General features: G+C 42.5%; 4 protein-coding genes and 2 pseudogenes across 6 annotated transcripts; 1 reads left to right on the top strand and 5 right to left on the bottom strand.

Moving 5' to 3' along the window:
• The first annotated feature begins 8332 nt into the window (after positions 1–8332).
• LOC124675348 lies at positions 8333–14349 on the top strand. Of its 2 annotated transcripts, none has more exons than XM_047211421.1 (4): positions 8333–8448; positions 10920–11044; positions 11891–11926; positions 13942–14349. In XM_047211421.1, exons 2-4 carry the CDS (start codon positions 10941–10943, stop codon positions 14171–14173), a joined length of 372 nt encoding a protein of 123 aa, XP_047067377.1. In that variant the 5' UTR covers positions 8333–8448; positions 10920–10940; the 3' UTR covers positions 14174–14349. The 2 variants fall into 2 exon arrangements, with proteins under 2 accessions (XP_047067377.1, XP_047067376.1); XM_047211420.1 differs by lacking the exon at positions 8333–8448 and adding an exon at positions 9757–9894.
• On the bottom strand, positions 9109–10839 carry LOC124673367 (U-box domain-containing protein 70-like). Its single transcript, XM_047209459.1, has 3 exons — positions 10795–10839; positions 10181–10513; positions 9109–9816 (listed from the first exon to the last, which is right to left on the bottom strand). Exons 1-3 carry the CDS (start codon positions 10837–10839, stop codon positions 9109–9111), a joined length of 1086 nt encoding a protein of 361 aa, XP_047065415.1.
• A 582-nt stretch (positions 14350–14931) lies between the features above and the next one.
• Positions 14932–22724, bottom strand: LOC124673366 (annotated as a pseudogene).
• An 832-nt stretch (positions 22725–23556) lies between these two features.
• Positions 23557–28991, bottom strand: LOC124675346 (U-box domain-containing protein 33-like). Of its 2 annotated transcripts, XM_047211419.1 has the most exons (10): positions 28803–28987; positions 28317–28663; positions 27555–27679; positions 27362–27474; positions 26836–26940; positions 26316–26697; positions 25604–25735; positions 24983–25453; positions 24144–24872; positions 23557–23920 (listed from the first exon to the last, which is right to left on the bottom strand). In XM_047211419.1, the coding sequence occupies exons 2-10, from the start codon at positions 28579–28581 to the stop codon at positions 23732–23734; spliced, it is 2511 nt and encodes an 836-aa protein (XP_047067375.1). In that variant the 5' UTR covers positions 28582–28663; positions 28803–28987; the 3' UTR covers positions 23557–23731. The 2 variants fall into 2 exon arrangements, with proteins under 2 accessions (XP_047067375.1, XP_047067374.1); XM_047211418.1 differs by having other exon boundaries at positions 28317–28991.
• Positions 28992–30157: 1166 nt separating this feature from the next.
• LOC124673365 lies at positions 30158–31420 on the bottom strand (annotated as a pseudogene).
• An 18086-nt stretch (positions 31421–49506) lies between these two features.
• LOC124678456 lies at positions 49507–50895 on the bottom strand. The gene has a single exon (XM_047214346.1). The coding sequence runs from the start codon at positions 50844–50846 to the stop codon at positions 49587–49589; it is 1260 nt and encodes a 419-aa protein (XP_047070302.1). The 5' UTR covers positions 50847–50895; the 3' UTR covers positions 49507–49586.
• Between the last annotated feature and the right edge of the window lie 10053 nt (positions 50896–60948).

The raw sequence follows: 60948 nt of genomic DNA, 5'->3' as shown, positions 1-60948 counted from the left end.
TTAGCTCTATCTTGATCAAGCAGGACCACCAAGTATTCGTGCACCCCGTACGAATCATGGGTGGATCGGCTCTTTGAGCCGATTCACAGGATAACCCGAGAGCCGATCGAGGCTCGTATTTAATGTTTACATGTATGCCCTGCAGAAACTAAGCGAGGCATCCCCATCACCTTCCTGACCAGGTATAGGTCAGGTGGCACGCCCTTGCACTTCGCATCGCCGCGTGTGACCCGAAGAGCATTGCGGGCCGTCGCTCGGAGGGGTCTCAGCCAGCCGCAGCTCTAGGCTCTTCCCGGCTCTACGGTGTTGACAAGGCCGCTGCCCGCCGGTGGGTTTTGGCAGTCAACAGAATCATTCTGGTACATGCTCATAACACTTTTAGAGCATAGGACATCTGATTGTGTACATATTATTCGTGATTCATAATCACTCATGTGTTTTTACTCATTGAGTATCAGATACACTCAAGTCTTGTTAAACCTTTACATGATAAGAACATTTTCTTAATATTTCTATATTGAACTATTTCAATATCCATTCTATGTACTTTGACTTAAACTTATTATGTGTTTCAATCTATCTTCATAGATCTTGACACTAAATATGTTTTAGTCCATATCCTTTCATTGAAGTTAATTTTCAATGAAACATTTTAATCAAGTATATAATTACATTATTTATAACCAACTATATGTCATCTACATAAAGTATTATAAATATGTCTCAGTCGCTCCCACTTAATTTCTTGCAAATGCAAGCCTCTTCATCGTCTCTGATGAAATCAAAAACTCTTTGACTATTTCATCCAGTGAAGATTCAAACTCCGCTATACTTACTTCATCAAATTGAAGTTTGTATACCTATCTAGTATTTCATGGACCAGCAAAACTCTTGGTTGTATCTTGTATACACCTTTTAATACATACTTCTGATAAGTAATGTGTTTTGCCATCCTACTAGCATATCTCATAAAAGAAATATGTAGTGATTACTAGAATAATCCACATAGACTATAAGCATTGCTACGGAAGATCTAATCTTATCGTAGTCAACTCTTTGAACTTTGTCATAAACAATTTTTCGACAAGTCGAGCTTCTTCAAAGATATTTCATCCAAGTCCATCAATTTTATAGATCCATTTACTTTCAAAAAGTATTCATCTATCTTGGATTTCATGGCGTATAGCCATTTTAACGAGGTCGTGGCCCATCATATCTTCTTTGTTTGTAGTTGGTTTATCATTTGTTCAAAATCAATCCTTTGTTCACAAATCATTTATTTGATCACAAAGTAAACCATACCTACAAGATTCAATATGTACTTCGATCTCCATGGCTAAAACACTTTGTAGTCATGGGAGCCATGATCGTTATGGCCGCTTCCGAAACCAATTCCGATGCTGCGCTACTCTGATCATTATGCTCGTGTTCATAAACCTTATCAAATTATATTGTCCTCCCACTCAAATACTTCACTAGAAACAATTTCTCGGAAATAAGAAACATTGACAAACACTTTTGTCTTTGTCTTGTGGGAAGAATTCCCAATTAAATCTCTGGGATAACCAACAAAGACATTCATCCGATTTTGGTTGTAAACTCTTAGACCAAAATTTAAAGAAAAGACTATTAGGGTTTGTACCCATACCATAACTTGTATGGTGTCATTTCAACGGATCATGATGATGCTCTATTTAGTGTAAAAGCGGTAGTCACTAAAGCATAATCCACAAAAATATAATGGCGTCATAATATTTTATCTCATCATTAATCCAACAAGGTTTGGAAACATATCTCGGATACTATATCATCATTATGATACTCCAAGAAATGTGAGTTGTAGAACAATTTCATAACTCTCTTAGATGTTCGCTAAAACTCGTAATTCAAATATTTCCACCATGATCCAATCATAGATATTTGATTTTTCTATTACGATGATTTCCACTTCATGCTGAAATTTATTTGAATCCTATTCAAATGTTTCAAACTTTTCCTTATTGAATATATCCACATATATACTCAATTCATTGTTTGAAAGTTTTCATGAAGTAGAAGAATTTTCCGCACACAACTATGCCCAGTGAACCACATATATCATTATGTATGTTTTCACTAAGTTAGTTGCCCGTTCAACTCTTCGGCCTATGAACGGTATTTCAGTCATTAACTTTTAGAAAAGATTTTGCAAGTGCCAAACGATTCAACAAATCGAATGACTCCAAAAATCCATTTGCATGGAGTTCCTTCATGCGATCCTTTCTAACATGACCTAAATTGCGGTTCCACAAATAAGTGGAATTCAAATCATTTGCCTTATGGCATTTTTAGCGTCAGTGTTATGTATGTGTGTTTCACCATTAAGATTTATAATAACTTATCCATCGTACATGGAGTAATGTCATAATTTGAACAAATCATTGTTTTCATTTGACCAGTAGTAAAATAACAATTATTAAGTTCTTTATTATAAATTCTAAGGGCTAGATAGAATGCCAACGACGAACATAATAACACTTTATTTTGTTCCAGTACGTGCATTCCTATCATATTCCTTGTCAGCCACTTAGGCCATTGTATTCTTGTATTGCGTTGTTTTGTATGACACTTCATACCAACCAATATGGTACTAATACCCAAGAATTTCATTGTGTGACTTAACTAGGAATACAACCATAACATGTATATCATTTATATACACCCGAGCTAGACTTTCTAGTCTTTTCTTTTCTTTTGCCAAAATATCTTTTGCAGTTTCTCTTTTAGCTTTCCTCATTATTCAGAAAAACATTTCAACATCAATAACTTCTAGGTTTGTTGGTCAAATACCAATAACCTTGAGGTTCTTACTTTGAAGTTGATCATCATATGACAAGTGTTTCAGATTTCACTATTAGTAAATTTGTAATATGATGAACAGTTTCACTCATAATTTTATCCATCAATTCATGATAACTTTCTGAGACCATGTCTGTACATGCTAGGCTCATAAAGTTTAAACCTTAGTATTCGCATATGCAAATCTGGCTTGCACCCGTTGGAAGCACACGTAGAATCTATAACACCCGATCATCACGTGATGCTTCGAAACGACGAGTCTTAGCAACGGTGCATACTAAGGACAATCACTTCATGGATATGCGAATATCGTTAGTGCCCCAATAGTTGGAGGATTGGGACGCCTTGCGTCTTCAACCTTCGTACATTCACATAAAACTTATGAGTTTATGTAGTCTCACCAAATTTATATTCTATCATCTTGCAATAAGGTCTTAGATATCACATATATCTCGTACTTTGATTATTTCTGAAAACTAAATTTTCAGCTCCTTACTTTTCAAACAGATTTGAACTTCAAGTTTCACGGAGACAAGATAACTTTAGGTACTAATTGAAACCATAGCTCTCTGAATCAACAAAGTGAGTTTCACTAAAAGTTTGCAATAGGACTTAATCATTTCTTGATTCATTAACAATACGGTACCAATCCGTAAAGTTTCTAGTCGATTTTAACAAGTATTTCTATCTCAATAACAAGACTAGCGCATGGTAGAAAACGGATGCCAATACTACAAAATTAATTCAAAATACTACTCGTACTATGTTTATGATAATTAGTTCATGTTCTAATCTTATTACTAATGAACTCCCACTTAATACAACATCCCTCATAGTTGTTAAGTGGTACACGATCCAAATCCACTACACCAAAACCGATCATCACGTGAGATGATGTAGCTTCAATGGTGAACATCAACATGTTGATCATATCATCCATATGACTCGTGTTCAACCTTTCGGTTTCCTTTGTCCCGAGGCCATGTCTGTACATGCTAGGCTCGTCAAGCAAACCCAAGTATTCCGCGTGTGCAACATTGCTTACACCCGTTGTATGTGAACGTTGAGTCTATCACATCCGATCATCACGAGATGCTTCGAAACGACGAACCGTACAACGGTGCATACTAGGGGAGAACACTTTATTATCTTGATATTAATGTGAGGGATCATCTTATAATGCTACCGTCGCGATCTAAGCAAAATAAGATGCATAAAAGGATTAACATCACATGCAGTTCATATGTGATATGATATGGCCCTTTTGTCTTTGCGCCTTCGATCTTCATCTCTAAAGCACGAACATGATCTCCATCATCAACGGGCATGATCTCCATCATCGTCGGCGTAGCGTCAAGGTCCATGGCGCCGTCTTCATGGTTGTTCACCTCATGTAGCAACTATTACAACTACTTTGAAATACTACTCAACATGAAATTTAAAGACAACCATAAGGCTCCCGCCGATTGCCACAATACAATAATGATCATCTCATACATATTCATCATCACATTATGGCCATATCACATCACCAAACCCCGCAAAAACAAGTTAGACATCTCTAATTTGGTTTGCATATTTTACGTGGTTTAGGGTTTTCGAGTAAGATCTAATCCACCTACGAACATGAACCACAACGGTGATACTAGTGTTGTCAATAGAAGAGTAAATTGAATCTTCACTATAGTAGGAGAGACAGACACCCGCAAGGCCTCTTATGCAATACAAGTTGCATGTCGAACGAGGAGCAAGTCTCATGAACGCGGTCATGTAAAGTTAGCCCGAGCCGCTTCATCCCACTATGCCACAAAGATGCAAAGTAATCAAACTAAAGACAACAAGAGCATCAACGCCCACAAAACCATTGTGTTCTACTCGTGCAACCATCTATGCATAGACCTCGGCTCCGATACCACCGTAGGATAACGTTGCATAGAAAACAAAAATTTCCTACCGCGAACACGCAATCCAAGCCAAGATGCAATCTAGAAGACGGTAGCAACGAGGGGGTATCGAGTCTCACCCTTGAAGAGATTCCAAAGCCTACAAGATGAGGCTCTTGTTGCTGCGGTAGACGTTCACTTGCCGCTTGCAAAAGCGCATAGAAGATATTGATCACGATCGGTTCCGGCGCCACGAACGGGCAGCACCTCCGTACTCGGTCACACGTTCGGTTGTTGATGAAGACGACGTCCACCTCCCCGTTCCGGGCCGGCAGCGGAAGTAGTAGCTCCTCCTTGAATCCGGCAGCACGACGGCGTGGTGGCGGTGGCGGTGGAGATCTCCGGCGGAGCTTCGCTAAGCATATGCGGGAGAAGTGGAAGAGGAGAAGAAGCTAGGGTTTGGGGAGAGAGGGGGTTGGGCGCCGGCCCTCTAAGGGGTGCGGCCAAGGCTGAGCCAAAGAGTGGCTTCCCCCTCCCTCTCCTCCTCATTATATAGGTGGAAGCCCCAAGAGTTCTAGTCCAAGTCTTCGAATAAGACCCCAACACTAAAACCTCCCATATGTGGGAAACCTACTCAAGGAGGAGTCCTACTCAAGGTGGGACTCCCACCTTTCCTTGAGGTGGGGTGGCCGGCCACCTCTAGGTGGAGCCCACCTGGGACTCCTCCTTTAGGGTTTGGCTGGTCAAGCTTGTGGAGTCCTTCCGGGACTCCACTTTCCATAGTGCGTTTCTTCCGGACTTTTCTAGAACCTTCTAGAACCTACCATAAATGCACCGGATCATTTCCAAACTTGGAATATGACTTCCTATATATGAATCTTATTCTCCGGACCATTCCGAACTCCTCGTGATGTCCGGGATCTCATCCGGGACTCCGAACAAATATTCGAATTCCATATTCAAGTTCTACCATTTCATCATCCAACTTTAAGTGTGTCACCCTACGGTTTGTGAACTATGCGGACATGGTTGAGTACTCACTCCGACCAATAACCAATAGCGGGATCTGGAGATCCATAATGGCTCCCACATATTCAACGATGACTTTAGTGATCGAATGAACCATTCACATACGATACCAATTCCCTTTGTCACGCGATATTTTACTTGTCCGAGGTTTGATCTTCGGTATCACTCTATACCTTGTTCAACGTCGTCTCCTGACAAGTACTCTTTACTCGTACCGTGGTATGTGGTCTCTTATGAACTTATTCATATGCTTGTAAGACATTAGACGACATTCCACCGAGAGGGCCCAGAGTATATCTATCCGTCATCGGGATGGACACATCCCACTGTTGATCCATATGCCTCAACTCATACTTTCCGGATACTTAATCCCACCTTTACAACCACCCATTTACGCAGTGGCGTTTGATGTAATCAAAGTACCTTTCCGGTATAAGTGATTTACATGATCTCATGGTCATAAGGACTAGGTAACTATGTATCGAAAGCTTATAGCAAATAACTTAATGACGAGATCTTATGCTACGCTTAATTGGGTGTGTTCATTACATCATTCATATAATGATATAACCTTGTTATTAATAACATCCAATGTTCATGATTATGAAACTAATCATCCATTAATCAACAAGCTAGTTTAAGAGGCATACTAGGGACTTCTTTGTTGTCTATATATCACACATGTATTAATGTTTCGGTTAATACAATTATAGCATGATATATAAACATTATCATAAACACAAAGATATATAATAACCATTTATTATTGCCTCTTGGGCATATCTCCAACAATCGGTACCCCTGCTCTCACTTGCTCGAGTCTCGGATGTGGGGGTGATGAACGCATTGAGAGCGAGCGCGACGAACCTGCGCAGGATGATCAATCATTTGATTATCAAGGGTCACTTGCTTAGGTAGAGCATGTACCTCAAGAATTTGCCGCTTTTTTTCTTATGCACAATGAAATTCGAGATGCAGTATATCCATGCACAACTTAAGGCGGATCTAGCTCGCGCATTTGTGGGCGAAGAGAGAAGCGGCCAACAATCCATGATTTTATTTCTATTTGTTTGGTTGTATGAATAATTTAAGTACTATTTGTTTGATTGATTGATTGTATGAATAATTTAAGTACTATTTGTTTGATTGAATGAATAATTTAAGTACTATTTGTGTGATTGTATGAATTATTGAATATAGTATGAATAAAATGTGATCGATATATTGTTTCAAAATATTGTAAAAAAGAAAAAAAAAATGTGAGGCGTCGGTGTGGGAACAACATCCCCAAATAGAGGATGCACTGCCGGTGCCTCCCATACAGCAGGCCGGCGACCTTGCCGGTGATTATTTGGGGGCGTTATGCTCTAAGACGGTTATATATAGTCTTTGTTCCCAATCCTATAGTGGAAATTCTGGATCCATACATAAAAGATCCCTCCTTGACAACGTCACTCGCAAGTGCCATGGTCAAAAAGCATGTGAACGAGGAGGCACATCACAAATGGGAGCCCGCGACAGCCCTCACGAAACGTTAACACATGGATTGCCGACATTGGTAGCCCACAGCGCCGAATGATATTTTGAACATGTGTGTGTTTAAAAGTTTAAACCGTTGTGGTAACAAACTTTTGAGCATAAAAGTTTGCAAGGTTGCAAAGAAATAGACGTTTGAAGTAATCAAAAAAAATTCGGGAGATAACATTAAGGAACTTAGGAACTATAACCACAAAGAAGGAATACAGTTATTCTTTTATTTATCTCTTAAATTAAACCAAATTAAAACCATCTAGTAGTACATACGAATAAAAGCCACCCATTCCCAATACCTCATACCCAAATCTCTGTATGCTTCATCCCAATCTCTCTTTGCTCTTCCATCGCCATAGCCAAGATTTAGTATAACCGCTCTGACAAAAACATGTTCACTGGCTTTTCCAATGTAGTCCTCCACATAGAGAGAACTCTGGTGATGTGCCAGAGTTGTCCGTCTCGGTACCTCCCCTAGCCATGGTACCCCAATTACTCATGTCTCATGCAGGGGGTGGGGGTGTAACCGAAGAAGAGTGGTGATGAGGACGAGGAGGAGGACACGGGAGGAATAGGTACGAGTGATTAAGCTAAAGCTAAAACCCTGGTTTTCTTACACTAGTTCATCTATAGAAGCCCCTTGTTCATAGAATGGTTTTCAAATCAAGATCTTTACCATTGGATTCCTAGTGGGATCTGAGAACTAGAGGCGAGCACAACAACAACGCCCGAGATCTTGAGCGGCTAGATTTTCGTAAACGCACACGTGGCGATTTAGGTGAGGGAGGGTTGTGGATGACGGCGTGTCTTCGGCTCGCTCGGTGCTCCAAAGATCTCTCTCTCTATATATTTATTTACTACGATAATTATTAATAGACCGGTGAATTTTTTTTGTAACAAAAGAGAAAATTAATTCTCACTCACTTATAGCCAGGTGGACTTCTCGTAGGAAACGAAGCAGATGCAGAAAAGAAGCGGCCCACAAGTTAGTTAGAAGTCCAGAATGCAAAGCCCATCTTAGAGTCAAGACCCGGTGGGCGGGACCCGTTAGTAGGATGCACGGCGGCGCTCTCCTTTCTTCTACAGGGGCGGCGGCGGCGACGGCGGCGCTCTCCTTTCCGGCGATGAATCCCAGGAAGGCGGCGGCGGTGTAAGTTGAGCCAGGCAGGTAAAGCATATTTTCAACCAAACACCCATCTGTCCTCTCTTTCACTCTCGTTCTGGCCGTATTCGGTCGATGTCGCTCCGAGGAAATCCGGATCGATCTGCGCTTTTGGACTAGAAGCATCGCATTGCACGTTCTCTTCTCCTGTAGTAGCGGGTGGTTGCGTGGCCTGCATCCTCGTGTATGGCCGATGCATGCCCAACTTATTGTAAGATGCAGAATTTATGCAGTGTCATTTGGTGAGGGTAGAAGATATGGGGTTCGAGGTTGGCTCAGGATGTGGATGCTCTAATTTAGTGGACACTGGGGGTACATTTATATTGATCCGATTTCTTGATTACCACTTGGATTTAGTTTGTGATGCTATAGTTGGATCATACATAGGAAATTACTAATATAGTAGTACTATTTACATATTGCTTTCATAGGTCCAAAATATCGCCCCGTGCACGCCTACCTATAATTAATTAGTGGCCGCTCCATTTTAAATGATCTAAATTTACAATGGGAGAAATACAGTCAAATGATCTAATTAATGTACATCCATGGATAGTACTCCATTCACAAGAGAAATGCCACTACATACTACAGCACTAGAAATACTTCTATCTTTTGGCGTTCTGCCGAACAAGTTGCTGGTGCATCCTTTGCTGGCATGATTCCTCAGCTACCCAGACTCCATCTCCGGGATTTACTCCCAGTTGACATGGTCCGCAGGATTTCTAGCGATCTCCAGTCGGCGTCGGATGTGATGGTCGGCCGCCGCTTCCGCTCCATGTGGCAGCACCTCAGTGCTAGCCGCAGGAGCCGCTCCACCTGCAGCTCCGGCCAGCTCCCAGCGGACGTGTCCAGCAGGCTGTGCACAGCATCCATCTTCATCGCCTCCCGCACCTGCTCGGCGATGTTGAGGTCGAGCAGCCCCGTGAGCACCTGCAGGATCACCACGCCGAACGCGTACACGTCCGACTCCGTGGTGAGCTCGCCCGTCATGAAGAAGACTGGGTCCATGTACCCTATCGTGCCCATCGGGTTCGTCCGCCGGCAGACTGTATCCTCGTCCAGCGGCTTCATGTGCACGACGCGTGCCGTCCCGAAGTCCCCTAGCCGGCTGACATTCCTGGCGTCAAGGAGGATGTTCGCCAGCTTCATGTCCGCGTGGATAATGGCGCGGGGGCGGCTGGAGTGCAGGTGTGCCAGCGCGGAACGCTGCTCGGCGAGGATCCTGATGCGGTCTCTCCATGGGAGCCCATTGGAGAGCCCATCCTTGAGCGTGCCGTTGGGGAGGTGCTCATAAACGAGGGTGCATGACTCCTTGCACACGCCGATTAGCCTCACGATGTGTGGGTGCTCAATTCTGCTCAGCACTAGAACCTGGGGAGTTCCAAATACGATTGGCATTTCATCCATTTATGATAATGCATTTCAGGAGATGTTTCTCCAAGTACTGAGGTATGCAAGCTCGTTACTTGTCTCATCTACTTAGCTACTTTTAAAAGTTGTTTGATATGTTTAAGGAGTATGGGTGATAGCTGGTTATCCATCAACATGGTGTTAAAATGAGTAAAAGAAGTTCCCATTCAAGAAATTCAAAAACCTGGATCCTATACTATAGTTCAGATGGAAATGCTTACTTATTACTGTCTACAGAATGAAGGTTTGCTTCTTCCTATGGTTAGTCTTAGGCCATGTCGTGTGCATCCTCAGGCAGTTAAACGGTAAAGTTTATTATATTTACCTCCTGTTGAAACTCTGGGAAACCTTGACTTCCACGGGGTCTCAACAACTTGATAGCCACTGGCACGCCACCTAGTTTTCCTTTGTACACTGGGCCATACCCTCCTTCACCTATGAAATTTTGTGAGGAGAAGTTATTGGTCGCTCTCCCAATTTGCAACTCGGAGAACTGCACAATGTGTTCTCTGATTTGCAGCTCTGGGCATCTCTTCTTTGATAAGGTCATCTCCTTCAGAAAAACATTCTTTTTTCTAGGTGACAAGATGCTCTCTTCATAATTATGGCCCTCATCTTGCAGGTCTTTCAATTTCCTTTGGACTTTCTCCATTTCTTCCTGTACAAAACAAAATGCGGCATATTGAACAAGTAATCAATAGATTAAGTGATGCACTGTGTTGTGCGACATAAACAGTGTCCCATGATTTTTATCACTTATTTTTCCGTTCCTGACTCCATGTCTCCAACTAATCTTCTTTATTAATAATTTTATTTTGAACATATTATCATCGTCATAAGTTAGGATCTTCACATAGCCATGTTTTACTGTACAAGCTTTACTAGTTTTGATTTCAAATTGAATAGGCTATGGAAAATGCTGTATCATGCGACTTTTACCATCAATTTTGCAGCTTGTTGACTAACATTTCTGCAACTGTGCATCTCATCAGATTGATCCTCACTCTCTTCGGGAAAAATTTCTACCTCCGCATAAGCATTTGATTCCTCCTTTTCTTGTTCAGCTTCCTGCAGATCATACGGGAATGGAGCAAAAGTTGATGTTATTTACACAAGAGCACAAACTGCATCTTTTGAAAGTTATACGTGTTCTTCTGACCACATATAATTCATCGGCATTGCCTTTGAGGTAACAGTGGTACATATAATGTCTGTTCAAACATGCTTAACCGCAGAGTGAACTCAAATACAATGATATTTGTTTCATTATGTGTGGGCAAACTTAAAGGGTAGGCAGAAATTTGGAATGCACATGACCTAGTAGCTGTCTTGAAAGCATAACTAAGGCAAGTTATAGTTATACCATTGCTAATTGATCAGTACCATCCATTTGAATCACCCCATCCTCACCTATGATTTCATCTGCCTGAAATGAGACATACTTGAGAATACACCACCAGTTAGGACGGAAACTCTGAACCATGGTCATAAGCATGTAAACTGAAACAGTTATTGTTTCCATGTGTGTATTGCTTTACTAAAAAGTTGCTTACAAAATCACTTGCTGGTGTTGTGTAGCCATCAGATCTGTTGCTCAGCTCATGTGTACATGCCAACAATTCAGAGCTCCCCGCACATCCAGTGCTTCCAGTATGCTTCAGATGATCATTGCTGCACTTAAAAATGATCTCATCCATCAAGTAATCACTGGATTTGATCCAGATATTACTGAAAGTAGTTCATCTGCAGTTATGGAGTTCAGAGAACCTTTACCTAGTGGACATGTATTTGCCATTGAGCACCACCCAAATTTGACAGCATTTGCGAAGCACCACTTGCCTTGACATATTCCTGCATAATTTGCTTTAGTGTTATACTGTTATATTCGCTAAGGTATTGTTCATTTTGTGTGTGTGTTCATGTTACGTTGAGTAACATATACTAAGACAGAAATGCTTTCTTTTCGGAATCAGTTCACTTTACGATCTCACCTCGAACCGATGACAATTCTCTTAATTTTGAGCTTCTTTACTAGGTTCACAAGACCAGCAAGAATGTCATCGTGTGTAAGGTAATGTGCCCTAACCTGCAAAGACACATTGCCTGTTTACGAAACATGTCTTCTGTAAAATGACTTTCTTGTTACCCTTATTATTCAGAACATAATGTAGTATTTATCGATCCTTCTCCACATGGTTTGTTTGATTAGTTGTTAACCTGATATAAAATAATTATTCAACTTTATTTTGTTACAAGTCTGAGCTCATTCATGATAGTAAACAATAGTATCAAGTAGAAAGCTTGGTGAGCAATTCTGTAACCTGATTTATCTCAATATGAACTAAAATCTTAGGATAGAGTGGCATTACCTCTCTTGAATCACATAGGTTTTTGTATCGTGATAACATCTTGACCATTGTTTCTGTTTCTCTGCTTCTATGCATCTCCTTCTCCTTTTCATTTGCATACTTGTATGGTACCTTGCTACCCACTGCAGTTGTTGGCATGAACAGACAATTATTTACACAGATCATGAGAAAAATGAGGTTATATTTTATCCTGTTAATATTTGTGTTCATCAAATATAGCTATTTTGTTGTAGTAAGTTACAACATTTTTACTACCCACTGCAGCTGCTCTGTGTGCATTTTCTAGGATAGCAGGAAAAAGGCTATATTGTATCGGGGAAGTTATTAATTAGGCATTTCCTTTACTGGCCTGGCAGAAAAAATAGGAGGTTGTAGAAGCTATGATGGCTACAAACAATTAAATCATGACAAAAAGTAAAAATATCACCCTCCTATTAGCGACAATTTTCTGATTCTTGTTTATAGGATTGTATAGCATATTACCTTCTATTCAACACAACTTAAATGGCTGTGCGATGAATTGAACAGGGGTGACCCTTAGAGCTGTGTAAAGGATAAAAAGCTTTGGCTGAAGAAATCTTACTGAAGGGCATCCACTTTGATGGCCAGTGAACATTGATAAGAACTATGGTGGCCGTTGGGAAATTTGCAGCAGCCCATAGGATGTTAGCCTTCTCCTTTCTGAAATTCTTACCGACAGCGATATGAACCTCTTCTTCATCCATCTTGGTTGCTCCCTATATGTACCCTAATTAAAATGAAGAATCAATATTAAATCTGGATTCTGCTTTTGCTATCTTGTTCAGCAGAACCAGATCCGGACATGCACCACCACTCAAACAGAGAAGGCAAAGATATTTGGAAATGGTCTAAAAGGCTTGTGAAAATACCTATTGTGCTGCACCACTTTTCATCACCTCAGGGGCATCAATATCAGTCTCATCTTCGTCTTGTCCCTTATCTTTTTCTTGTAACTGAAACTGTTTGGGAGGCCCTGACAGTAAAAGCCTTTGTTTTTGCTAGGAAGTATCGGTTCATAGAAGGAAGTACAGATGCTGGTTGTGGTTTTAAAGAGGAGATTCTAGGTTTTGGTCTTCCCCTGATTGTCTTCCTTTGGGTCCCAAGTGTAGTCCAATGAGAAAAAAGTATGGTTTAAATTCAGGAAGAGCTGGTTTATCCTTTCAATAGCCATTTGACTGTACAAATGACCAAGTAGATAATAATTTATGGGGTTTTTTGTAGCTTGAAAACCTTTCCTGCATACTTGGAAAAAACTCAGTTTCGCTAACTGTTAAAAAAAAAATGAAACCGTGTCTAGGAGGAACTTGACACTTTTTTGATATAGTAGAAGCGGGACTTGGCGTGACAATCCTGAAATTCGTTCGTGACAGGAATCGAACTCCGGTCGTTGGGGTGCGCCACTGCGACCCCAACCACTGGGCTAAGCCCACGTCGTCAAAAATGAAACCGTGTCTAGGAGGAACTAGACACTTTTTTGACATAGTAGAAGCGGGACTTGGCGTGATAATCCCGAAATTCGTTCCTGACAGGAATCGAACTCCGGTCGTTGGGGTGCGCCACTGCGACCCCAACCACTAGGCTAAGCCCACGTCGTCGTTTCGCTAACTGTTTGAAAAGCGAATAGATTTTGCACTAATTTTGTATGCATCTTTGGCGTTTTGGAAGTAAAGTAATAATTAATTTATATCTAATCCAGATGGAGATCTTGGTATTTCTGTGAAATTTCCACTACTTCCAAGAAGCTGGTGTACATGCCTGCCGTGGATGATTGTCTTTTGATGCTTAGCAATGAAGCTGTCCAATTAGATGGTGATCATCACAGGTCATCCCATCTGCCTAGCTGGCAGTGCCCATCAAAGGGTTGCTTTCAAGATGCGGAAAAATTGTTCAGGATATGTAATTCTGATATGATTGGACATTTGCAGTAGAGTTCTTTCTATGGAGATGGCTCTCACATAGTTCTTGCTCTCAAGCTGTCAATATAGTAATGTACACCATGACATCTCCTGATTTTTGTAAGCATGTACTGACCAGAATATACCAGCATTATACCTTGAGCTACTATACATGAAGATTGAGGGTGCAGCTTGTATCCATTGAAATCTCCATAAGACTCATTTGGACGGAAGTGCTTGTCGAGAAGAAATTGCACAAGAGCGCAGTCTTGACATAGTCTATCGCAGATGATGAACTGGTCTCCCACGGAAAATCAATGTCAAGATAATCTATGCAAGTTACTGATCATATTATACTGGTAATTTCGTCAGCTGTTTGAGGAAAGGACACCATAACTTTTGAATTTGTTGACTGACTTGCATAGGTAAGAGAATTTGACAAAATTGGGTATATCACACATCTGTTAGAGAAGGTTTTGTGCAACTCTATGGATTTGAGTGATTCATAAGAGGAGAAAAGAGGCATGCGTACTGACGGAAGGACATTGAGATTTGATTTACATTATCTAGATGTTATTTCCAATCATTCCAGACTTTCAGAATAGACTTCAATAATGGATATAACATTTAAATTGACATTGTAATTCACACATGTGGCTGTAGCCTGTAGATTATTGATGGTTCTATTTGGATATGCACTTCCATTCACTAACTTCGACATTCAGAGGCCAGAACCATAGCTATATTGATTGTTCACTTAAGCAATGTGCACATGTACCAGAAATATCATCACGAAAACAGTTTTCTCTTAATAAATCCGTGTACAAAGTCCAGCATGCCACTGATGGAGCTCCAAGTTATTACATTTACATATAAGTTTTGCTAAAGAAGCAAAACAAAAAGCACCAGTAGCTCTTCCAGAATACACGCGGCAGTGTTCCGTTTCTTGTGGTTTATGTAGGGAGTTACACACCTGTAGCCCATGTTCCTTGGCGATAAAGCTAACTTATTAATTTGTGTTTGTCTGCAGCCATTCTTGGATTGCAGAACGGAGGGCATGGTTCGGCAAAAGATCACGGTGGAATAGCTCAAGGTTTGTCATGGGTGATGTCTGGTGCCCACTGTCAATCCACTCCCTTATAGCTTCGGCTTCATAGGTAAAACCATCTGCAGCAATTAGAGGCTCCCTCATTACATCCTGCACCGCATAAATGCAAGGGTGAAGCGACCTGAAATTGCAAATCTTGTCTATGCAAGAAAAACAACTGGCTCTGGCTAAAATGATTCAGAATAATAATTGGAAATAAAAGTTCAGGTAAAAATAAGGTTAATCAAACATGCTTCAGATATTTTACAGATATCCCTCCACACATATCAACTGACAGTAGAGGAAAATGATACTCACCAAGTAAAATTTATGACTCACCTGTAGTATTGGACAGATGAAGTAGGATGGCACGCCACCAAGGTCTTCGGATACTGATTTAAATGACAAGGAAGATAGCATAATGGAAGTAGATTTCAAAATCGGTTCAAGTACAGTCCAAACCTCTGTTCGCAGGTCAGGGCGATTTTTTCTTCTGATTTCACAACAGCTCAGACCAACCCGAGCCAATTGTTCAGCCTGCATAGCTGGCCAATCCCCAGCAGATGAATCCAATATTGCCACCAAGCAATCCTTTTCCACTGCCCGTTGCACATCTTTCAACAGCCCGAATCCTGGTCTTCCAGTCAAGAGGCGTAGGAGCACGATTCCGAAAGAGTATACATCAGATTGGGTTGTCAGATCACCAGTCATAACATATTCAGGATCAATATACGCAAAGGATCCCTTTGGGTGGGTATGCCTATATAGAGTGGTTGTGTTCCTGAACTCATCAGTGAACATACGGCACACACCGAAACCACTGAGCTTAGCTACATTATTCCCATCAAGAATAATGTTAGATGCTTTGAGGTCGCTATGAACAATGCTATGAGGTTTATTAGAATGGAGGAAGATCAGCGTGGAGCAAACATCAGAAATGATGCGGGTGCGCAACTGCCATCCAAGAGGTTTAGAATTGTTCTTGCAAGCCAAGCGGTCATCCAAGCTTCCATTGGGCATGTATTCGTAGACAAGAGCCTGATCCTCCTTGCAAGCTCCTATAAGAGTAACCAGGTTTGGATGCCTCACCCTGCTGAGAATCTCTACCTGCAAAGTAGGCATATTTAACAACTTACAACACAGTAATTTATTTGAACCAGCAAAATATGTGATGAAAGAAAGCAAATAGTTAACTAGAACCAATAATTCAACCTCTTGATTGAACTGTGACTGTGTGTTTTCACGATTCAACTTCTTTATTGCTACATGTGTGTGCCGAAGAAAGCCCTTGTACACACTGCCGTAAACACTTTCTCCAACCTTCAATGAGTGGTCAAAGTTGTTGGTTGCTTCTCTAATCTCTGAGCAGGATAGTTCTGTTATGTGCATTGTCCCCTCCGCGGCTGCACTAGACTCTCCTTTCTTTGCATGTAGTGCTTCTACCTCTTTTACAGCTTTGTCACACTGCAACATCAAATCCTTGATGATACGGTCTGAGTGGGCAGTTCTCTTCTCCAGGGCCAATCTTTTCTTGCGCTCATCTTGAAGCTTGCACAAAGTTTATCGGTTTTTTGAGTGAGTCTCTCAACTTCCTCCATTGTTGTTGTCATCTTCTCCTCTATTTCATTCCTTTGCTTAACTTCTCCAAAGTACAGATTCTCGGAATCTCGTGCCTGTTTGACAGACTAAATGTGAGAAAGTATTTCATTCAAATATGTAGCTGCCAGTTATCCAAAACAAAGGCTCCACATTTGTTAATTTGTTCACAGATTTATTATTGATGGTAAAGTTTCTGAAGGTGTTTCACAAGTCAAGAGCTTCTTACAAATAATGCTCCCGGTTTCATACATCCATACATCTAAATTAACTATAATGTTAGTATACTTGATATGACAAATGCTGGTTTCTTTTGCTGGTTGATATGACAACACTTGGTCAAATGAGAGGGATGACCCAACAATGTGCAAGCTTGATGGTTTCTTTTGCAACGATGCTTGGAGCCTACATTTCGATACCCATATCCTTAACGCTCTCTCCTCCGCCCTCTCCGACCATTGCCCGCTCCTCCTCGCCGATGATAGTGGCCCTAGGAGGCCAAGGTCTTTCAAGTTTGAGAATTGGTGGACGGACATCCCTAGCTTCCACAATGTTGTTGGAAGAGCTTGGTCCTTGCCCTCCGGACATGGGGAGCCCTACCAAAACCTCTTCCATAAGCTCAAGAATGTGTCCAAGGAGCTTACCATTTGGAGCCGGGGCCTCTTCTCTAAGTCTAAGGTGTTGCTCCACGCCGCTCTTCTAGTCATCCTCCACCTCGACATCGCACAAGAAAATCGGGTCCTTTCGGGCGAAGAGCAAGACCTTCGTGCTAGGTTGAAGAGAAGAGTCATTAGCCTTGCTATCCTAGAGAGGGCTAGGAAAAAGCAAAGCTCTCGGATTGCTAATATCAAGGAAGGGGATGCAAATACCAAATTTTTCCATCTTAGAGTCAATGCTAGAAGGAGGAAAAACCACATACACCGCATCAAGCACAATGGTGGATGGGTTACCGATCACCTTCGGAAAGAGGAAATCTTACATAGCCATTTCTCCTCCGCTTTGGGCGTAGGACAAACACGCAAATGGGACCTAAATTGGGAAAGTCTCAATCTTGGCAACACGGCCCTTGAGGGCATTGATGCTCCTTTCTCGGAGGAGGAAGTCCTCCACGCTATCTCCCATTTACCCTCCGATAAAGCTCCCGGCCCCGATGGTTTCACCGGAGCTTTTTTCAAGAAATGTTGGGGTACCATCAAGGTTGACGTTTTAAAAGTCATTGAGAACTTCAACAACCTCCATTTTGCCCATCTTCAATGGGTCAACTCGGCCAACATTGTCCTTCTTCCCAAGAAAGAGGGGGCCGAGGAAGTCTCCGACTATAGGCCTATTAGTTTGGTCCACGCTATCTCCAAGATTGTGGCTAAGATGATTGTTACGCGGCTAGCCCCTATCATGAACGATTTAGTCTCCAATGCCCAAAGTGCCTTCATCAAGAAAAGAAGTATCCATGACAACTTCATGTATGTAAAGAATCTTGCCAAGAGGCTCCATAAGAGCAAGGTGCCCGCCCTTCTTTTCAAGCTAGACATCCGCAAGGCCTTTGACTCCGTGCGTTGGGACTACATCCTTGAGCTTCTTGCAAGACTAGGCTTCCCGCCTAAATTCCGCGATTGGATTGCGGCCTTGTTTTCTACGGCGTCCTCGAGGATCCTTCTTAATGGGGTTCCCGGCTTGCCCATTTATCATGGAAAGGGGCTTAGGCAAGGAGACCCGTTATCGCCGCTTCTCTTCGTTCTTGCCATAGACCCACTCCAAAAGATCCTTGAGTTGGCCACCCAACACAACCTTATTCACAAGATTAGAGGAAGAGGAGCTGTTTTTCGCACTTCTCTCTATGCGGACGATGCGGCCGTCTTCATGCTCCCTTAAAGGAGGACATCCAAAACCTCTCCGCCATTCTTGACCATTTCGGTGAAGCGACCGGTCTTCATACTAACTTCCAAAAAAGCTCGGTCATCCCAATACATTGCCATGAAGTCGACCTTGATGATGTGCTTGGGGGTTTGCCGGTCATCCGTGCGTCTTTCCCTATCAAATACTTGGGGCTCCCTCTTTCGGTTTGGAAACTAAAAAGAGTCGATTACCAACCACTTGAGGACAAAATGGCCGGCAAGCTTGTCACTTGGGATGGCAAGAACATCAATACGGCCGGTAGAGGAGCCCTTATCAAGTCCGTCCTCACCTCCCAAGCTATTTTCCATCTCACTCCTCTTAGAATTCCACCGGGTTGTGTGGCTTCAATGAACAAGATTGAACGCGCTTTTCTTTGGGCCGGAACTAAGGAGATCACCGGAGGAAAATGCAAATTAAATTGGGAGGCGGTTTGTAGGCCGAAAAGTCTTGGAGGCTTAGGCATCCTCCACATAGACAAATTTGCGAGGGCCCTTCGTTTAAGATGGCCTTGGTTCGAATGGAGGCACCCAACCAAGCTTTGGGTGGGAATGGGCAACCCATGTGACGAGGTGGACATGGATCTCTTCTATGCTTCGACTTCTATCTCCTTAGGAAATGGCAAGCTTGCTAGTTTTTGGGATTCTCCTTGGCTCAATGACACGAAGCCCAAAGACATAGCTCCGCTTATATACGAAGCTTCTACTAGGAAGAGATGGAAGGTAAACCAAGCTTTGACGGATCATGCTTGGGTTAAAAAAATCAAGATGGACACAAACCTCACCATCCAACATTTGCATGAGTACATTCGGCTATGGACTCTTCTCCGGGACATTCATCTCAATGAGTCTCTTGAGGACACAATCACTTGGAACACCACCGAGAATGGAGAGTACTCCACGACCGCGGCTTACAAAGCACAATTCTTCGGCGCCATGACTACCAACATGAATCGGCTTGTTTGGAAGGCTTGGGCCCCCCAAAGATCAAGTTCTTCGCTTGGTTGGCTCTCCATAATAGGCTTTGGACGGCGGACCGCCTAGCGAGAAGGGGTAGAACAAATTGCGGTCGGTGTCCGCTTTGCAACCAAACTCAAGAAACGGCGGCTCACCTTCTCTCCCATTGCCGCTACTCCAAGCGCCTTTGGGGGATGGTGAAAAGTTGGATTGGCATTCCTTCCATCCACCTCCATGCGTGGACGGACGATCTCAACCTTGAGGGATGGTGGTCCAAGTTGTTAAATGAGGCTTCGGGCAATCGTAAGGCCTTGTCCTCCATCATCATGCTTGTTAGTTGGACCATTTGGAAGGAGCGGAATGCTAGAATCTTCAACCATAAGTCCGCACCAACCGCCGCCCTCCTCAACATCATCAAAACCGAAGTAAAGCTTTGGGTTGCCGCGGGTGCGAAGTGTTTGAGTTTTGTAACAACGGGAGAGTAATCCCTTAGCTTTCCCTTCGGGTTTTTTTCTTTGTTTTCTTTGGTGAACCTTCGGTCTTGTCTAAAACTCTTCCCCTTAATTAATGAATAGTGGCAAATCTTTTGCCACTCGTTTCAAAAAAAAAATATGACAAATGCAAGTTAAGCTACTCTTACTTTCTGGAGAGCCTCAACTAACTCCCTTTCTGCCTTCCTGCGACTGCATATTTCTTCGTAAGCTTGTTTCCATACACTATCTAACTCCCGGAGCATACACTGGAATTTATTTTCAGGCTCGTCAAATTCTTTAACAATTTCCTGCATGAGGTAAGGTAAGAACTTCACATCAAGAACTTTTTGAATTTGTAACTGTTTTCGTCTAGAGGTTAAACTAGCATGATGTAATGATAATCTGTTTTGCGTACGAATGACCTCTCTTTCAAATCTTAATGAAAACGATACAGAAGCCTTTTGCGTGTTCTGGAAAAAAAGATCGAGCTTACCTTTTCATTATCGTACGATCTGCACGGACTTGCCCTTTTGGTCTGCAGTGCGATGTTTGGCTTTTGTAGCCACGTGTTTGAAATGCACCACGTCTCTGATAAGCTGGTTGTCCTATCCAGTGAAAGCTGCTGATCACCAGACTTTTGCACATCTTCCTGCATTGCTTCATTTCTAAGGGGAATATCCTTCCTAGAATATAGAAGGTGAAGGAAAGGAGGGAAATATGTCAAATGGGCTGGCTACGTAACCCTAATAACATGCATGAAGATTATTCGCAGACAACCAGCCGCACCTACGGTAAACGAGTGTTCCTTTGCAAATGTACCATATTTTGCAGAGAGGATCTGCCCGCTGTTGTACAGCTTGTGCTTTCTTGGATCTGAGGTCCTTCATATTCCTGAAACTCGTGAAACAATGAGTTGCTTTTTTGTTTGTGGTAATACTAATGAACCGACAAGTGTTCAATTATAGCAATCATCCATAAACATCGACAAAGACCACTAGAGATATTTGTGGCATACTTTGTGTAATGTTCATTGGCTGCTGCCCCCATGACGAGCGCGGTGACACGGTGCTCGGAGATGAGCTTCACTAGCCCCTGTGCTACATCGTCTGATTCAACCACAAGCTTCTCAGCTTGTACCTAGAAATATTACATGTAGGTCAATTTGTCATGTTTCTGCATATTGCATAATTTTGCTTTGCATTCTGCGAGGTGACTGTGAAGCAAACAAAACCTTTTGCTGTGCACACAAGAGCAGGTGCTGATCCAGGATGTCACTGATCTTTTGCAGCTCCATCTTCTTGTATGCAACCAGCTGCTGCTCTTGCACCTGGCTAGCAGGAATCCTGTTGCCCACTGCAAAACAAAGATTTGAGACATGAACATCTGTATCCATAGTTTGCTACTGTTGTAGTTTTATAATTTTCGTATATTGTTATGTACTTCCTCAGTTGTATAAAAAGTTTTCTGCATATTTAGCAAGTCCATATATACTGGCCCTTGGCCTGCAGGAAATATAAATTGCATATCCCTTCTCAAGTTAACATGTTGTTTTCTTTTCACAGCATGCGCAACTCATGTTTGGTCCTATGAAAATTAAAATTCTCCCGAGAAACAAAAAATAAATAAACAAATCAAAATGGGCCAAATATGATTTGATATTCCTAAAAAAAACATATTTGAGTTTATTTTGTTGCATACATGTAGTACTTTCAACTAGTATCACCGCTGAACTTTTTGCAGCTTTCGTAGTTGCCGGAACTATGTGGTATGGGTCAACAACAACCCAATTGAACTATTTGGGCCTGCTCGTTATCAGTGGGATCAGAGATACTCTTAACGAGAAATATATCGAAGAGTTAGCAATAATCTTGCTGAAAATCTTAGTTTATCAGAAGCTTGGTCTAAAATTCCTGAAAAAATAGCCTTTTATGATTATATTGGTAATAATTTGGAAAAAGAGGGATTATTCAGAGCAGACTCAATGGATAGAGGGATGGAATAGATGTTGGATGGTTAGAACATCCCCTCCTTAGAGATAAAGAAGGATGTGAGCTTTTTGTATGTCGTATGCCTACTTTCTTTTAGAACATTGCCGGTTGTTTTGGTAGGCTTTGTTTCAATTTTATTTAAATTTAAATTAAACCTCTAACATTTATTATGGATCAGAGGGAGCCTCCACGCTTATTATGCGCTTATTATGGGTTAAGGGAGTAATATATTAGTGTACGGAGTAACCGAGTAAGAGCAAGAAAATCAGTTTTAATCTGAAGAAAAGAATGGGAAGAAAAGAAATAATTTTTCCCACGGAACAGTAGAGGACATGGTACAGGAGACGCACTGACGGGGATGAATCTGGGCTTGGAGTAGACATGGAGCAGCACGAAGGTGGCGGCGGTGGCGTCGTCTTCGCTGGGGAACCTGTGCAGCGCCCACAGCACGATGGCCTTGGACTCCCCCGCCCCCACCGCCACGTACACCTTCTTCCTCCCCTCCCCGCCGCCGGAGAAGGAGAAGGAGGAGGAGGACGTCTCCCGCGATTCGCCGGCGGGCGATGCAGGTGAGCCGCCGGCCATGCCGTTCATCGCAGCTAGCTGCTCTGTCGTTCTCAGTCAGCAGCTCAGCTTTGGAGTCGTCCCCCGCGACTTGCCATTTTATGCCTGCCTACTTGCACATTCATAAAAGATATCTGATCTTTCTCTGGCTCATTATAAATTTGTTTATGCATAGATTGACTGGTTAGAGTAGCTGTACACACACAGACGGCTGAATTGATTAAGTTATGTATGATGTGATGGTATCATGGTAATATATTAGCGTGGATGAATGAATTTCCTAGTAATCTCACTGTAATCGCCATGGAAGGAGCTAGCTGTGCCTTTCTCACGGTGGACGACTTTCGGAGTCAAGTGAGGCAAGATTGTCCTGGTTCCTGCTTGCATCATCGTGTCTTCTTTACAGAGAAATTGTAGGAAAGATTTTGTTGTTATCTGCAAGTTTATGATATACTCCTTACTCTGAAAGTTGAAGCTAGCGGATGGGGGCTGAACTGCTGATGGGTAACAGCAGCTAGACCATTTTGCATACAGTCTCTGCCGACATGGCAGTTCAGATAATGTGCCTATCATCTCCTATATGGCTGTGTGTAGTGGAGTCATCAAGTCAGACCAGTATCTCTATCTCTAAAGATAGAACATTCATAGTTAAATTATGAAGTGATCACAGACCGTCAGTGCTAAACCATTTAACGCCTGATTGATCTGCTTGTGATTCATTCTAAAATCTTTTTGGAGATAATAATGGTTTGCTGCAACTTCTAATTTTGCAAATGCGAGAGGGAAAATGGGTAATACACATCACTTTTCATTCAACTTGAATAGTGCGTCCTCTTGGAGAATTATATGCCATGTCAGTTCATCCCAAACACATGTGACTCGAAGCATGTACATCACCTCTCATTTGTGGGTCCAAACATTGAGAGAGTACTAACTGCTAAAGTGAGAAAATGTGTTCTCTAGACTGTACAAACTTAAACCCATTTGGTTCACTTTGCAAGCATGACATAGTACAAATCAAATGGAAGGGGTTAAAATCATAGTTGCTGATGCATTTGCCATTCTTGAATCGCAAAACGGAGGGCATTGTTCGGTATTAACTCATGGTGAGTGAAACTGAGGTAGGTCGTGGGGGACATTTTATGGCCCCTTTGAAGCCAGTCCTTGATGGCCTCGCCTTCATATGTGAATCCGTCAGAAGCAATGTGTGGATCCCTCATGATCTCCTGAAAATATTGCATGGTTATAGCAAACTAAAGGTGAATAACACTAACCACCTACTTGAAAGTGAATAAAACCACATTATAGTGAAGTCAACGTTAACTACAGCAGTGACTGAACTGTAAGGTTGAAGGTTATTAGTCAGGTAAATAGAAGCTAGCTGTTGGTGTGACCTACTGCATCACATGATCCATTTAAGTGCTTCATTTCTTTGATCTGTTAACTGACCTGTGTCATTGGGCAGATGAAAGACGTTGGTGGCTGGCGTTTATCGTCTGGACAGTTCACCATAGCTTGCAGGACACCCCAGGCCTCCTTTGCAAGATCAGGCCTCTCCTTTCTCTCATACCGGCAACATCTCAGTGCTAGTCTTGCCAACGTTTCCGTGTACTCAGGTGGCCATTCCCCTGCAGAAGTATCAATTATATCTTGCAACATGTCATTGCTCAAGGCCGCCTCCACCTCATTCAGAAGGCCTAGGGGGCTCTTGCCAGTTAGTAATCGCATCAGAACTACTCCAAAGGAGTAGACGTCATACTGTGCTGTGATCTCCCCTGAGGCTATATATCCTGGATCCATGTATCCCATGGTGCCTTTAATTTGATTTGTTCGGTGGTAAGGGGTGACAGTGGTGTTTGTCAGATTCAGAGGACGGGAGATCCCAAAATCTGCCAGTTTGCAAATAAAGCTAGTGTCAAGAAGGACATTGTCAGGCTTCAGATCACCATGGGCAATGCCTTTTGGTTTGTTGGAGTGGAGGAAGATAAGTCCGGTGCAGATGTCGGCAGCAATTCTGATGCGCATCCGCCATGAGAGTGGCTCCGTTTGGTGCTTGCACTGCAGACAGTCCTCCAGGCTTCCATTTGACAAGAATTCAAAAACCAACGCTTTGGCCTCTTGGCACACTCCTATCAGAGTGACAAGGTTTGGATGCCTCATCCTACAAAGTGTTTCTACCTGCAATATATTGTCAAATATTTAGATGCCCCTTTTTTATTCTTTCTCATCTGATAGTACATCTTAATCTGATGCAATGACCTTATGTTTTAAGAAATGAGGGAAATTACCTCGTCGTTGAACTCTTTCTCTCCTGTTGTGCCTTCACGGTTGAATTTCTTTATAGCCACAGTAGTATGACGGAGAAAACCCTTGTAGACGCTTCCACATCCACCTTGCCCAATCTTTTTGGAGTCACTGAAGTCGTTGGTTGCTTCTTTTATCTCTTCGTAGCTGAACTCTGTCAAGGCAACTGCACCAGTAGAGCCAAATACAGTGTTACCGCTTATCTGGCGCATCTCTTCAGCTTGTCTAACAGCATGATCTTTCTCGCGCTGAAGCTCTCCTTGCAACTGTTGGAGTTCTTCCATTACAGAATTTTTCTGTAGAAGCTTACTCTCCAGTTCTTCCCTTTGCTCATTTGCCTTTTGCAGCTCATTACATATATGGATGTGTTCTTTTTCGAGACGAGCCTTTTCTCTTGCAAGCCTTTCCTCTAGTTCTTTTTTTTCTTTGCGGAGTGAATTCTCCCGTGCTTTGAACTGCGACAAAACAGTTTGCTTACTTGAGAGACACATGTACCGTGTAACATAAATTCCATGTATTTAGAAAAGAAAGGTTTGGGGAAATATAGTAGATTAAGCAACAGTAATGGATAACTGAAGGTATGGGGCATATAACAAATAATATACCATCATAGAAGCTTCAAACAGGTCCCTCTCGGCTTTCTGTCGGCCCTCGGATGCTTCCTTTTTTGAGCGCTCTAACTCACTGCGGACTTGGTGCAGTTGCTCAAATACCTCATGTTGTATGATAATTTCTGCCTGTAAAACATTATTTTTGCTTTGAATTGAATATGTATGACAGCATGTGTCCAATAAGTATAACAACTGAGACAAAACCAAAATACCTTGCTTGGTTAACCTAGTGGAACTGCAGTAAGCTTTCAAGTTTTGACAAAGTGGAATTTTTCCATAGTGCCAGTGGCAAACATTAGAGATGCTACTTGTTGAGGGTGATTACAGCCATGAATGCAATCAATTGTCAACCGCTTTCCTCTAGACTTGTGCTAGGACTTAGGAGGAATCCTAGTTCTACCATTACATTCGTATGTATGTAGTTTGCCTTTATTGCTCAGTTGTTGCTCATGGAATACATGAAAGTAAACCCCTTATTATAATCAGAAGCAAATGTCACATTTCAGATGTTACTAGTTTATAATGGATATTCATTTTTAACAGCACAGTACTTGATTTCCTAATAATAGATTTTGTTTATTTATATATTGGTAGAATAGTTCTCATGGCCCTGGACCCATAGGGTACACACAGCTATAAAATTATTATAATTGAAACGAAAAGGTGTGGCTGCTTGGACAACTCTGCTCAGTCCAATATGGCTTACCATAGAGTGTTGATGTTCTTTAGAGCTCGCAACTGAAACTGGCACCGGTGAACCATCCATACTGTCCAAATCCTTTAGACCTGATGAGGATCCTGCACTGCTTTTCTGGCTGGAATTTGGAGAGAAACCAATTGCTGTCATATCAATTGACTGCCGCCTTGCAGCTGGCATGTTTTCCACACTGTCTGCTATCGTTCCAGACAAGGGATAACTAACTGAATTGGACCGTCGTTGAAGGGGTTGGTGACCTGTAGAGCTTAAGAAATCTGGATTCCCTGGTGGCAGTGATAGGGATCTTGGAGGGAACTCAGGTTGATCTGAGACAGAGCTCGCACAGCTGCTTCGGGGTGACTCTAATTTTGCAGAAAGATGAGTGGCCTCCCTAGAAAAATGATGAACCATGTCACCATAGTTTTGTCAGGCTGGAAATAATTTTGACTAGTTGCTCGGGTTGAAACATGAAAACTCTATTATGTAGCGTTTGTGTTAAGTTGAATTGAGGGCTGCATGACATTCGTACCTAGAGCAAGCAAGAGCCTCTTTGCAAATATAGAAGATCTGGCAATATGGTTTGGCCTGTAGATGTACATTGGATGCAACTTTTGATTTTGGTACTTTCCTCTTCCTGTTCATGAATGATCCACAATCAACATAAATAAATTATATTAATTGGAGTGTTTTACTTCTACTTTAGACTTTAGACAGAGAAGTAGGCCATAGTTTGTTATTAGGAGTGTAGTGTCAGCTTATGATTGCCATTTGCTAGTTAAATGATACATAAGAAAAGACAAATTTTAGATTGTGTGACATGACAAATGGCAGCGTTTTAAGAGAGGTATTGACTAATTGGTCTGTGGAGTTTCTTATCTCCACTTGTTAGACATTCACAAGAAATCAGAAATTTCCATTTACAAGAGTCGATCATCTAATTATATAACTCATGTGGTGATTTTCTATACAGAAACAGTGTAGCTGGGAATAATTGGGATTTTTATTTTTGTTAATGAAACCATCCTATAAAGCTGGAATGTTGCATTTGGACATACATTGAGATGGAAGATGTTCCCATAACAAGCTTTGCAATGTGATTCTGGTCAATGAGCGCAATAATGCCAGTTGCAGGACTGTTCTTCTCGATTACCAGTGTTTCAGCTTGCATCTGTATTTGTTTATGACTTGAAATCGTAAGTGAATATGATTTCACGATTCAATCCAGCCATCTTCAGTTAGTTAACTGACCTTCAGAGAAACTCTGCAGAAACTGATGTATTGGTGTAAAAGTGTGTTCATATCGTCCTTCTCAATCTTTCTATATGCTTTCAGCTCCTTTTCTTCGAGCTGGCTTGCAGAAACCTTGCATAATCCTGCACATATGGCAAGGCTACAGTTGAATCAGAATAGATTACGAAACAAATATTTCCAGTTCCTACTGAAAATAAAGGAGTGTCTACAAAATAAACGAACTGGTTGATTGTTGCGCCTGTTCTTTTCCTATTTTTAATGCTGTTGTAGCTCTGCCTGCGCTCAGTGGATGTTATGTTTTATTCTGGTGACCCATTTTTGAGGTTTTTCATCTTAGCACCTTACATGCAAAACAAAGCATACCCCGCAAACTCTGTTTTCCGTTTTTGGTTTCTTAAAGTGGTGTAGTGAAAAGTTACCCATCATCTAAAATAAATAAAATAATGGAGTGCTTTCTGAACTGTCTGACATCAACATCAATTACTGCATAAAATAAAAGCAACAGAGGGATACTTTTGCTTTCTGCTAACTTCATTTGTATCATCTCTGCAGATTCTCTCGTGACACAGGTGATGGCGAAGAAGATGGAGACGGGCATCAAATCCAGCAAGAACAAGGTTTGTTTCTTTTCCCACAAATAGGCAAGTTACTTCTAAAACGGTTGAAATGCTAACAGGAATAAGAAGAAATTCTTTCTTCTCCATGAGTTGATGCAGATGAGGTATAAAGTAAAACTGAAGCAAAGCTGGCTGATTTTACCGGTCATGATTCTCTCGGCAGGCTGGTGGACGTGCAGCAGGACAAGCTTGAGATCACCGGCCAGGAGATTCCGAGCTGCCCAGAAGAGGTTGGATCTGCCGTCCTTGACGTCCTTCCCTACGGCCACATACACCTCACCTCTGCCGCTGTCGTCAGCCTCATCCTCCAAGATTGTGGCCTCCTCGTCGATCTCTCTGAGGCTGGCGCTTCTGTTACTACCACTGGCACTGGACGACAACCGCCCGCTCCCTCCACGCGTGAACATACTCTCCACCTCGGACCGAGGGGACCTAGGGGAGAAGGTCGGCAATGGCGACGATGATGGTGAAGGGAGAGAAGCGTGGGCTCTGCTGACCACAGCCATGAGGAAGCGACAATGGTTAGCTACCACAGGAGAAGAATGGGCAAACTATCTCTTTTTCGAGAGAAGCAAGCAATTTCTTGAGTGTAGAGAAAGAGAAAAGTAAAGTAAAAAAAGTGTAATACCCTTAGACTGGGAGTTTGTTGGTGTTGGTGGCCAAGGCGACAAGGCGGACAGAAGCAAGGAGGAACAAACAAATGGCTGCTTTCTCTTGCTCTCTCAGCTACGGGTCAATTTTGTTGTGATGCAGAAACAAACAATAAGTTGAAGTCTCCAATCGAGGAATTCTGTTAACATCCTTTGTAGATATCATCCAGAATTTTTGATGAAAAATACGCCATTCCTTCAGTGCGAGTCAGGAAATGGCAGCTTCTGAGAAGCTTCCTGGTCCACTAGCTGTTTAGCTCTGGGCCATCTCTTTCAGTCAACACAGAGCTATTAATGCTAAGAAATGCATGGCTTGCTCTTGCACAGCTGGCTAACTGGAGGAATATACCAGTATCTTTGCTGCTTGTCATGGTCAAATGTACTATCCCCTTGTCCTTGAAATGATCCCGGTGATCTCTGAAGACTTGCTGGGGGAGATGGGGTCAACGTCTCTGATCGAACAGCTGTAACCTTAACTACTGCTAATCAGAAATGCAATGGGGTGACTTTGGACCATGACTAGCTAGTAATTGTATGGTTCTTGATTACATAATATTTCTTCAGATGGTGGACGGAATGGAATCAGAAGCATATCCGGTGAGGTATGCTTCTCTGTTTAGTTAATTAATTGGTTTGTGTTGTCAGCATAGGCTAGGGCACACTGGAACTGAAGCATCCTGTTTTAAATTTGTACCGCTTAGCGTATTGCTTTCTTTGTTTAGTTGCATGTGGATATCCGATCGAGGTCGATGTTTCTTTGAGTATATAATCGATGTATGTCCGATTATGTGTTGTTATGCCTTGTCCCTCATTGTCACTAATTAACCGGTGAAAATGTCGCAGGGGCTTTGTATATCAGCGAGGGATTCATTTCTTTTGAAGTGCCCGAGTCAAGGCTCTCATTGCTGTACATGCTGAGATCAATTCATCAGGAAGGAAGAACTTATTCAGGCTGGTTGGAAGCAGAGTCTGAGCAACTATGCAGTTCAGAGGAAACTAGTTCATGAATGATAGCAAGGAGGGACCAAAACTGTCCGGTATATATGCCTGCACTGCTTGTACAGTCGAGAGGTGCATTTTGTACTTGTTTCTTTTCTCGTGAAACGAAATATTATAGAATAATACTTTCGTAATTAAGATACAAGAATGCATGTGTTCACTCCACTTATACAATTTCAAAGTTCTAAATTTGTGGTATATTTATTCATATTTAACTGTATTGACACACTGTTATATTCACGTACTTGCATGTTCACACAATTATACAGGAGATGTATGTTTTCAGACATATGGAGGCATCAAGTGTGAGTCGATCAACAGCTAGGAAAGATACTCAAGCCGTTGGGTAGGAAGGCTGCATGGCGAGACACACAGGCCTTTCTTGCCAGCCACACATCCCTCTCCATCCTGATATACCCATCCTCACCCCATGAAGTGCCCCACGAGTTTTTAATCACCCAGAACTTGGTTCTATACTGCTACTCTGTGATGGAGGTCCGTGCCACAGTCACCTGATAGCACACCACCCTCCTAGAACCTGAAGAGGTCATCCCCTCCGTCGAGTGCCACAGACACAGGCTGTGCCGCCACTGCCTTCTGCACTGAAGACACAGTCGTTGGCTGGCATGTCCTCGTGCCCCTTGATGGACGCGGCAGAACTGGACGCCCCCAGCTTCCGTTGTCTGAGGTGTCCCAGTCCACGAGCTCCTGCTCTGACAGAGAAACAAGTTTGCCGGTGCTCAGCTGCACGACGATGCCCCCCACGGAGGCAACAGTGCAGAAGGCCCAGCAACACCCTGAATATTGGTATGAATTAGTAGTTAGTGGATTTCCAAGTGTGTCCATAAAAACATAATATAATAATACTAGAATAATTTGCTTGTGTCGAATACAATATACAGTAGCATATTGTACACTGCAAATATTATCATTTCAATACTTCGATATCAAGGTGAGTCCATCTCCATACAAAACATAATGTAATTATGGAATAATTTGTTCGTGTCAAATACAACATTAATAATTTAAGTAGCATATTGTATACTAAAAATATTATCATTTCAAGACAACTTTACAAAATTTTAAAATCTCGATTATTTAGGTGAAATATGAATCGAGCAAAGCTCAAACGCAATGAAAAATTGAGCTTACGACATTTCCCTTGGTCCTTGACAGGAGTGACCACTCCTCTGGTTCTCCAATCCGCGGAAGTTGGGAGAGCATCAAGGCTGACATTTGCATACTTGAAGGCTGAAGCCTGTCATCTTCCGACCCTTGCTACCACTCACCGGAAGTCTATACCCCGTGTGAGTGCTCTGAATTCATCGTTGGTAATATCTGCGAACTGGTTGGCCTCGAGCTAAATTTGTCTTTCCTAGCGTTCACTGAATCTATGAACGCCACGTTGGCCTTTAAGACCTGGAGCTAGGCAGCCAGCAAGCTTTCTGGACACGTTGCTGTAAGTGCGCCCGTACTTTGCCATCCACTGTTCGTGGCTCGCAACCATGGACCGATCATCGAGGAGGTCACGAGCACTAAGCCTGCAGGCACACACGGCGACTGCGATGAACAAACCAACCGAGTATCTAGCAGCCATGCCGGGAAGATATGTTGGAGAGTGCGGTTAAGGTGGCTGTTGCGATGGTTTTTCTTGATGCCTTGATGGTTATTGTGGGCGTAAGTTGGATTATATAGATGACAAGAGATGATTTGGCAACAATGAACTGCTGAGATTTGCGGGTAACGTGATTTGCTGAGTGCCGTGAGACACAGGTAAACTGGCTGTTGTGTCTCTCTTTATTGTTATGGAAACTCTAGGCACGAACTTTGACGCGTATTTCTGCTTGCGTACGGCCGAGACAAGAGGGGGTATTATTGTGCCTTGGAAGAGCTAGGGCCCGGGTGGTGTAGCTGGATAGTGCACATGTTGACCTCACCGGTGTCACCGCAACTCCGCAAGGGTGAACCCTCAAGAGGGGACGCCGTGGTGGTAGACTTGTGTGTATGGTCTCTTACTCCCTTGACTCCCTTCCTCTTGGAGATGCGAGAGGTAAGGGAAGCCCGCGCTAGACTATGGGCCTCCGTGGGGACTTCAACGTGATCTACCGTGACGAAGGCAAGAATAACAATAACCTTCACATCCACATGATGGGTTGTTTCCGCCGTTTCCTAAATAATTGCGCGTTGAAGGAGATCTACCTCCATGGTAGGAGATATATGTTGTTGAATGAGCGTGACTCTCCCACGCTTGTTAGGTTGGATAGGGTGTTCCCGACTGGAACGAGCTGCATAGTAGTTGCTCTTTTGCGCTGTTTATCGACAATAATCTCGGATCAAAGAAGTGAGCCTAACTCACTTGGCTAGTGGAGTAGATGTACAACCTAGCCACCCAAGTTCAAATCCCTAGGGATGTGAATTTTGGTTCTTATTATTCATAAAAACAAAACTCGCTGTGGGGGCCTCCTCCACCGCTTTCCTTTCAAAAAATAATCTCGGATCACTGTCCCCAGCCGCTGGCCGGAAGCGGTTCCAGTTCGAGCGGTATTGGGTGAAATTGGAGGGCTTTCAAGCGGTGGTGGATTCCGCGTGGGCTGTCATTGATGGAGAACCCTAATCCCTTTCGCCGCCTTGTTGCTAAGCTGAAGCACATGGCTCGCCAATCGATGAGATGAGCAGACAAGAAGGTGGGGTCGGTAAAACTGCTGCTTATGATAGTGTGGAAGGTCATATACTGGCTGGACGTTGCCATGGAGACGAGGCAACTCACTGAGGATGAGAACGTTCATTGCACGTGAGGTTGAAGCACACATAACTTGGACTTACCACACTTGAGTGTATGATGGCTAGACAGAGGGTGAAGGTGGTGTGGATGAGTGAAGGTGACGCCAACACGACTTTCTTCCACCAGCATGCCTCTTTTTTGCAAGGAAAAGAGATTATATATTAAAAGTTCAGGCGAATACAATAAAGGGTGATCGCCGAGGCAATCTCCGATGGAAAACCACGTAGCCACATTGTTGTTCTACCATGTACTCTACGTAGTTGTGCTAAACCATGACTAGCACCATTGGCCTCACGACTAATTTTCTTTACTGCTACCTTCCTTTCCTTAAACCTTTGACGGATGACATTTATTCGCATACCATGACGAGACGCATTCACCATCTGTTCTCCCGTGAGCTTGATCTCCATCAGGCAGTCAGACTCAAGTGTGATGTCTCCAGAAGACCAATGCAGGGACATGTCTATTCCTTCTTCCATCGCTGCGAGCTCTGCCTCTAGTGCATCACTGCAGTTCTGCGGCCGCCTACAGGCCGCAATGATCACCTCCCCTTTTTTGTCTCTAAGGATCATACCGGCGCCCACGTGTTCGTCTTGATCGAAAGCTCCATCAACATTGAGCTTCACTGTCCCCACCTCCGGTGGCGTCCATTTCTGCTTCACCTTCTGATGCCCATCTCCCTGGTGTTTCTCCTTTCGAAATCCTTGCACATACAATGCCACTTGTTTGCCCTTATCGACATTCACCACCTCATTTTGCTTGATCACTAGGAGGGATTCCAGATAGCTTTGAAGGAATCTTTTGGAGCTCTCCACCGGTGCTGCTTTCTTTTGGTGTGTTAGCTCATTGTCACTAGTGGAAAACAGGGCTTTCGTCCAAGCCTTTTGTCGCGGCCGTATCTGGAGCTGCGACAAATAGCCTGGCCACGTCGCCCCGAAACCAGCTGGAGCGCTCTAGGCCTTTTGTCGCGGGCCATACCACGACCCGCGACAAAAGGGGTCTGAGGCTGTCCGCGGCCTGCTAGCACCCATTTTGCCGCGGGTCGTGGTACGGCCCGCGACAAAAGGTCCAGGCCTATATATACACAGCCAGCCCCCCAACTCCCTACATTTTTTTTCTTGGTGGTGAAAGGTGGAGGTTTATGCTAGCTCTTTTTTTCTTCATGTGCACAAGAGGTGTTTGATGAAATGTTTGTGAGAATGCCACTTGATTTTATTTGATAAGATTTCCCCTCTTTTTTATCCTAAAAGGTTAGCAACTATTTTCTCGTATACATAGTCCGCACAATACTAATTTTAGCATGGTGATTGCATATGATACATAATTGTACTTATGATGTAGATGAGTCATCCATGGATGTACGGTAACCGATGTGATCCCGCTTTCAGAGAGGGCGTGCAATCTTTCCTGCTTGTGGCCGAGGCCAACAAGTCGAAGCAAGGTTTTATTTGTTGTCCATGTATGAAATGTAAGAATGAGAAGGATTACTCTTGCTCAAGAGACATTCAGAGCCACCTGCTTCGGTTCAGATTCATGTCCGGCTATAATGTTTGGACCAAGCACGGAGAAGAAGGGGTTATGATGGAAGACGACAATGAAGAAGAAGATAACAATGACCAGTACTAATCTATGTTCTCTGAATACGATGATACCGCAATGGAAGACAATGAAGAAGAAGGAGGTGAAGAACAGGCACCAGATGATCCTGGTGATGATGATCTTCGTCGGGCCATTTCTGATGCAAGGAGAGACTGTGGCACAGATAAGGAGAGGTTGCAGTTCGACAAGATGTTAGAGGACCACCAAAAATTATTGTACCCAGGTTGTGAAGATGGGCAGAGAAAGATGGGTAGCCTATTGAAATTGCTGAAATGGAAGGCAGATGCCGGTGTGACTGACTCGGGATTTGAAAAATTGCTGATAATATTAAAGAAGCTGCTTCAAAGAAAGAATGAATTGCCCGCCAGTACGTATGAAGCGAAGAAGCTTCTCTGCCCTCTTGGATTAGATGTGCAGAAGATACATGCATGCATTAATTACTGTATCCTTTGCTGCGGTGAGAATTACGAGAATTTGAATAAATGCCCGATATGCGGTGCATTGCGGTATAAGATCAGAAGAGATGACCCTGGTGATGTTGAGGGCGAGCCACCCAGGAAGAGGGTTCCTACGAAGGTGATGTGGTATGCTCTCATGATACCACGGTTGAAACGTTTATTCAGAAACAAAGAGCATGCCAAGTTGTTGCGATGGCACATGGAAGAACGTAAGAAAGACGCGAAGTTGAGGCACCTGCTGGGCGTGGAGTTGATGAAGGAAAATTTATGCGCAACGTTGAGTGGAACCCCGAGAGGAAGGTATGATGAGCACAACAGGAAGTTTTCCCTCAGTAAGAAACTACGGTTTATCGACCAGTAGGAGAAAAACGTTCTCTCCCGAGGTGTTGCGAACCAACTCGTGGCAGGGCGCACTGCCGGCGTCAGCAGCAACGTGGAGACCTGCACACAAACAACCAAGTACTTTGTCCCCAACTTTCGGCGAGGTTGTCAAGCTCACTGGTTTTGCTGAAAACAAAGGATTAAACGAACCGTGTGGAAGAAGAATTGTTTGCAGAGAACAGAACATGAAAATGTTGTAGAAGATTGCAATTAAAAGAAGAAGGACCGGGGTCCACAGTTCACTAGAGGCGCCTCCCCAATAAAATAAATAGCTAGGTAAACAAATTACAGATGGGCAATTAACAAACAAAGATTCTACGTTAATGGTTGGTGCAGAATACATGCTATGAAAGTATGCGGGCATTACAACAATATACATAGACCGTAATCCAACTGCATCTATGACTAATAATCCACCTTCAGGATTGCATCCGCGACACCCTCCGATATTAAGTTGCAAGCAACGGACTATCGCTTTAAGCAATGTGTGTAAAGTAAACGATGAAACTACCCTTGAATAGAACACCGTTGTTTTCTCCCTAGTAGCAACAACACATCTACAACCGTAGAGAACAATGTCACTTCCCATGGTTAAATAGAGGCATGAACCCACTATCGAGCATAAATACTCCCTCTTGGAGTCGCTAGCATCTACTTGGCTAGATCATCTACTAGAAACGGAGAGCATGCAAGATCATAATAACATAATACATAATCTCAACCAAGCAATCTCTCTATAAATCGGATCCACATCAAACCAACATGTAGCAATTACAAATAGATGATCTTGATCATGTTAGGCAGCTCACAAGATCTATACATGAAGCACAACAAGGAGAGGACAGCCATCTAGCTACTGCTATGGACCCATGGTCTCGTGGAGGACTACTCACGCATCACCTCAGATGAAGACATGGTGATGTAGAGGCCTCCGGCGGTGATTTCCCTCTCCGGCAGGGTGCCGGGATGGACTGCAGAACCCTCCCGAACTATGGTTTCGGTTAACAGCGGCGTCGGAACGTTTCGTGGATGGAGACTCGGGTCCCTGGGGTTTTCTCGATACGAGGAATAAATAGGCGGAAGGGCAGAGCAAACGAGGCGATGAGGCGCCAGTACATGGGCCAGGCGCGGCCAAGGGTGGGGCCGCGCCTGCCCTATGTACTGCCACGTGGTAGCTCTCCTGCGCGTGTCCTTCTGGCTCCGTCTTCGTCCCGAAAAAATAAGACTCTGGGATTTTGTTTCGTCCAATTCCGAGAAACATTCATGTACAACTTTTCTGAAACAAAAAAACAGCAGAAAATAGGAGCTGGCACCGGCACTGCGTTAATAGGTTAGTCCCAGAAAATGCTAAAAAATGTGGAAAAGTGCACATAAAACATATAAGAATTGTAACAAAACAAGCATGTAGCATCAAAAATTATAGATACGTTTGGGACGTATCAAGATTCTCAAGCTTAACTCCTGCTCGTCCTCGAGTAGGTAAGTGATAACAAACAAATAATTTATGAGGTGACATGCTGTCACACTACTTTGATCAATCTAAGTGTAAAAACAAACATAGCTGGAATCATAGAATCCTAACATAAGCATGATAGATATAATCAAACAATGGAACTTAATAACCATGCTAAAACATGAATAGTAATCAAACAAAAGAAAATGTATAACGTGCATGGAAAGCAAAGTGATTGTGAAGAGCATAGCATAGATACACAATAAAGTGGTACTCAGCATGTCCCATAAGTAGAAGCAAAACATAAATGCTTGGACACCTTTAAAAGATTATAAGGATGACTAGAAACAAAAAGTTTGAACAAGCAATACCATAATTATGAATCAATCAATAAAATCTTGGGACCATGCACATAAAACTAAGAATGACAACTATGCTCTCATAAGTGGTGCATAAACTAGAAGGTGGAGACTCAACATAAAAGTAAAAGAAGGTCTCTTTTTGAGAGGCAAGTAAGATCACTCATGTGCTAGAGCTTTTTATTGAAACAACAAGAGTATAAAATGCACTTTTGAGAGGTGGATGATGTCAACGGTAAGTACAAAGCATATAGGTTGTGCAAAAGTGCTACTTCTAAATCGCAAGCCTCATGCATAATTGCTACTAGTGCTCACACCTCGTCCTACTCACCTCGGATCATCATTAGCTCTCATCATATACAAGTTGTTTTAACCGAGTATCACAAAGGGGTACCCCCGTGTCTCCTGTACAAAGGTCCTAGGAGATGCACTGCTTTTGATTTCTCATTTTTAAAGCATCTTCAACTTGGGACATCCATACCGGAACGACACGAGCAACAGATAAATGGACTTCTCTTATTTTTTTATTGCTAGAAGCTTTCTCATAAGAGATTGAGGATTTGTTCAACTGAAACTTCCACCATGATACATGGCTTCGGTTAGCGGCCCAATATTCTTCTCTAACAAAAATGTATACTCAAACTATTTTGCATGGATAATCTCCTTCATTTCAGATAAGATGAACATGCATAGCAATCCACATGATATTCAGCGGCAAAGCACGCTGAGGTGTCCCCAATATTTCAATGCTTATCACAACAAGCAACTTAAAAGAGATACGGTTACACAAGGAATACACGCTAGGCACAATAGTCATTTTTTACTACTTTCTCATGAGCAACAAAAATATAATACTTTGAAATTTAAAGGTAGCACATGAGCAAACTACTATGAAATGGCAATGAAATACCACATATAGGTAGATATGGTGGACACTTTGGCATATTTGGTTTTTGGTGGTTGGATGCATGAATAAAATACTCATACAAATGGAGGCTAGAAAAAGACCGGGTGCGACCAACTAAGAGAGCATAATGGCCATAATCATGCAAAACGACAAAATATATTAATCAAAGCATAAAGTGATACACAAGTTGCAAACTAAGTGGTGCATAAACTAGAAGGTGGAGACTCAACATAAAAGTAAAAAAGGTCTCTCTTTAGAGGCAAGTAAGATCACTCATGTGCTAGAGCTTTTTATTGAAACAACAAGAGTATAAAATGCACTTTTGAGAGGTGGTTGTTCATGTCAACGAGTAGTAAAAAAAAGCTATTTTCATCTTCCATACTAAGCAAGTTTGAGAGCGGTTCCGAAATATTTGGGCGAAACCTCTTTTCATTTATACTACTTATAAAATTGTGACACTCCTCTCAACCTTTGCTTACACATACCATGGATAACCGAATCCTCGGGTGCCGACGAAGCAATCACAAACCATGGAGGAGTGTCTTTTTCTTATAATTTTCCTATTTTCTTCCCCTATTGAAAGTTGTGGTCAAACCAGCTCTTTTTTTATATACTTTTTTATGTGACAAGCAAGATGAAACTCGCGAGTCTATGAGTTACTTAACTAGTATGGAAGACGACAACCACAATTTTAATTTATTTCCTCATGAGCTAAAAACAATGTCACAAAACGAGGAACTGTTTGAATGTTTTAAAGGTAGCACACGAGCAAACTACTATGGAATGACAATAAAATACCACATATAGGTAGATATGGTGGACACTTTGGCATATTTGGTTTTTGTGGTTGGATGCATGAATAAAATACTCATACAAATGGAGGCTAGAAAAAGACCGGGTGCGACCAACTAAGAGAGCATAATGGCCATAATCATGCACAACGATAAAATATATTAATCAAAGCATGAAGTGATACACAAGTTGCAAACTAAATGATCATAGAGGCAAGAATTGACTGGAATGTAGTCATAACATGTTGCAAAACATGTGCCAAGTCAACCCAAATAAAAACATTCGTATACCACAATATTATTCTTTTCTATTGTATGCTAAAAAAATGCATTGAACTTTCAATGGCACACTAAACACTCTCATTATTTGAGACTAATCATAATGAAAAATAATTAACAAGCTCGTCATGAGAATAACATCTAGCAAGATATGCAAAAATAACTATGCCATAGTCTAAAAATGCTTCCGTTTGCATCACATACACATAAAACTTTTTTCATGCTTCGAACGCCAACCAAATGAAACCAAACTACTCTCATATATGAAAAACAAGTAAATGTCCAGAGAGCTATTGAAACTCAAATAAATGTAAAAGTGGAGGGTGTCTCTCTCCAACGCAAAATGCATAACAGTGGAGCGTGTCTCACTCCAAAATAAACATGCAAAACAGCGGAGCGTGTCTCACTCCAAAGTAAATATGCAAAGCGGTGGAGCGTGTCTCACTCCAAAGTAAACATGAATGATGGGATCCAACTTTATTGAAAGTAAACACACAGAAAAAAGTAAAGACGCTCCAAGGATAACACATATCACATGAAGGAATAAAAATATAGCGTGTTGAAAAATGACCTGGTGCTTTTTTGTTGATGAAGAGGGGATGCCTTGGGCATCCCCAAGCTTTGACGCTTGTAATTCTTGGATATTTCTTGGGGGGTCCAGGGGAAATCCCCAAGCTTGAGCTCTTGTCCATGCTTCATCTTATTGCATCATTCTTTTTTCCCTACACTTGAAAACTTCCTTCACACAAAACTCAGCACAATTGATTAGCAACATTAGTGCAAATAAAAATATATCAAACCAGCAAGGCTTCAGTAATGGCACATATCAAACACTCATTTTAACATATTCTACTATAGCTACTTCCTCCCAAAGCTCTTTTTCACAAAGAACTCAAAAAGACGAAGTATAAGACGCAAATGCAAAACATCGCAGAAATCTGTCAAAACAGACCAGCAGGCAAAGATCGAAATTAAAGAAATAGTTCTATTGCTCAAATCTAAAAATGCTAAACTAACGAAAGTTAGCTAACATACTGGGGCATAAGAACAAAAATTTGTAGCTCAAAATAACGTTCTGCCGATTTTTAAGAATGTTTTTCGTGACCAGCACAGATTCTGTTTCAGAATTGTAAATACCCCAAACACTGCTTTCTTTCTATTAGAGGCTACCGTTGGCACAAAACGAAATAAAAACGATAAGGAGAGGTTATTACAGTAGCAATAACTTGCAAGACTCAACAAAGCAAAATAACAGAAATAAAACATGGATTGTCTCCCATAAGCGCTTTTCTTTAACGCCTTTGAGATAGACGCAGAAAGGATGCAAATCAAGTATTGTGAAGAGGTGACTCATCAAGATCAATTACTTCTTCCAAAACACAATTTGTATCATCAAGTACCTTAGACACTTCTGAAGATTCAACATGCAATTTACTCTTAGTTGCACTAAAAGTTTTATCAAATTTAAACATATCACGGATTTTTGGTTTGGGTGCCTTAGGGACATACATAAATTTTTGTTCTTTCCCAACAAAAGCTCTCTCCTTTTTGAAACCAAGAGAGGAAAAAATTGATCTCAAAGTTTCCATAGCTTCTTCAAGTTTACCAATTCTAATAGTTATATCATCATTTGCAATGCTACCCTCCAAAACATCAATTTTTTATTCATTCCTCCTATCAACTCATTAGTATGTATAGCATCAAAAAGTAAATTTGGCAAACTTTTCTCTAAAGAATCTAGTCTTTTTACCACCTCTTCTAAAGTGATCTTAGTTTTAGCAACATTAATGGGAGGACTTCCTACTAAACTTTCAATTAAAACATAGGCTTCCGAAGCGGGAGCACCTAGGAAATTACCACCAATAAGAGTATCTAGAACATATCTATTCCAAGTAGAAATACCAACATAAAATTTCCTAAGAAGAATCATAGTAGAATATTTCTTAGTACATCTATGATGAGCATCACATATTCTATACAAAGCATCTTTCAAACTTTCACCCCGTGGTTCTTAAAAGTACGAATCTCAACTTCAGTGACATTCATTTTGCAAAGTAAAGTAAACAACACAAATAAAAACTATACTATTTTTTTTGGATTTTCGATATAAAATGCAAACAAGATAAAAATAAAGTATGCAAGCAAAACAATAACGAAGTAAAAGAGTTGAGAGTGAGAGACTCCCTCGCAGAAGAGATGCTTTTCTCCCCGGCAACGGCGCCAGAAAAAGTCTTTGTAATATCCCAGGTATTGGGGTTACAAAAATAGAGTAAACAGATGTGTGCATTGCATTCATGCATAGAAAATCTGGGAAATTTTCGCGCTTTAAAGTAAAACAGATCCACGATAGCGAAGTTTCACTTGACCTTGGTGGAATTGAAGTAGCTCATCAAGTCAAGCGCTATAAACCTCAATGTAACTTTACTAAAACTTTGTTTTGGGTAGAGATGATTTGATCTAAGGGGTTAGATCAAATGGAATTAAAACCAACACAAGAACATATGAATCAAGGAACAATTACTTGGATCTTATTAAAGATCATAACATTGAATTCCTTGCCATAACCTATGAACATCAATCTATTTGGAAATCAAGTAACAATAATTGGAGAAACTATTCTTCACTTATCTTCTCCATGTCTTAAACTAATCCATGCACTTATCATAAACCCTATGATATCCATTCTACTGTAACCTTGGAAACAAGACAAGGAGATTCAACTTAAGAAATATATATTCTTCCCTATTCCAAATAGTTTTACATCAAACCTAGAAAGGTGAGAGTTCTATTATAATTATTAAAGAAGCAATAACAAAACTTGAGTTAAACCTTGGATATACATCCAAGTATTCAAATCATCATCTTCAAGACAACCCTAGAGAGAGATAACCATTAATGTTAAACATAGATCTTGATGATCACATCAACCTCTATGGAGCCTAATATTAGGTTAGCATTGAAGTCCTTCCCAAATGAGAGAGACCATCCATACTAATCCTAGTTCTATCTATTCAAATATCCAAATGGTTAAACCATCAGTTCTTGAGGGAACTTTAAGTAAATATCTCGGGCATTTCCCTGGGATATAAAACTATTGAGACAACCATGACCATGACCATCCTAGAAAGTAAAATAGAAGTGATATATCCTAGTTGATCAAGACAATGCTTGATCATGGAAGTGAGAACCCATTCCATTAGAAATAATTTAGGAAGCCAAACCTTGATCATTATAAATTGAGTGATGATCATAAACTCTAAGAACTTGAGGTAAAGATATCAAGAACAAGTGGATCATGTCTAACCATGATCATGCTCTTGAAGTATGTGAGGATAAGTTAAACCCTACTAGAATAAGTAGATTTCATTCCCACATGAAATTATAGGAAGATAACTAGTAAGCAACCCTAGGTTTATATCTTATCTTTTACTTGTGAACCATTTGGTGATCATAAGTAGAATCCTACCATACCTATATTTCATTAATTAATCAATTAAGAACCTAAGAAAACCTTAGAGTAAAACTCCATATTTAATATGGTGAGAAACCATTCATCCATAAGACCAAAGTTAACTATAAAAAGAACTATAACCAATGTAGTTAATTTAATGATAAATTAAGGATAATAATTGTAGTTAATTGGTAGAAGATAAAACCAATTCTCAAATCCTTAATAATTAAAGGAGCACATGAAATAATAAGCAAGTAACCATTTTACCATGCATTGGGGAGATTAAACCTAGCACATGCAATATGATGTCATCCCAATTCTATAAATTAGAATTGTATCTCAACCCTAGTTTACACACCACTATGGAGATTGCAATATAAACCTAGACCATAATTGTGAATCAAACCCATGGCCATTAGGTAAATATCCTTAGAACCCTAGCATTGCACTCTCATGCTTAATTACTAAACATAAGAGACATCTAATGCTAAGTCCTATAGTTAAAACCCACAAATGGTGATCAACTATTTATCTTTGTAACCAAGATCAATCATGATGGAACCAATATCTACTCTAGATCCTTTCAAGTGTATTAAATTATAGTGTTAATCACTTTACAAGTGGGATTGTAATGGAAATCATACAAGATCCTAATAGCATTAATGCTCACATAAAATCATATGTGAACGAACCAACTTCTCAAATAAGAAACCAACCCCTATTAACTAACTTTGAAATACTTTGAGTTGAGATTAACAACTCTATATAATTCCAAATAGATTTGATTCATATAGAAAAAGGAAATTAAAATGAGAATATAAATTCATGTCTATATTGCTATCTTGGATAAAATCACAAGTATGTGATATAATTCAATCATAAAAATACATTAGTTTCAAATGGAACATGGGTGTAATAGTCATTACACAACATCCCAAATGGAATTAGCATATAAGATACACTGCAAAATAGAAAGGAAATTCAAATATAGAATTCAAAACAGAAATTATAAAACGAAAGAAAAAAAAAAGAGAGAAAGAGAAACCTTACCTGGACCTTGACGGCGAAGGAGCCCAGCATCAGCCCACCTTGGCAACCTAGCACCACGGCCCGAGTAGCAGCCCAGCCCAGCCAACTTACCTCTTCGGCAAAAAAATAAAAGGAGGAGGTCGTCCTCATCTCTTCCCCGCGCACAAAGGCCACCTCGATGCCGTGGCCAGCTTCTTCTCTCGCTGGCGAGCTCCCAGCGATCGGCGTCGTGACGAGGCACCCTTCGACGCCCTATAAAAGCTCCAGCACGAACAACTGCGTCGAGTTCTTCTTCCTCGTCTCCAATTCTTCCCCATGCCCGAAACCCTAACTAGCCGCGGCCATCTTCGCCGCCGGTAGGAGCCTCCCGAGACCCCGCCGTGGATACCATCGTGATCGCCATCCTCAACTCGCTCATCGTATGCCAAAGGAATCGACCCGGAGCATCCCGTAGCGTCGCCGACAACCTCGTCTTCTCCGACGACGGAGCCGACGATTCCGGCGATGCCGGTCATCCCATTGCTTCGCCGACAAGCTCTGCGTGCTCGCGGTGAGCCACTCGACCCGCGTAGCCTGCATAGCTCGCTTGATTACTCGCCGTAGTGCCGCCGCCTCGTTCTCCCGTGAGCTGCCGCCGCTCGGCCTCGCCGGCGAGCGAGCTATGGCGACCATTTTGGAGCGGCGCCGCCACCATATGGTTTTCCTTGGCGTGCTGGTTCGATTAGTGTACGTAGTCCGTCCGCGCGAGCCCCGAATCGCCGCCATCGTCGGCAACTGGCCGCCGGCCGGCAGCTCTCCATGCCACCTCGTCTCCACCATGGCACTGACGTGGCCCTTGGCCCACCCGTCAGTGTCCCTGTGGGTAGACAACCCGAGTAAATTTAGCAGTTTCGTTGTATTTCAAAATTCAATAAAACCTGCAACTTCAAATAAATGTAGAAAATTCATAAAAGCTCAGAAAAATACAAATAAGATATCAAAATTCTTATAAAAGAAAAATCTATCCAATAAAAATATAAAATCAATTTTATATTTTTAATAAAAATTCAATTATTTAATACTTGCTATTTAAGCCTTTAATTTAATTCAAAATTCAACTAAATTCAATAATTAGTAAACCTTCTAAAATTAATAAAAACCAGTAAGCAAATCAGGAAAATATTAAAACTAAATTTCCTTTGCCTATAATTTATTAAATCCTTAATAGGAGGATTTAAACCATAATTAATAATTACCTTAAGTATTAATTATTTAAAAATAATAAAAGGACAAATCCAATATTATTTTAATTTCAAAGTTATTAATAACTTCAACTTTATTAATGAAGTTATTAATCCAAGAATTATAGGGTAATTAGGAAACCCTAGTTCCATTATAAAACAAAGTAATAACCCCATAATTTCATGTGGGATCCTAAAACCCTAATGCCATTTAGAACCTAGCTCCACTATTTCATTTGAACCCTAATTTACTTCTAAAACCTAAGTCCTAGATCCTCACATGTAATCATGGTGTTCTATTTTCATACATAGAATCATAACAGCAATTAAATACTTGCCATTCCACCTAAAATTGTAGGAGCCCTATTATCAATAATTTAGTAGTCCATGTAGGCATACCTATCCAACCTAATTGATCAAATAAGGGCAACCAAATGCAAACCCTAGCTCTTATCCTTAGAGATATCAATCTTAATTAACCATGCTTAGCATCACACCATTATGATGAACCCTAATAGCAACCATGCCCATTATCATGCACCACCTAACCATACTCCACTAAACCCCATTAGTGTAATATAATTATTAAACATCCTATTTAGGAAACCACTATTCCTTACTTAGTGAATCCAATAGCAAACCCTAGACAACCTCAACCCTAATTGATATACTTCTTATTATTTAAGAAGTATGTTCTTCAAAAGTTATTCTTTTGAAGTAAATAAAGAATCATCATCAACCATGCTTATAAGGACCCATAAACCCTAGCTAGCTATCACCAATAAGATGAACAAGTCCTGATAGCAACCTTGTATGAATAATTGCTTAAGATGTCCAGACTTAACTCAACCTTACAAGCCCTAGGTGTTGAAGAATCCAACTAGGTTGTGATCCATCTACAACTTACCCCAGAAACCAATTAGAACCATAGAAAACCATAGAACCCTACCAACCTAATTATCATACTTGTTCTTCATAAAAGAACATGTTCTCCAAAAGTTATTCTCTTGAATCATATAATAAGTAATCATCAACCATGCATTATAGGACATAAAATTGACAACTGCTCTTTACTTATTATACAACTACTATTCCTGGTTGTGTATGATTGTTACTATTCATTTTGCCCCCTGCTTATAATTCTAAAACAACACAACCCTGAATAAGAACCTTGTTTGCAAATCACTCTAAAAGTGCAACACACCCTAAACCAATCATTACAACTCACTGATCCTAAATCATCGGGGTTAGGACACGCTTAGAACGATTGCATCTCATACTTATGCATTATTGCATCATTGCCAATCTTTTAAACATCGTCCTTACCGGACGATGATGCTATTTCAGAATTTGGAGTTATTACGCATCAAAGACCTTGTCTGCATAATCTTGCAGCCAAGAAAGGCAAGTTCATCGCTTGCTCATGTCATTTTTGAGTATCTTTATCAAATTACTTGCAAAGTACTATGATTACCACTATTGCATAAAAACCAAAACCACTACTTTCATAACTATGAATATGACTATGTGGTGGGCAATGGAACCATGGATTGTGTTGATATGGTGGAGGTTCCATTGCAAGGGTTAATATCCATCTAGGATTAAACAACAAATGTCGTCCAGTGATTCTTGTGCCGTAATACCCGTGTTAACCATAAGATCCGGAGTGGGACGGAGTAGTCAAAAGTGTTTCCACCTCTCGTACATCAACGGATGCGCTCTACCGTAGACACTTGTATCTGTCGAGGGCGAGCGGTTGGCTGGGGAAGCCTTAAGTCCCCACGGCATAGTCTTACGTAGACACTTGTCGCTTGAAGAACAAGCGGTTGGGTGGGGATGCCTTCTAAGTCCCCACGGTATTGCGGTCTATGATGGGTTGCAGCTACCGGCGAAGGAGTTTGGTTAACGAGTCCCAAACTGTTGTCGTGGTCGGGGTCCACCCGTGAGTGGGAATAATGGGACCGGTGAGGACCCAGGGTCGGGGTATGCAACAAAGGGTGGGTGTGCAAGGTAGCGGAGGAACATGATTGGCTAGACCTTATACCGGGCCTCACACCATAGGAAGTGTGGACAAGCACATGCAGCCTGGTTGGCACCAAGGTTAAGATCTCTTATGGGTAAAGCAACACACCTCTCGCAGAGTGTAATGAATCGTGACCTGTCACTCCCTGTTCCGGGATATGGAACTGCGAACGCTGCCGGAAAGGAGCTCCATGAAGTTCTAGTAAACCGGTGAAGGCTGACGGACATAGTTCTTCTGAATAAAAGCAACCTCTTGAAGAAATGGTTATGAAAACCTGCATTGGTATTAGACTTTCTGGTGTAGCTAGTGCATTAAACACCTCTTTCCTATAATAAACTTGTTGAGTACGCTCGTACTCATCCCACTCTTAAATCCCCTGCTTAGATATGGAGGCATCGAAGGAGGATCTACAGTGCAACTCGAAGGTCGAGGAGTCAACAACTACTTCAAGAGACAAGACCCTGTCAGAAGAGTCAAATACACATCCAACAAGGAGAAAACCTAGATTAGCCATAGAAGGAAAATATCTTCCTAAACCTAGCTCCTATTTAGTTAGAATCTATTCACAGCCTCTATAGCTAGTTAAATACTCTACAAATAGAGTCCGTGATAAGACTAGACTACGAGTCGTTCTTCTGGAGTTATTTGCAGTTTTACCTCATTGTAAAGTAGGAGGCTGTGATGATCTTATGTAACAGAGTAAATGTTGTAATTCTATAGACATACCTTGGACTCGCATATGTTTCTGTTGTACCACTCTGAGCGATATAATACTAGTGGAACGGTGTTCCATGAGTATTATATTAGACTTGCATACTACACCATGCAGTGGTATGCCGGGTCACCACAGTCTTGCTGGGCGCGAAGTTGATGAAGGAGAATTTGTGCACAACAGTGAGTGGAAACCCAAGAGGAAGGTATGATGAGCACAGCAGGAAGTTTTCCCTCAGTAAGAAACCAAGGTTTATCGACCAGTAGGAGAAAAACGTTCTCTCCCGAGGTGTTGCAAACCAACTCGTGGCAGTGCGCACTGCCGGTGTCAGCAGCAACGTGGAGACCTGCACACAAACAACCAAGTACTTTGTCCACAACTTTCAGCAAGGTTGTCAAGCTCACTGGTTTTGTTGAAAACAAAGGATTAAATGAACCGTGTGGAAGAAGAATTGTTTGCAGAGAACAGAACAGGAAAATCTCACCAAATAAACACCCACGCCCTCGGCAAGTTTAGACATGGCGAGGTAATGAAGAAAACTATGGCTCGATGGTGCAATACCAACGACGGAGCCGATGTTAAATCCAGAGCTTACATGATGAGTTCATCGAAGAAGAATTTAACCGTGTAGATTCATGGATTACTAAAATTTGTGCACGAGATGAAGAGATGTAACAAAAGAAGATGTTGGCCAAAGTAAAAAATGTGGTGTACATGTAACCTGGTGGAGAGTGGGCAGTCAACTAGTTATACTAGTTTGTATGCATTTTGGTGTTGTAATTTAGATACTTGGAGACTTGGATGGGGATGAAGGCAATCCCGTCAAAGTGATCTTGAGAGTCGTCTTCGTCGTCGTCCATTGGTTTCTAGCGCACACTGTTATAGGGACGATGGATAGCAGCGTTTTGCTCCTGGCATCGACCTTGATCATCCATATCCTGATGTCCTCTGCATCCACGTCAAAGTGGCGAACCATTAGGCAGACGGCATCGTCGTCGTCCATGCTGAGGATGGGGAACTTGGGCGTGACGCGCGGGAGGCCCCCGTAGCCTGGGAGGGCCCATAGCTCATCGGAGTGGAGCATGCCGTCGGTGGACCACTTCATGCTGTCCATGTCCAGTGTCCAGGTGGTGAGCGTGAAGGAGAAACGGGAGCGCGGGCAGCGGCTCTCTAGGATCCCGCCGCAGCAGCAGCGGTGGTCGACGCTGACGAACCTCAAGTCACCGCCGGCGGTGGTGGCAATGTTCCGGGCGTTCTTGAAAGGCTGCTGCAGATCACGCTGGGCCCGCCCTTGGTTGGGGTCGAGGGGCAGCAGCACGTACTGGAGCATGGGTTCGTCGTCTAAGTCGAACATGTCGCAGAGCAGAAGGCCACGGAAGTAGTCACCCAGCAGAGGAAGTGGTCGCCAATGGGGACGACTGTGTAGGTCTCCCACCATTGGTTCAGCTCGTCCCCTCTGGCGCCCTCGGCGTAGGCGACCGAGGGCCGCTTGCCCTCCCACACAAAGGGGAGGCTGTCGGAGCAGAGGACGCAGAGCTCAGCCGAGGCGGACACAACGATCAGCTGAGCCACAACGAGCTCGTCCTCCCCATGGCGCAGGAGGCATGTGTCTATCGAGCCCATCAGTCGCGGCTCGCGCGACCTCCTCCGCGAGTCGCCTCCCTCCCCGCTTGCTCGCGTTGGAGTTTTTGCAAGAAACTAGTGGCACTGATAGCAACGACGGGGCTACTAGTGCCACTAATGGCAACGGGACTACTGCTGGCACCGAGGGCGCAAAACTGAAGAAAAAGCGCAGCGAGAGGCATCGAAACAAGATCGACAATATAACATATACTTCTTCGAAGTAAGCCTTGCCAATGGTGAGCCTATTCGGCCGCCCTCAGTTGCAGCTAGTTATGACGGCCAATATGTCAATATGGATGTATTCTTCGAGATACTGTTTTGATCAACGAGGAGAACATTAGGAAGAATGCAGAATTATGTGTCAGCCTTATCTCGAAGTTGCACAAACGGTACACATTCCCACACCCTCACAACAACGAGAGTCTCACCAAATAAACACCCACACCCTCGGCAAGTTTAGACATGGCGAGATAATGAAGAAAACTATGGCACGATGGCGCAATACCAACGACGGAGCCGATGTTAAATCCAGAGCTTACATGATGAGTTCACCGAAGAAGAATTTAACCATGTAGATTCATGGATTACTAAAATTTGTGCACGAGATGAAGAGATGTAACAAAAGAAGATGTTGGCCAAAGTAAAAAATGTGGTGTACATGTAACCTGGTGGAAAGTGGGCAGTCAACTAGTTATACTAGTTTGTATGCATCCTGGTGTTGTAATTTAGATACTTGGAAACTTGGCTGGGGACGAAGCCAATCCCGTCAAAGTGATCTTGAGATCCATCTTCGTCGTCGTCCATTGGTTTGTAGCGCGCACAGTTATAGGGGACGATGGATAGCAGCGTTTTGCTCCTGACATCGACCTTGATCATCCATATCCTGATGTCCTCTGCATCCACGTCGTAGTGGCGAACCATGAGGCAGACGGTGGCATCGTCGTCCATGCTGAGGATGGGGAACTCGGGCGTGACGCGCGGGAGGCCCTCATAGCCTGGGAGGGCCCAGAGCTCGTCGGAGTGGAGCATGCCATCGGTGGACCACGTCATGCTGTCCATGCCCAGGGTCCAGGTGGTGAGTGTGAAGGAGAAACGGGAGCGCGGGCAGCTGCTCTCTAGGAGCCCGCCGCAGCAGCAGCGGCGGTCGATGCTGACGAACCTCACGTCGCCGCTGGCGGTGGTGCCAATGTTTCGGGCGTTCTTGAAAGGCTGCTGCAAATCACGCCGGGCCCGCCCTTGTTTGGGGTTGAGGGGCAGCGGCACGTACTGGAGCACGGGTTCGTCGTCCAGGTCGAACATGTCGCAGAGCAGAAGGCCGCGGAAGTAGTCTACCCAGCAGAGGAACTGGTCGCCGATGGGGACGACCGCGTCGGTCTCCCACCATTGGTTCAGCTCGTCCCCTCTGGCGCCCTCGGCGTAGGCGACCGAGGGCCGCTTGCTCTCCCACACAAAGGGGAGGCTGTCGGAGCGGAGGACGCAGAGCTCTGCCGAGACGGACATAACGATCAGCTGAGCCACGACGAGCTCGTCCTCCCCGCGGCGCAGGAGGCCTGTGTCTGTCGAGCCCATCAGTCGCGGCTCGCGCGACCTCCGCCGCGAGTCGCCTCCCTCCCATGGCATGGGCAGGTAGCAAGGCGGGAGAGGCGACATGGACGGCGGGCCGCCTCCTGCCCTGTACACGAAGTACTCGAACGGGGCAGATGAACCGAGATCGGTGCAGTCCCTGGACTGGACGAGGACGGAGTCGCCATGGGCGGCGCTGACCTCAGTGCGTTGCAATTGGTCAGCGTCGCGCACGTCCGGCCAGTCGAGAAACAGGGCGGAGTTGCCGGGCGGCGCCGCGAGATGGAAGGAGGCGTGGATGCGCTTGCCGGCGGAGCTGAGGCAGGACGCGACAGTGTCGTTTGCGTCGGCGGGGAAGCAGTGCCTCCTGCCCAGGCCGTGGTGGTTGAGCATCACCCAGCCAGGGTAGATGGCGGCCAGATCATCGGAGGGTTTGCTATCCATGGTTCCTGCGTGTCCTTGGAGATCACTTCTGTTTTGGCCTCCTCTTTATAGGATCATATCCAGAAAAAAAAAACTCCGATCCAAAATGAAAACCAAACTCTATAAAAACGTCAGGTCACCGGCTTATTCTGATTATTCTGAACGTCCAATAATGCTTTGAGATTCATGCAAAGACCCTTTTGCACACTGCATAATTCACCCTGACTTGACGTCTCATCCTGGCCTTTTATATTTTTCATCTTTTTTACAATTTCCGGAAATAATAATTGACAAAACAATATCATAAATAATACATAGTCGTCTCTAAAGAAGACGATGGAAAGTAATCATCCATGACCTAGACGAAAAAATCGTGGACGATTGGACCAATCAGGAGATATGCATGCCGTCTTAGGCCTAGACGAAAAAGGGAACTTATAATCCACAACTTGAAACGATAGGATCTATTGTCTAGGGCATAGATGATAGCGACCCTAACCGTTTGAAAGGCTCACGTTGTGGACCCAATTTTTGCGAAACACCGGGACTAATTTTCTAATATCCAGAAACTATGAAAAACTTATAATCCCCACCCAATAAAATAATGTATTAGCCATTTAGCCGAATCACAACAAAAATACATATGTGGTGTTTTGACATGAAACATAAGTTCATTTTCTAACCAAATGACGATAAGAAAAGCAGGGAAAAATATGGTAGCATAATCACATAACTAGTGCAATTCTACCTTAGAGATAAATGCAATTCTTTTTTTGTTGCAAAATGAGATAAATGCAATTCTATGTGCGAAGGAGGAGGGCACGCTGGCAGGAATACAAAAAGGGAAACCCTAGGTTGAAATTATGGTCTTAGGGCATCTTCAACGGGGCGATGCATATCGGACGCATTAAAGTGGTCGCGCGCGTCCGTTTGCGTTGCACTGCTGACATATTTTGACTGCGTGTCCGTTTGCGTCTGGGCATGCTCCCAGCAGGCGACCCATTTTTTGTTTTCCAATAATATTTAAAAATCATAATGTACTACAAACTACAGTCGATACAAGCCCTAGGCTACTTGCTGCCCGAGGGCTTGGCCCTGCCTGCTTCTCCGCCACCAGTCGTGCGGCTCGAAGAAGTCGACTAACGCCCTTTGCTCTGCCGCCCTCTCCTCCCGGGTAGGCGCACCAGGGTTATCAGATGACCATGAGATGTCGGAGGAGTCATCCTATGCGACGGCCGCCTCCCTGTGGCGTTCCATCTTGGCATCGAACGCCGCGTGGACCGCCCGCTCCTCCTATGCTTCCTGCTCCGCGTCAGCCATGAATTTCACGTCCCTGGCCGCGTCGAGGACGTTGTGGCTGCTTTCGTCGTCTTCCAACTCCTCGTCGGAGCTCTCGACCGGGGGAGGTGGACTCGGAGGTGGAGGCGCGGTAGCCTGGCCACGGTCGATGGTGCTCATGGCAAAGGTGGAGCTTGTGCGGCAGCGGCACTACAGTGGAGGTTGTGCGGCGGCTAGGGTTTTATGTGGGAGGAGATGAGATGCGCGCACCCCTGTTTATATAGGCCGGAGGCAGGCGACAGCCGCGGCACGCGTGACATCACCATTAGTTCATGCGTAGATGTAGGTGATGGCCCGCGCCACGCGAGGCATCGCCATTAACGTAGCCGCAGACTGTTGAAGCGACGCCTCGGCGCCAGTACTGGCGCGCATGAGAAGACGTATCGAGCTTGGGTCACTGCCAGGCGGACCCGACGAAACGTCCGCCAGACGCGAGCGGACACTCGGTGTGTCAGCGCAGCGTCCGCAGAAACGCATCCGAGACACATATTTGGGCTAGGTTTCCGTCGCCGCGGACAGCCCGGACACTATACGTCGGGCCGCTAGGCCTGGTCCCAGACGCATTTTCGGTCCACGCGTTGATACGTCTCAAACGTATCTATAATTTCTTATGTTCCATGCTAGTTTTATGACAATACTCACATGTTTTATATACACTTTATATCATTTTGATGCATTTTCCGGTACTAACCTATTAACAAGATGCCGAAGCGTCGGTTCTCGTTTTCTGCTGTTTTTGGTTTCAGAAATCCTACACAGGAAATATTCTCGGAATTGGACGAAACAAAAGCCCACGGTCTTATTTTCCATGGAGCCTTGCAGAACACCGAAGAGGAGACGAAGAGGGGCCACGAGGCGGCCACACCATAGGGGGGCGCGGCCCCACCCCTGGCCGCGCCACCATATGGGGTGGGCCCCTCGAGCGTCCCCCGACTCTGCCCCTTCGCCTATATAATCCTTCCGTGACGAAAACCCTAGTACCGAGAGCCACGATACGAGAAAAGTTACTGAGATGCCGCCGCCGTCAACCGCATCTCGGGGGGTTCTGAAGATCGCCTCCGGCACCCTGCCGGAGAGGGGAATCATCACCGGAGGCCTCTACATCACCATGCCCGCTTCCGGACTGATGCGTGAGTAGTTCATCCTTGGACTATGGGTCCATAGCAGTAGCTAGATGGTTGTCTTCTCCTATTATGCTATCATGTTTAGATCTTGTGAGCTGCCTATCATGATCAAGATCATCTATTTGTAATGCTACATGTTGTGTTTGTTGGGATCCGATGAATATGGAATACTATGTCAAGTTGATTATCGATCTATCATATATGTATTGTTTATGATCTTGCATGCTCTCTGTTGCAAGTAGAGGCTTTGGCCAAGTTGATACTTGTAGCTCCAAGAGGGGGTATTTATGCTCGATAGTTGGTTCATGTCTCCATTGAATCTGGGGGTGTGACAGCAACCCCTAAGGTTATGGATGTGCTGTTGCCACTAGGGATAAAACATCAATGCTTTGTCTAAGAATATTTGTATTGTTTACATTACGCACAGTACTTAATGCAATTGTCTGTTGTTTGCAACTTAATATTGGAAGGGGTGCGGATGCTAACCCGAAGGTGGACTTTTTAGGCATAGATGCATGTCTGGATAGCGGTCTATGTTCTTTGTCGTAATGCCCTAAGTAAATCTCATAGTAGTCATCATCATATGTATGTGCATTGTTATGCCCTCTCTATTTGTCAATTGCCCAAGCTGTAATTTGTTCACCCAACATGCTATTTATCTTATTGGAGAGACACCACTAGTGAACTGTGGACCCCGGTCAATTCTTTTACATCTGAAATACAACCTACTGCAATCATTGTTCTCTGTTGTTCTTTGCAAACAAACATCATTCTCCACACCATACGTTTAATCTTTTGTTTACAGCAAGCCGGTGAGATTGACAACCTCACTGTTAAGTTGGGGCAAAGTATTTTGATTTTGTTGTGCAGGTTCCACGTTGGCGCCGGAATCCCTGGTGTTGCGCCGCACTACACTCCTTCACCAATAACCTTCACGTGGCCTTCATCTCCTACTGGTTCGATAACCTTGGTTTCTTACTGAGGGAAAACTTGCTGCTGTACGCATCACACCTTCCTCTTGGGGTTCCCAACGGACGTGTGCTTCACGCGTCATCAAGACTTTTTCTGGCGCCGTTGCCGGGGAGATGAAGACACGCTGCAAGGGGAGTCTCTCACACCCAATCTCTTTACTTTGTTTATTGTCTTGCTTTATTTATTTTCTGTCTTGTTTGCTTTCCTTATATCAAAAACACACAAAAATTAGTTACTCGCATTTACTTTATCGTTTTACCCTTGTTTATTTCATCATGCTTCTCCCTGAGTTCACCTGGGGAGTACACTCTACCTCTCTCTCTGTTTTTATTTTATTTTGTTTTGCTTAGTTTACTTTTGTCTAGTTTGTTTTTATCTTGTTTTATTTTTCTTATATACCCGAAAATCCATAAAAATTTGAAAAACCGAAAAATTAAAATCTGTTGTTATGGAAGAACCCACAACCTGTATGGAGCTTATAGAATTATATATGAATTATAGAGAATCAAGAAAGGGTAAAGTCATGAGTGCCGTGTTAGAAAAATTGAATACAATTGCTAAAATCTTGCTTAAACGCTATGATATAAACTGTTGCTCTAAACAGAATACTAAACATCTTAAATTCCAATGTGGCTTTAGTGAAGAAGTTTTAATTGTGAACTATCATTGGAATAACTATATTCATCTTGGGTTCGAAGAAGTAGAACAATTTATTTTATTTATGGGAGCCTCTGAGATAGAATCGTTCATGGCTAAAAATTATGAAACTTGTATTGTTTGTAAGGACCTTAAGATTATGTCTCTTCTATCCTTGATTATTGCATAGAACATTACAGCAATAATCCTTATGTCATTGATTATAAAGAGAGACTCATTTATGCACAAGAATGCACTCACAATTTGCACGAACCTGTGAAAGAAGAAATTGATGAACCTGAAAGCTCATTGGATGAAAAAGAGGAGGAGAGTGATGAACCAAAGGAGGATGAATGTTATGTTCCTGTGGATTCTCTTGAAATATTCCCTATGAGTAAAACTTGTAAGAATAATTATGCTACTGTTGTCTATGATAATATATGCTATTTTGATAAATCTTATGATAATGCTTTGTTTGTGCCTGATATCGAAATGCATGGTACTAAAGAGTTTTGCTTAGCAAATGTTTATGATAAAGCTCTAGATGATGGTCATGTGTTACTTGATAATATTAATTGTACTACTAATGAAAATGAGATTGGAGAGGTCTTGACTTTATCTAGGAGTCCCATATCTCTTGAGAATGATCAATCATCTTGTTATAGATTTTTAAAAAGTGGGTTTGAAAGTTTTGATCCCACTATTCATGAGCTTGATAAAAATTATGTGTTTGTAGATCATGAAAAGCATGCTGTATGTGATAGTTATATTGTTGAGTTTGTTCATGATGCTACTGAAAATTATTATGAGAGAGGAAAATATGGTTGTAGAAATTTTCATGGTACTAAAACACCTATCTACATGCTGAAAATTTTGAAGTTACTCGTGTTTTATCTTCCTATGCTTATCACTTTGTTCTTCATGAATTTATTTGTGTACAAGATTTCTATGCATAGGAAGTTGGTTAGACTTAAATGTGTTTCGAATTTGCTTCTTGATGCTCCTTTTGCTTCATTTTCTATTTTCATGTGAGCATCATTAAAAATCTTTCTGCGCCTAGCTGAAAGGCGTTAAAGAAAAGCGCTTATGGGAGACAACCCATTTTATTTTATTTCTGCAATTTTTGTTTTATATTTGAGTCAAGGTGCTTGTTACTACTGTAGCAATATCTTTGTATCTTTACTTTATTGCATTGTTGTGCCAAGTAAAGTCTTTGATAGAGAGTTGATACTAGATTTGGATTTCTGCGCAGAAACAGATTTTTAGCTGTCATGAATTTGAGTTGATCTCTCTGTAAGAGAATCTAAAAATTCTGCAAAAATTCATGAGCAATCCTCAGATATGTACGCAACTTTCATTAAATTTGAGCTTCTTCATCTGAGCATGTTAAGTGCCTCGAAAAAATTCGTCTTTGCGGACTGTTCTGTTTTGACAGATCCTGCCTTTTATTTCACATTGCCTCTTTTACTGTGTTTGAGTGGATTTCTTTGCTCCATTAAATTTCAGTAGCCTTGGGTAATGTCCAGAAGTGTTGGGAATGATTGTGTCCTCTCTGAACATGTGAATTTTTGATTATGCACTAACTCTCTAATGAGATTGTTTTGAGTTTGGTGTGAAGGAAGTTTTCAAGGATCAAGAGAGGAGGATGATATAATGTGATCAAGAAGAGTGAAAAGTCTAAGCTTGGGGATGCCCCCGTGGTTCATCCCTGCATATTTCAAGAAGACTCAAGCATCTAAAATGTGGATGCCCAAGGCATCCCCTTCTTCATCAACAACTTATCAGGTCACTTCTAGTGAAACTATATTTCTATTCCGTCACATCTTATGTGCTTTACTTGGAGCGTTTGTGTGCTTTTATTTTTGTTTGTGTTTGAATAAATTCGGATCCTACCATTCCTTGTGTGGGAGAAAGACACGCTCCGCTTTTTCATATTGAACACTGGTGTTCTTAGTTTTACTTTTAATGTTCATGGCGAAAGTTGAAAGCCGCTTCATTGCTATTTGGTTGGAAACAAAAAATGCTTCATGTGATAATTGGTATATTGTCTTGAATAATTTGATACTTGGCAATTGTTTTGAGCTCTCAAGTTGATCATGTTTAAGCTCTTTCATCATGTAGTTTAAACCTATTAGTGGAGAACTACCGTAGAGCTTGTTGAAATTTGGTTTGCATGATTGGTCTCTCTAAAGTCTAGATATTTTCTGGTAAAAGTGTTTGAACAACAAGGAAGACAGTGTAGAGTCTTATAATGCTTGCAATATATTCTTATGTAAGTTTTGCTGTACCGGTTCATACTTGTGTTTGCTTCAAACAACCTTGCTAGCCAAAGCCTTGTACTGAGAGGGAATGCTTCTCGTGCATCCAAAACCTTGAGCCAAAATTTATGCCATTTGTGTCCACCATAACTGCCTACTATGTGGTATTTTTCTGCCATTCCAAAGTAAATTGCTTGCGTGCTACCTTTAAAAATTTCATTCCTTGTCTTTGCAATACATAGCTCATGGGAAGGTAGCCTAAAAAAACTATTGTGGTAAAGAATATGTCGCTTATGTATCTTAGTTCTTATAAGTTGCTTATTGAGCGGTAACCATGTTATCTGGGGACGCCATCAACCTGTCACACCTTTGTTGAATATCATGTGAGTTGCTATGCATGTTCGTCTTGTCTGAAGTAAGGGAAATTTGCCATGAGTTAAATGGTTTGAGTATGCATATTGTTAGAGAAGAACATTGGGCCGCCAACCAAAGCCATATCATGGTGGAAGTTTCAGCTTGGACATTAATCCTCAAATCTCTTATGAGAATATTATCTGTTGTTGAATGCTTTAAGCATTAAAGAGGAGTCCATTATCTGTTTTCTATGTTGTCCCGGTATGGATGTCCTCAAGTTGAGATCTATCAAAATCGAGAAATCAAATGTGATTTATCTCCTTGGACCTTTGTACGGAGTGGCATAGAGGTACCCCTTTGTGACACTTGGTTGAAACATATGTAATGCAATGATAATCCATGGAAATCCGAGCTAATTAGGACAAGGAGCGGGCACTATTAGTATTCGATGCATGAGGCTTGCAACTTATAGGAGGTTTTATGCATAACACATATGAATTATTACTACCGTTGACAAAATTGTTTCCATGTTTTCAAAATAAAAAGCTCTAGGACATGAGTAATCCCTGCTTCTCTCTGCGAAGGGCCTTTCTTTTACTTTATGTTGAGTCAGTTTACCTACTTCTTTCTATCTTAGAAGCAAACACTTGTGTCAACCGTGTGCATTGATTCTTACATACTTGCTTATTTGCACTCATCATATTACTTTGTGTTGACAATTATCCATGAGATAAACATGTTGAAAGTTGAAAGCAACTGCTGAAACTTAAATCTTCCTTTGTGTTGCTTCAAAACCTTCTATTAAGAATCTATTGCTTTATGAGTTAACTCTAATGCAAGACTTGTTGATACTTGTCTTGAAAGTACTATTCATGAAAAGTCTTTGCTATATGATTCAGTTGTTTAGTCATTATCTATTTGTTAAAAAACTATAGACCATTGCTTTGAATCACTTCATTCATCTCTTATGCTTTACAATTGTATTGATCAAGATTATGATAGTAGCATGTCACTTCAAAAATTATCCTTGTTATCGTTTACCTACTCGATGGCGAGTAGAAACTAAGCTTGGGATGCTTGATACGTCTCAAACGTATCTATAATTTCTTATGTTCCATGCTAGTTTTATGACAATACTCACATGTTTTATATACACTTTATATCATTTTGATGCATTTTCCGGTATTAACCTATTAACAAGATGCCGAAGCGCCAGTTCCTGTTTTCTGCTGTTTTTGGTTTCAGAAATCCTACACAGGAAATATTCTCGGAATTGGACGAAACAAAAGCCCACGGTCTTATTTTCCACGGAGCCTTCCGAACACCGAAGAGGAGACGAAGAGGGGCCACGAGGCGGCCACACCATAGGGGGCGCGGCCCCACCCCCGGCCGCGCCGCCATATGGGGTGGGCCCCTCGAGCGTCCCCCGACTCTGCCCCTTCGCCTATATAATCCTTCCGTCGCGAAAACCCTAGTACCGAGAGCCACGATACGAGAAAAGTTACTGAGACGCTGATGCGTGCAGTTGACACACGTCCGTTGGGAACCCCGAGAGGAAGGTGTGATGCAGACAGTAGCAAGTTTTCCCTCAGAAAGAAGCCAAGGTTTATCGAACCAGGAGGAGCCAAGAAGCACGTTGAAGGTTGATGGTGGCGGAATGTAATGCGGCGCAACACCAGGGATTCCGGCGCCAACGTGGAACCTGCACAACACAACCAAAGTACTTTGCCCCAACGAAACGAGTGAGGTTGTCAATCTCACCGGCTTGCTCGTAACAAAGGATTAACCGTATTGTGTGGAAGATGATTGTTTGCAGAAAACAAGTAAAACAAGTATTGCGATAGATTGTATGCGATGTAAAGAATAGGACCGGGGTCCACGAGTTCACTAGAGGTGTCTCTCCCATAAGATAAAAGCATGTTGGGTGAACAAATTACAGTCGGGCAATTGACAAATAGAGAGGGCATAACAATGCACATACATGATATGATAAATATAGTGAGATTTAATTGGGCATTACGACAAAGTACATAGACCGCTATCCAGACATGCATCTATGCCTAAAAAGTCCACCTTCGAGGTTATCATCCGAACCCCTTCCAGTATTAAGTTGCAAAACAACGAGACAATTGCATTAAGTATGGTGCGTAATGTAATCAATAACTACATCCTTAGACATAGCATCAATGTTTTATCCCTAGTGGCAACAAGCACATCCACAACCTTAGAACTTTACGTCACTCGTCCCGGATTTAATGGAGGCATGAACCCATTATCGAGCATAAATACTCCCTCTTGGAGTTAAGAGCAAAAACTTGGCCGAGCCTCTACTAATAACGGAGAGCATGCAAGATCATAAACAACACATAGGTAATAACTTGATAATTAACATAACATAGTATTCTCTATCCATCGGATCCCGACAAACACAACATATAGTATTACAGATAGATGATCTTGATCATGTTAGGCAGCTCACAAGATCCGACAATGAAGCACATGAGGAGAAGACAACCATCTAGCTACTGGTATGGACCCATAGTCCAGGGGTGAACTACTCACTCATCACTCCGGAGGCGATCATGGCGATGAAGAGTCCTCCGGGAGATGAATCCCCTCTCCGGCGGGGTGCCGGAGGTGATCTCCGAGAATCCCCGAGATGGGATTGGCGGCGGCGGCGTCCCAGTAAGGTTTTCCGTATCGTGTCTCTCGGTACTGGGGGTTTCGCGACGGAGGCTTTAAGTAGGCGGAAGGGCAACGCGGGGGGCCACACGAGGGCCCCACATGACAGGCTGGCGCGGCCAAGGGCCAGGCCGCGCCGCCCTAGCGTGTCGGCGCCTGGTGGCCCCACTTCCTTCCCCCCTCGGTCTTCTGGAAGCTTCGTGCAAAAATAGGACCCTGAGCGTTGATTTCGTCCAATTCCGAGAATATTTCTTAAGGATTTCTGAAACCAAAAACAGCAGAAAACAGCAACTGGCTCTTCGGCATCTTGTTAATAGGTTAGTGCCGGAAAATGCATAAATACGACATATAATGTGTATAAAACATGTAGATATCATCAATAATGTAGCATGGAACATAAGAAATTATCGATACGTCGGAGACGTATCGGCATCCCCAAGCTTAGTTCTCGCTCGTCCCGAGCAGGTAAACGATAACAAAGATAATTTCTAGAGTGACATGCCATCATAACCTTGATCATACTATTGTAAGCATATGTAATGAATGCAGCGATCAAAACAATGGTAATGACATGAGTAAACAACTGAATCATAAAGCAAAGACTTTTCATGAATAGTACTTCAAGACAAGCATCAATAAGTCTTGCATAAGAGTTAACTCATAAAGCAATAAATTCATAGTAAAGGTATTGAAGCAACACAAAGGAAG

This window comes from Lolium rigidum, chromosome 7 (assembly GCF_022539505.1).
Source record: "Lolium rigidum isolate FL_2022 chromosome 7, APGP_CSIRO_Lrig_0.1, whole genome shotgun sequence".
Taxonomy (NCBI): domain Eukaryota; kingdom Viridiplantae; phylum Streptophyta; class Magnoliopsida; order Poales; family Poaceae; genus Lolium; species Lolium rigidum.
Note: the sequence above shows the minus strand (reverse complement) of the source record. Positions and strands in the feature narration are given on the sequence as shown.

Bases quoted from the DNA above. Each gene is read 5' to 3' on its own strand.
- LOC124675348 (XM_047211421.1), top strand. From the start codon at position 10,941: ATGGAGCAAAAGTTGATGTTATTTACACAAGAGCACAAACTGCATCTT. The intron at 11,045-11,890 runs GTAACAGTGGTA...CTTCTTTACTAG, and splicing joins TCATCGGCATTGCCTTTGAG to GTTCACAAGACCAGCAAGAA. The intron at 11,927-13,941 runs GTAATGTGCCCT...TATCTAATCCAG, and splicing joins AGAATGTCATCGTGTGTAAG to ATGGAGATCTTGGTATTTCT.
- LOC124675346 (XM_047211418.1), bottom strand. From the start codon at position 28,680: ATGGCTGTGGTCAGCAGAGCCCACGCTTCTCTCCCTTCACCATCATCG. The intron at 26,941-27,361 runs GTATGTCCAAAT...ATTCATGAACAG, and splicing joins GGAACATCTTCCATCTCAAT to GAAGAGGAAAGTACCAAAAT. The intron at 26,698-26,835 runs GTACGAATGTCA...TCATTTTTCTAG, and splicing joins GAGGCTCTTGCTTGCTCTAG to GGAGGCCACTCATCTTTCTG.
- LOC124678456 (XM_047214346.1), bottom strand. From the start codon at position 50,846: ATGCTCAACCACCACGGCCTGGGCAGGAGGCACTGCTTCCCCGCCGAC.
- LOC124673367 (XM_047209459.1), bottom strand. From the start codon at position 10,839: ATGCACAGTTGCAGAAATGTTAGTCAACAAGCTGCAAAATTGATG. The intron at 10,514-10,794 runs GTAAAAGTCGCA...TGTTTTGTACAG, and splicing joins AACAAGCTGCAAAATTGATG to GAAGAAATGGAGAAAGTCCA. The intron at 9,817-10,180 runs GTAAATATAATA...GGAACTCCCCAG, and splicing joins TCCCAGAGTTTCAACAGGAG to GTTCTAGTGCTGAGCAGAAT.